Below are 72089 nucleotides of genomic sequence, written 5' to 3'. Positions count from 1 at the left end.
TTAGCTGGCAATCGAAGAAACAAACATGTGTTTCAATTTCCACAACAAAAGCAGAATATGTTGCTTCTACATATTGCACTTCTCAAGTCATATGGATACAAAATCAACATCGTGATTATGAAATCAATATAAAAAAGATACCTTTTGTATTGCAATTCACAAGGTGCAATACGCATCTGCCATAATCCGGTGCAACATACGAATACCAAGCATACAACACTTCGCTATCATTTCATAAAGGATCATGTCGAGGATGGAAATATCGAGGTTCACTTTGTGAAAACGAAGGATCAACTGGCTGACATCTTTACAAAACCTTTGGATAAGAAGTGTTTTCTAAGGATCTTGTCTAGATTAGGAATGCTTGATGTAACTGTTGTTCCAAGCTTGTCTTTATCGTGAAATAACGAGGAGTCGAAACACCACTGAAATATTCAGAAGTTACTGTTCACTATTCAGCGTTCGACATCCTTCGTTTTTGACATTTATCTGAATGATTTAGAACCTACTTCGTTGTCTGAGCAGACTTGTTGTTTCGAAGTACTATGTCTAAATGTCAATACTTTTCACTTCGATTGGCTGGTAACATTTATTGTTTTTACTATCGTTTTTATAAATCAAAAATACCAAAAAGATTTTATGTCTTTTATCTTAAATTTTCAAAAACCAAAAACTCCAAAAATATATTTTTTTCTTTTGTCTTTAAATTTCAAAAACAAAAATTCCAAAAAGATTTTCGTATTTTTGTATTTTTCATTTCAAAAACAAAAATTCAAAAATATTTTTTTGTTTTGTGTGTTTAACGATTTTCTGTGTAGTTCTAAATCGACATATTATGGTGGATATTTCTCCGTGACTATGGGACAGGTATAATTTCGAATCTTTGTACGCGTTAGGTGTCCCTAGAAGCATGTTGTTGTATGTCGACCTAAGCCTCATAGACTCAATTTGTTTGGAAGCCTTAATGGATCACTCACTACGAGGGTTCCTTCCCAATTAGGCTATATTCTCATTAGTCGATGAGCTACCTTTCTCTTCTCATTTTGAGTTAATAGATTTCTGCTATGTCTATATCATTTCCAAAGGTATAATATGTTTCTTAACGATCCCTTTAACCAACTTCGTTCTTCACGATTCACACACTGCACTTGCGTATCCTCAACATCTCTAGTATAAACCAATCAAAATGTAGATACTACACAAGTCTATGTTAATGATATTGATTCATGAGTCCACGATGATTGTAACGCCCGTGTTTCTAGGCTAGGAATTAATATTGACATAATGGTCTAGGGTAACCTTTGTAACTTATTTAGAAGAAATGAAAAGGAATTATGTGAATATTATGTGTTTTATGCTTAATTATTAGGGTTTAATAAATTAAGAATAAAAATGAGCATCAAAAATTAAATTTTAGATAAAGCCGATATCTATTAAGAAACTTGTAGTGGACGTGACAAGGATTACGGATATATAAAGAATGCCGAAATCCGAGTTATAACGAAGAAGTTATGACCTGTCCAAGTTTCGCGATAAACCGGCATGGTGCTGAATGTCGTAAAAAGTGAGTTTTCGATAAACTACTTTTTAGCCTTAGTGATCTAAACGAAACTCGTAGTATTCGTTAAACCGAGAAGTTCGATAAAAAGAACGCCCAAATCTGACTTCGTATGAGGAAGTTATGATTTTTCGAAGTTTCAACTTAGCAGTAGACAACTAAAACTCGAATTTTAGATCGAGTGATTTTTAGCCGACACGACCTAAACGAGAATCGAAGGTCTCGTAAATAGTAGCACAACGATAAAAGTATGACGAAAACGGACGCCGGATGAAGAAGTTATGAATTTTTAACGGATTTCCTGTCCCGGTCCGTTAAAAATAATAATATAAAAATTAAAATCAAAATTAGCCGACGAAGTTTAAACGGAAGTTGTAGAGCGTAATTTTACCTACGCGTGCATATAAAGAACGTCAAAAACGGAGCTCGTATGCGAAAGTTATGGATTTTAGAAGTTTTTGCACAAAAACCGAGAAAATTCGCATAGTCACGATTTGCCACGTCACCCTCGCTTAGAACATGCCACGTGTCCGAGATTGGTGAGTCAGTCGAACCACGTGTCCGAGCTGCTGAGTCATCCGAGCACCTGGCCTTATCCGAAGCGGTCCAATCAGGAGAGGACAGCGAGGCCTTCGCACGTGCAGCCACCTGCGCACCCTCGCCTGCGGACCCCACCACCAGAACCGACTTCGGACCGAGGCTTCGGTCCAATCACAAGAAGCCAGCAGCCACTTCGCACGTGCAGCCTCGTGCGAGCCATCCCCTGCGAGTCCTCGGATTAGCACACCTAGAGGCTTCTCAGCCGTCGGATCAGGAGCTTCGGCCCCTATAAATAGGAGGGTGTGAGACGTCCCGGGTAGACTTTGAAAATTTATCATTTTTAGCCCTTTTTTCAATATTTCTTTCATTTCAACTTCCCTCGAAGCCCCGGTATCAATTATAACCCTCGAATACGCCACGAAGTGCCCGAGAAGCCCGAAAAATTTATCTTTTCGGTTTTGAAGCCCGACCCTTTGTAGAGCCCGATTTCTCAATAAAACTCCCGATTTTATTAGAAACGATCGTTTTAGGAAACGAATTGTTGCCCGATTTTCATTAAATCAGGTGAGTGTATAGTTACTTTCACCTTACACAAAGATATGAAGTATTTTATATAAAATACGTGTTGTGTGAATATTTATTGTTTGTTTATTTGAGTTGGATGTTGAAGGTGTGATTTATACATGTTTTTAAATAATTTAAACTGTATATGTATTTTTATCTACAAAAATGTTGGGTAAAACATGGGTAGATGAAATAATGGGTGTGTGATGAAAGGTGAGTTGGATAAATGAAATGATCAGTGATATAGATCATAAGTTGAGGGTGAGTGGTGAAAGGAGATCATAAGTTGAGGGTGAGTGGTGAAAGGAGATCATAAGTTGAGGGTGAGTGGTGAAATATGAGATAAGCCCTTACCCAAACGGTGACCCCCGTCATTCAGCAGAGTAGGGATGACAACCATGGACTATTCTAGATGGTCTGTGGAACACTAGCAGGCCCGCAACCTGTAGGTGTAATGAACTATATGTTCATTTGGAGTACTCTAAAAACCCATTGACATGTATGACAGGGGTGAATACTGTCAATAATACTGTCAATAAATAATAGCTATGAATTTAGCCCCTGTTGTATAAACCTTGGTGATGGTGTGACCTTGTGCCTATTCCTTAGGATGAATCCTTAGGAAGGAGTGATAGTTGAATCTTAGGGTAAACCCTTAAGAAATTAAAAAGATATTGGGGTTGGGGTAATATGCTCACCAGGCTTCCAAGCCTGACCCACTCAGCTTTTTATCATTACAGGTAGTGGACCCCGAGCATAGTCGGATGATGATGATGAGTGATTTATGGGTTATAGGCAAGTAGTTATAAATAACTGTTGTAAGGCTTATAATGTCTTGTTTATGCTTTTGATCTGTATCAGAACATGACATCCTGAGGTTTTAATATAAAAAGGAAATTATATATTTCTTAAAGAAAGGTTTTGATAAACTTTTATCATATGTTGTTTTGGGGACCAATTCCGCAATATCTTTTGAAAAGATTTCTCTGATTTTATTTTAAAAAGCATAAATTAAATCGGTCTTTTCTGGCCGAGAAATTAGGGGATGTCACAGTTGGTATCAGAGCATTAGTTTAAGCGAACTAGGAAATTTGTAGGATTTCTAGACTTAAACTTAGAATGCTAAGTGATGATTGTGAGATGAGTGTCTATCATAATTTAGACACGAGCACTAGTTTATTTTAGGAAAGATGCCTAAAATGCTTTTATGTCCTAAATGTTATATGTTTGCCATATATGCCATTATTTGTTCGGATCTATGGTCTGTTGCCGACCGGATCTGGAAACCTTATGTGTGTATGATTCTAAACGTATGACTACGATATTAGAACTAACATATAAACGTTTCGGAGTAATAACGAAGATTTAACGCCTATCGAAAATAAAGATCTAAATTCACCTACGAATGGTGTATAGATCGAAATGGCGAGTACTCAAAGTGGATTCAGAAACGATAATCCACAGCCTGAGCCAATCACGATGGCTGGGGTGCAGGCAATGGTGTGTACGATGTTGGATGAACAGATGGAAGAAACAAAACGTTTACTTCAACAAAGTAAGGATGAACTTACTGTGCTAGTACGTCAGGCATCTGTTCTTGAGGCAACTATCTGGGTTGCTAAGTCTATTGAAGAAATGATCAATGACAGGACCGCCAACAAGATTGAAGTTGGCAAGAAGAGGAAATTTGAGGGGTCTTCAAGGCCCAACAAGAGCAACATAACCTCAAAGTGTGGCAAAAGAAGAGGTAGAGGAAAATGGTGCGGAAAGTGCAAAAATAAACACTCTGGGAATTGTGACGGCAAGGTGAGGTGCTTTAGGTGTGGAGAAATAGGGCATTACGCCAATCACTGTACGATTCCCAAGAGGGTGTGTTATGTATGTAAGGAAGAAGGCCATATTTGTTGGATTAGATGTCTAAGCCCATAACTATTATTGGTATGTACTTGACCCGAGAGTAGCATGGTTGGGTTGCATATCATCAGGACAATTTGTTAGGATGGACTTTTAAGAGAAGGTTATTTATGGTTTATTAGTATATTATAAGTTATTATATATTAATATGAAATCATATGTTTTAATTAGTATCGATCAAGAATTAATTTGGAATTAATTTAGTGATCAAAAGAGACTAATTAAATCTATGGGGACTAATTATGATAATTAGTTATATTAATATGTGTTGGGCTTATGATCCATGTTGGACCAAGTTTATGTATGGATACATAAAGAGTTGGGCCACATGAACCATGGATCATAAAACCCATGGGTATGGATTATGGGTTATACCCATGACCCTTGGAATCCTACATATAAATAGGTTACTCCATAGCCAAAATCACCACTTCTTTTCTTAGAGAAATATGGAGGTGTTTTGGTGCATGGAATTCTCTCTCAAGAGCCACCTTTGTCCTAGGTATGTTGTGATTCCATTTGAGGCATTTCATACTATTGGTGCTAAGCTCTTAAGGCCAAATACATCAAGACTTCAAGCCACATAAAAGGTATGTTTCCCTAACTAGTATATTATATGGTATATGTCAAATGCATGCTAGTTATAGGTTTAATGCGTTGGAAACCATTTGCATGTATAATAGAGAAAACATAGATCCAATGTATTTAGGGTTGTATATGCACCATAGGATGTTGTAGTATACTAAAACCCAATAGTGGTATCAGAGCCATGGGTTGTTTTCTATTATATTTGATGCAAATGTATTTTTTTTTCAAGTTGAAGAAAAAAAAAAGAAAAAAAAACATGAAGTTTGTCAAATTTTATGATAATTACTTGATTTTATGAAAAACTAATTATTTATAAAATTTGAGTCACTTTACTACAAGAGTTGAATTAGGTCAATTTATTCAAAGATAGAATGATATGATTATTTTATTTGTTTTAAAAGTTTGATCTAAATGGTTTTAAGGAGTTACAAATTTTGTCATAAAATTTTGGAACTCAAAAGTTTTTATTTAAGTTATGATCTTAAGAGTTTTGAAACTTCCATAAGTTATGGATGTGAAACGTCTCATTTATTAACTCTTTAGGTTATGAATTCCAAGAGTCTTCAAAGGATAATTGTCAAAGTTTCAAGATTTGTATTAGTTTATATGATTATCTAATTTCTTGAAAATTGTTGATGTGAATTATCTTTACTTATGAGTTTAATCTAGATCATAGAAAAATTATTTGATTATTGTGTTAATTGGAATATTTGATCTTAATGGTTTTTATGAACTCCATAACTTGTCCTCAAGTTATGGAAAGTGAAGAGTTTTTCTTTTTAAAGTGTCATTAAGTCTCATAGGTTATGAAAATAGAAGAGTCACTATTTTTAATGTCATCATTAAATGATTTAATGTCTTCCATAACTTGTCCTCAAGTTATGGAACTTGAATTTTTTTTTTCATTAAACCTTAATTAAACTCATAAGTTATGAAAAATCCAAGAGTTTTGAAAAGTTTCAAAACTTGTCCTCAAGTTTTGGAATTTGTAAAGTTACCCCCCATGTATAATTTAATTCCAAACTAGACCTTAGAATTTTAAAAGTTTAAAATTCAACCCTTATACTATTATTATAATTTTAATTATATAGATATGTATAAGATAAAGTCGTCTTACCATTAGTAGGCCTCATTCACGAAGCCGGTCTATAAGGGGGGTATAAGGTTACTGCCTATAAAATGGCAGTTTAATGGGTGTCCACTCTCACTCACCGCTTCCTTGACCGGTGGAGGGTCGTTAGCCGAACAGGTAGGACAAGGACTATAATTCTCCCTTCATTATAAGTATAATGATAAATACTAAGTAACTAAACACTTATAAATTCCCAATCTTAGTTAGTTAGGAAAATGTGAATAAGGTGCTAATCCATGAAATTACACTTTGCACTTTGTTTAAACTGTTAGTGGAGCGTGTGTGGTTAACCGGCACACTAACCTGGACTTAACAAGGTAGGGAAAGGGTAACTTAATGTGTATCATAGTATCGTTGGAGCGCGTGTGGTTAACCGGCACATCGATTGAGGGTAAATATTAAGGGTACCAAGTATATTTGCATGGTTACTTCACACCTTGTTTTGTGATCCTCGGCATCCCAGTCACAAAACCTGAAGGGCACACTCGAGATTGAAACATGCCATTGAAAAGTTCAATGAATCTCAAAAGAATCTAGGAGTTTCAAAACCAATTAAAACCTAATAATACATTTCGTTTATCTTGGTGGAAATTGGTGAATCGTCATTCACCTACCTTCAAATATTTTGTAGCTTGGATTACGGCATCCCTCTTCCAAGTTATAAAATAGTTTGTTGGGTCCTAGCCTTAATATATCATATTGGGTGTTATATTAAGGACTTAAATCAACTTTACGTGAATTTCTCCCATTATTGATGTCTGGTTTAGACAACAATGATCTTCCCAAACCAAGCTTTCCTAATGAATATGACTTCCCGAGTTTGGCTCATGGAAGTCATACTTCTCTTCCTCTACCTCCTCCAATTATTCTCCCTAACCCACAAGTTCAAGGTCACTCAAGCCCTAATGGCAAGCAAGGTCTATGTGTGATCACATCTTAGAGATGAAGTCACATATTGACAAGCCGGGAGAGTTGGGTGTCAAGGTCTTGAGAAAGTTGGATGTTCAATCACTTTCTAAGTCACATAGTGAGTTCCTTTGGGACTACTATGAAACAGAATATGCCATGAACCTTAATGATCATATCTATTTGCTTGGTGCTGCTGAATCAGCAATGACTTGGAACGATAGTAAAGCAAATTTGATTAGAATATCAACTTCCAAAAAAATTTATGGACAGTGACAATGGTGACAATGGAAATCCAGAAAAAGCATTCTCTTCCCAATGGAAAGGGATTGGCCATAGTCAACCCGGTTGACCAAATGGTAAAGAGAAAGGCTAAGTTTGTGATAGTCCCATTACCAAAGGGTCCATATGTTTATTTTGCCAAAGGAAGGGGCGTTGATTGCAAAGCTGCCAAATTTACCTAAGGATGTTAAAGTCAATAAGTTTGACTCTACATCAGGTAGAGCCCATTATCTAACTCTGTTAAATTCTATTCTGAGATCCTCATTACATGATGTGACTAGGTCACATGTTGATGTTTTAAGAATCAAAGAATAGAGAGAAATCTTAAAGGAAGTATATGTTGATTCTGATCGCGAAGGTGGATTTCGATCGCATCAGAATTTTGAGCAGTTGCTTAAGAAGTTATGATATTTTGCTAAGGAATAGATAACAACAATTTTCCATGTGGATTGTAAGGATAAGTTTTTCCGTAAAGTTTTAAAATAAAAGAAAATTGTTTAATTTTATTTATTTGAAGTATCCTTACAATGACATTTGTGGAAAATTGTTGCTTATATGATTCCACTGACAGCAATATTGGAAAATGGATTTGATTCTTTCATTTGTGGTAGTGTCTAAATTACCAAATCAGGAAAGTTCCTCATCACCCAAGTTTCAATTGGACCGAAACTTGGAATCATGCAAGTTGAATAGTATGATGAATGAGAACTTTCAAGCATTGGAAAATCAAGACTAATTACTTGTTCACATGAATGTGTGAGTCAAGTGAAGGACTAAAGGGATCGAGTACACATTCTTGTGCACTGGTCATGTCCACCACAAAGCTCGTTAAGACTATTTGATTTACTAAAGTTTATTAAATATGGTTATACTTACAAGTTTAAGTATAATTCTAAAACATTGGAAAAGTCTCAATGTATGGCAGAACGAATGGGAAGAATCAAATTAGGCAGAAAGATAAAACTTTCTCAAATCTGAAAAGATGGGAGAGTACTTTAGTATCATGTTTGTGATCATCTTAATGATTTACAAATCATATCACAATTAGTCCTCTAAAGGTCATCTGAGTGCATTCTTATGACTTAGAAGAGGAGTCATGAATTGTTGAAATGGTTAGATCAGGAATATGAGTCATACTTCGTTCCAAAACAATTCTTAGAGTCATACTCCAGGATTGTAACTTGAGTGACATATCTTAAAGAAAGGTTTAAAACACTTGTCAAATGTAAGAGTAAAAGTGTCCTACTCTTGTACAATTGAAATTGGTAAGTTGTGATGTTTTGGATAAAACAAAGACCAACTAAGGCCAATTGTGTGAAGTGTTTGTCTTGATAAAGAATCCGCACTATCTCTTGAATATTTGGCAAGATAGTCTTATATGTCAAGATTATAGTGGGAGTCTTAAAGATCCTAAAAAGAATTTCAAGAACTAATCAAGAATAAAACCTGAGGTTCTTCACTAGCACACGACTTGAGGTTTATAACCTATCGTGTTGACATATTCTGTGCCCATTCCTGGTTAAAGTTGGCTTTGCATAGGAGTTCTGAAAGTTCTCAATTGGTTGCATAACAACTTGGAAGCAATGGTAGGCCCTGTACTGCCAGGTGGCAAGAAGTTAAGATTGCATAAGTTCAGTCCATATGAGTTTGGATTTGTCATTATCCTTGTCTTGTGACTATGGTTTTGACGATTCACATGGATAAGAACACATACACCATAAAATCTTGTTGGATTAATGTCTAAGTCCATAACTATATTTGGTATGTACTTGACCCGACCCGGCATGGTCCATTTGGGTTGCACTTCACCGGCACAATTTATATGGATAGTCTTTTGAGAATAGTATATTTATGATTTATATTAATATATTATAAGTTCTAATATATTAATATGGAATCATATTATTTAATTAGTATTGATAAAAAATTAATTTAGAATTAATTAAGTGATCAAAAAGAAGTAATTAAATATGGACTCTTATATATATGGAATGGGCCAAGTTCATTTAGGTCTGACTAAGCTTTCATGAATGGTCCATGGAGCTTTTAACCCACGGATCCTATGTAAATGAAAGGTCATGAGTATTAGGGTTTACATGGATGAAACCCTAATCCTCCATAGTATATAAAGGGGTCCTTGGCTCACAAAATTGGCACAAGTGTGTGAAAATAAGAGTGGGCCGATTTTAGTGTGCATACATATTCTCTCAAGTTCTTCCAAGGTGTTTTGCTGATTTGTGATTCCATTTGAGGCTTCCACACTATTGGGGCTAAGCTCTTAAAGCTTGAAGACATCAAGCTACATCAAAAGGTATGTCATCTAACTAGAACTTTGTAATATAGGTGCTTCATAATATGCTAGTTAGGATGAAACCTTGGAATAGTTAATATTTGCATGTATAATAGAGAAAACATAGATCCAAGGTTTATAGGGTTGCATGTACACCATAGGAGTGTTAGAATGCTCAAAACCCAACAGTGGTATCAAAGCCATGGGTTGTTTTCTGTTATATTGATCCAAATGTTTTATTTTCAAAGTTGGAAAAAAAAAGGAAAAAAAACATGACGTTTGTCAAATTTTAAGATAATTACTTGTTTTTGTGAAAAACTAATTATTTGTAAAATTTAAATCATTTGCTATATGAGTTGAATTAGGTCAAATTTAGTAAAAGATAAAATGATATGATTATTTTATTAGTTTTAAAAGTTTGATCTAAAGAGTTTTTTGAAACCTCCATAAGTTATGGATATGAAAAGGTTTTTAAAAAAATTGATTCAAAGTTTTCTATGGAGTTACAAAACTTAGTCTTAATGTTTTAAAGAATTCCATAACTTGTTCTTAAGTTATGGAACATGAAAAGTTTCATCATAAAACAAGTATTTAACTCCATAAGTTATGGAATCCAAAAGTTTTCAAGAGTTACAAAACTTGCCCTCAAGTTTTGGAATTTGGAAAAAGTTTTTTTATGATAAAAAAAAAAGAATTGAATTCTAAAACCCTTGGGTTCATAACTTAAACAATTAATTAAATGGTTTTAATTTTGAATTTAATAATTAGAATTATGATGTTTTTATTGAATAATTCAGTTAACTCTTATGGACTTTATTAATAGATAATTAAAATGTTTAATTAAAAGAGAATTAATAATTCCATAATGACATGGCTTAAATTTAATTAAATTAAGAGTAGAGTTTAATTAATAGATTAAACCACCAAGTATTTTAAATGTCTAAAATACACCCTTATACTATTATAATATTAAAAGTTTAATATATTATATGTATAAGAGCAAGTCGTCTTACCATTAGTAGGCCTCATTCACGAAGCCGGTCTATAAGGGGGGTATAAGGTTACTGCCTATAAAATGGCAGTTTAATGGGTGTCCACTCTCACCCACCGCTTCCTTGACTGGTGGAGGGTTGTTAGCCGAACAGGTAGGACAAGGACTATAATTCTCCCTTCATTATAAGTATAATGATAAATACTAAGTAACTAAACACTTATAAATTCCCAATCTTAGTTACTTAGGAAAATGTGAATAAGGTGCTAATCCATGAAATTACACTTTGCACTTTGTTTAAGTTGTTAGTGGAGCGTGTGTGGTTAACCGGCACACTAACCTGGACTTAACAAGGTAGGCAAAGGGTAACTTAAATGTTTATCATAGTATCGTTGGAGCGTGTGTGGTTAACCGGCACATCGATTGAGGGGTAAATATTAAAGGTACCAAGTATATTTGCATGGTTACTTCACACCTTGTTTTGTGATCCTCGACATCCCAGTCAGAAAAAGTGAAGGGCACACTCGAGATTGAAACATGCCATTGAAAAGTTCAATGAATCTCAAAAGAATCTAGGAGTTCCAAAACCACTTAAAACCTAATAATACATTTCGTTTATCTTGGTGGAAATTGGTGAATCGTCATTCACCTACCTTCAAATATTTTATAGCTTGGATTACGACATCCCTCTTCCAAGTTATAAAATAGTTTGTTGGGTCCTAGCCTTAATATATCATATTGGGTGTTATATTAAGGACTTAAATCAACTTCACGTGAATTTCTCCCATTGTTGATGTCTGGTTTAGACAACAATGATCTTCCCAAACCAAGCTTTCGTAATGAATATGACTTCCCGAGTTTGGCTCATGGAAGTCATACTTCTCTTCCTCCACCTCCTCTAATTATTCTCCCTAACACACAAGTTCAAGGTCACTCAAGCCCTAATGGCAAGCAAGGTCTATGTGTGATCACATCTTAGAGATGAAGTCACATATTGACACGCCGGGAGAGTTGGGTGTCAAAGTCTTGAGAAAGTTGGATGTTCAATCACTTTCTAATTCACATAGTGAGTTCCTTTGGGACTACTATGAAAGAAACTATGCCATTAACCTTAATGCTCATATCTATTTGCTTGGTGCTGCTGAATCAGCAATGATTTGGAACGATAGTAAAGCAAATTTGATTAGAAGATCAACTTCCCAAAAACTTTATGGACAGTGACAATGGTGACACTGGAAATCCAGAAAAAGCATTCTCTTCCCAATGGAAAGGGATTGGCCATAGTCAACCCGGTTGACCAAATGGTAAAGAGAAAGGCTAAGTCTGCGATAGTCCCATTACCAAAGGGTCCATATGTTTATTTTGCCAAAGGAAGGGGCGTTGATTGCAAAGCTGCCAAATTTACCTAAGGATGTTAAAGTCAATAAGTTTGACTCTACATCAGGTAGAGCCCATTATCTAACTCTGTTAAGTTCTATTCTGAGATCCTCATTACATGATGTGACTAGGTCACATGTTGATGTTTTAAGAATCAAAGAATAGAGAGAAATCTTAAAGGAAGTATATGTTGATTCTGATCGCGAAGGTGGATTTCGATCACATCAGAATTTTGAGCAGTTGCTTAAGAAGTTATGATATATTGCTAAGGAATAGATAACAACAATTTTCCATGTGGATTGTAAGGATAAGTTTTTCCACAAAGTTTTAAAATAAAAGAAAATTGTTTAATTTTATTTATTTGAAGTATCCTTACAATGGCATTTGTGGAAAATTGTAGCTTATATGATTCCACTGACAACAATATTGGAAAATGGATTTGATTCTTTCATTTGTGGTAGTGTCTAAATTTACCAAATCAGGAAAGTTCCTCATCACCCAAGTTTCAATTGGACCGAAACTTGGAATCATGCAAGTTGAATAGTATGATGAATGAGAACTTTCAAGCATTGGAAAATCAAGACTAATTACTTGTTCACATGGATGTGTGAGTCAAGTGAAGGACTAAAGGGATCGAGTACACATTCTTGTGCACTGGTCATGTCCACCACAAAGCTCATTAAGACTATTTGATTTACTAAAGTTTAGTAAATATGGTTATACTTACAAGTTTAAGTATAATTCTAAAACATTGGAAAAGTCTCAATGTATGACAGAACGAATGGGAAGAATCAAATTAGGCAGAAAGATAAAAGTTTCTCAAATCTGAAAAGATGGGAGAGTACTTTAGTATCATGTTTGTGATCATCTTAATGATTTAAAAATCATATCACAATTAGTCCTCTAAAGGTCATCTTAGTGCATTCTTATGACTAAGAAGAGGAGTCATGAATTGTTGAAATGGTTAGATCAGGAAGATGAGTCATACTTCGTTCCAAAACAATTCTTAGAGTCATACTCCAAGATTGTAAATTGAGTGACATATCTTAAAGAAAGGTTTAAAACACTTGTCAAATGTAAGAGTAAAAGTGTCCTACTCTTGTACATTTGAAATTGGTAAGTTCTGATCTTTTGGATAAAACAAAGACCAACTAAGGCCAATTGTGTGAAGTGTTTGTCTTGATAAAGAATCGGCACTATCTCTTGAATATTTGGCAAGATAGTCTTATATGTCAAGAGGATAGTGGGAGTCTTAAAGATCCTAAAAAAAATTTCAAGAACTAATCAAGAATAAAACCTGAGGTTCTTCACTAGCACACGACTTGAGGTTTATAACCTATCGTGTTGACATATTTTGTGCCCATTCCAGTTAAAGTTGGCTTTGCATAGGAGTTCTGAAAGTTCTCAATTGGTTGCATAACAACTTGGAAGCAATGGCAGACCCTGTACTGCCAGGTGGCAAGAAGTTAAGACTGCATAAGTTCAGTCCATATGAGTTTGGATTTGTCATTATCCTTGTCTTGTGACTATGGTTTTGACGATTCACATGGATAAGAACACATACACCATAAAATCTAAGGGTCATAAGGTTTCTCTCTGATTCATGAAAATGATGGTGAGGAAACACTTCCACCAAGTATATTTGAAGCAGCTGGCAAAAAGTCTAAACAACTGAGACTATGATTACGGCATCCCTTTTCATAGTTCTGAAATTGTTTAGACACACATGCATGCTATCTAAGGAAAGGTGTATGATTTTGATAAAGTTTTATCAAAGCATCTCGTATCAGAAATCTGAACTTTGGTAAGAAAGTCAATAAAGTATTGATTTCTAGAACTCCAGCTGATTTCTGAGTACATGTCAAAGCTAGTGGGAGCATAAGTGTTATGCTAATAATCATCATGTTAGTGGGAGCATGATAATTATTGTTAGTGTTGCAAGTTAGCAATGTTAATTATAGAAAACAAAAGTTTCAATTCGTGAGGCTGCAGGGATTGAAAAAGTTGTTTTGCTATAATTAAGGGAGAGGATATACTTCATTTCAGTTCTAATGGCTTAGATTGAGACCTTAATCATCTTTAGTGAAGAATATATATATGAATTTCATGTTGGATTGGTTGAACTTAAGGAAATTCTATATATTGCGTTCTCAAAATTCGATTATGATTACGGCATCCCTCTTCATAGTCAAATTTTGAAAACATGGCAAATAAAAATATTGTAGCAAAAGACTGGTCTAGAATCATGTCTTTATGTGAGACATCATGAATCGTGTACCATTTGCTTTGGGTACAGGATCGATTGCATGTGCTATAATATTTGTCATTTCTAAATTTTTCCAAATGCCCAGAGGCATTAAGAAGGGAAAAGGTCTAGAATTGGATATGACTAAAATGATTAAGCAATTGTCGAGGACAATCTGAGGTTTACCAAAGATTGGTTGCTCAGGGACAGTTGGAAGTAGAGTGCTAATTTTGGAAGGACCATATTGACATATTCTGAAAAGAGGCATCTCTTATTCAGAAGTGATAGTCAAAATGAGAATATGGAGTTGTCTCCATAGGTGGAAGTTATCTGTGTAAGATTAGAAAACATAATGCAAGAAGCATGTCCAAAGCAATGTACTTTGAATGTGAGACTTAGTTTCCATGGAGTTGATCTCCGTTGGAATACCTTATAATGACTGTTGACAAGTCTTTGTGACTTTGTACATATTCATTACAGGAGGGTCAGTGCATATAAGTTTAAAATCTAAACAAATTTCGATAAATGATAGGAATTTGAAATTCTCACATTTTTCGATAAGGATTTGGGAGTGTGAAATTAGAATCATTGAAATTATGTAGAATTGGTTTATTTCACAAAGTAAGGATCATAGACAAACATACAGTGCATACTTGGTGTATGGCAAAGCTATTGTTTAAGAAAAACATAGTGTACATGCTTGGAGCATGGGACAACTAGTGTTTTTAATTCAAGTATAGAGTTGATAAAACCGAAACAATGAATAATGAGTAATCAGTATGGTGATAAATAAAAGTGTTTATTTATATTCATAGGGTTTGATACCATATTTGACTCATTTATTCTTGTGTTTCACTTTGCATGTTTTGACTTCCAGAATAACTAAGTCGCTCTTCCTGAATGATTAAGTTATTCAAACCATCCACAGTCGGTCATATGTTGGAAGTAGATATGAATAAAGATTGTCATGGGTTGGTTTGTAGAGGTGCAAGTTAGTGGACAAAGTGGTGCTACAACACTCATGAGTGCTCATAAGTTCTGAGTATTAGATTCAACCCGCACTCATTTGAATCACTTCATGGATTTTATCACGAGTGATCATGAGACGATAATTTCTTATATTCTTCAAACCTAGAGATATGAGTTGTTACTATGAGTTGGTTATATATTGATTGCACGAAAACGCATTTGGTAACTCGATGTTATAAAAACATGACTTTGTGTATGATTCAACAAGTAGTAGAACAAGCCATATGAGTCGAAGTTTATCCATTCCTTTTACCTTCGGGATAAAAGTGATATCTGTGGGCCCCTCTTTAGCGATGACACATGTGAGTGCTTGGCCAAGCCAGGACTGATTTGATTTGTTCAATCAGTCAGTCATCATAAATCGAAAATCGGGAAACAACAAATGGACAGAGAGAATGATTATAATCCATGTCTCAGTCTATATGATATCTAGAATGGAGGAATATATGATCCCTTATCTAATGGACGCGTCATTGATTTGTTCAGAGTTCGACAGCGGCTTTAAGAGCTACGATTGCTAGTCGGGTTATGAAGTCGTACTTGCAATAATAGTTTTAGACTTATCCAAGTGGGGGACTGTTGGATTAGATGTCTAAGCCCATAACTATTATTGGTATGTACTTGACCCGAGAGTAGCATGGTCCATTTGGGTTGCATATCATCAGGACAATTTGTTAGGATGGACTTTTGAGAGAAGGTTATTTATGGTTTATTAATATATTATAAGTTATAATATATTAATATGAAATCATATATTTTAATTAGTATCGATCAAGAATTAATTTGGAATTAATTTAGTGATCAAAAGAGACTAATTAAATCTATGGGGACTAATTATGATAATTAGTTATATTAATATGTGTTGGGCTTATGATCCATGTTGGACCAAGTTTATGTATGGATACATAAAGAGTTAGGCTACATGAACCATGGATCATAAAACCCATGGGTATGGATTATGGGTTATACCCATGACCCTTGGAATCCTACATATATATAGGTTACTCCATAGCCAAAATCACCACTTCTTTTCTTAGAGAAATATGGAGGTCTTTTGGTGCATGGAATTCTCTCTCAAGAGCCACCTTTGTCCTAGGTGTGTTGTGATTCCATTTGAGGCATTTCATACTATTCATGCTAAGCTCTTAAGGCCAAATACATCAAGACTTCAAGCCACATAAAAGGTATGTTTCGCTAACTAGTATATTATATGGTTTATGTCAAATGCATGCTAGTTATAGGTTTAATGCCTTGGAAACCATTTGCATGTATAATAGAGAAAACATATTATCAAGCCAAAGGTGTGGCAACCCGAAATTTCAATTCTGTACAACAATTCACTTCAATAGGAGCCATAACTGTTTCTGCAAACTTTCAAGCTTTTTGGGAATAAGTTTGAGTGTTTTAAAGATAGTACTTCAAGAGATAACAAGAGAGAGGATGCCCTAGGGTTTATTGTGCATCAATAAAGTTCCAAAAACTCCAAGAGTTTGGAGTTTACGGCCCAAATGGTATTAGGGCCATAAACCCTAATGACTATATAAGTGACACTTAGTTTATTTTTAGCTTTTTTTCACACTTCCAAGTCTAGAACCAATTCTCTCTCAAGTATCATCCAAAGTTCTTAAAAAATCTTCAAGAAAGTAAGTGTTTTCTTCCTTGTTTAGTTGATATCTACCCTAATCTAGTGATCTTACATGATTTCATCCATGAAATCATTCCATTTGTGTAGATCTTCAAGTGTTCTTAGTTACACCAAGAACACCAAGAACACACACTAGTGTTCTTGGACTTTTAGCACCTTTTCAAGCTTCTACATAGTAAGTACTCTTACGTTGGCTTGTTATAAGACTTGTTACACTTCTAAAACATCTAGAAATCACAAGGAAACACTAGATCAAAGGTGTTTACGGTCCAAGATGTTCTTGGACTGTAAACCCTAATGAAGGGGCCAAAGTGTGCCCTAGTCCCTTACCAAGCCTTGTAAACTAGTGTAGATCCCATCCTTGATGTGCTTAGGACTTAAAACATCAAAAAGACCATAAACCATATGGGTTTACGACCGTAAACACATGGAGAAATGGTTCGTGGGCCGTAAACTCCATTTAGGAGTGAAATGATGTCACAAACACTTCCTAAGGCTTATACTTGAAGTAGGATGCTTCCTTATGACTTGAAAAGCTTCAAAACACAAAATGGTAGAAGTGCCATGAGTTTATGGCCGTAAACTCATGGGTTTACGACCGTAAGCTCCAAAGGAGTTGGTCACAAAACCGTAAACTCCAATAGAGGGTCCCCTTGAACCCTAAACTCAATAGCCAAGTCCTACAACCCTTAGATGCAATCCTTAGGACTTATAGCACTTAGATCAGGTGTTTTACATGTCTTAGGATGTCTTAACTTGGTTAATTAGTTGTTTTATAACTAATTGGATACATATATGTGTCATTATATGTTAACTAGGATCCTTGTGTGTGCTCAAGTCTTCACTTAACACTTAGCATCCTATACAATCCGTTCATCCAAACCACTCAGTACAGGTGAGTTCATACCCCTTAATTAACCTTTTAAATGTTTTTAAATGCTTTTATGGGAGGATACAAGTTGAACTATTATAGTTATTATATCAATCACATGTGATTAATAACTACCAAACAAGTGGATTTTTTACTTTTCAAACTGTGTTACCAAACTGTTTTACAAACTCTTTTACATGTCAAATACTTTTACTTAAACTCTTTTACACTTATATTCTGTTAAATGTATATCTTTATAGATATAGTTATATAAGTAGGATTGAAAGGACTTAGGACTGATAACTCACCTTACCTCCTGCTCCTCGTTTGGTTGTGGACTTAGGGTATCGGTTATTTGTCCGAAGTTCGTTTGAATCCTAGTTATATATCATGTATATGTATATAGGTATAAAGGTTCCTTCCTTCATTCAGTTCAATACCTTTGGGTAGCAAGGGTATACACACGTGCTCATACATTCAAACAACATTACTAGTAAGCTACGATAGGCGTAGTTTAGGAAGTTACTAATACTATTACTAGAACAATGAAACATACAATGAGTCAGTTCATACATGAGTCAATACAGCTAGTACATACTATACATTTTACAAAACATTACAAAACAGTTAGTACATACTATACATTACAAAACAGTTAGTACATACTATACATTTTACAAAAGAACATACATGCTCGACAGAGAGAGAACATACAATACAGCTAGTACATACAATACATATACAAGAAAACGATTTCAGTTATGTGAGCCACGTAACGGGGCATGGCATCACCTGTCATGACCGTTTTGTATCCAGAATCTCCTTAAGTGGGGAGCGTATGAGTTTGCGTATAGATATATACTGGATTGACTATCCTACACCTCGCTGCTCGCTACAGTGGGACTTGCAAGTCTACGGGTGCCAAATGTCCTTTTCTCCGACGTCTTACATCGTCGCGTTCTATAGTCGGTAGCAGGATACAGGCCGATCACATGGTACTTTAAATTAAAATTGGTTCAAGGTAGTTAGTACAATAGTAGTTACTTAATACAAAAGTAGAGTACTATTTCATTTTCCCATTGCATTCACTTTGTGATCTTCACACAATATACAGTAATGTAAAACTATATTTTTGGTAAATGATAGTCAGATTTGGGAAAATACATACTCCTACAAGAGATACACACACAGACACTCGATGCCTTGGTAGAAGGCTACTTTTAGTAGGAAACATAGGGTTTTCTAGGAGAGTCAAACCTTTTACAAACATTCACAAACTTTTGCATACTTACACATCACATTCTTACAAGTACTTTCATACAAATACAGACACTAAAATACTTATGATCTCACCAGCTTTAAAGCTGATAAACTCTTTCAAAATAACTCGTATTCTCAGGTTACCAGTAGACAGGTACCGGTGCCACGTTTTTGAGAAGATGGAGCTCGTTCAAGACTCATCTTTTATTTTGATGTATATTTTTGGTGTCTATTTAACTTCACGGAACACACTTGTATTGAAATTATATTATTAATGCAATGAATGATGTTGTTGCTTGTTTACAACTAATCATTGTTGTGATACTGTACATGACGTCCTCCGCCCCCCAACGTTTCCGCCGTTCTTTGTTTTGGGGTGTGTCAAAAGGTGAACACGTGTTTAAGATGCAAAAGAATTCAAGAAAAACCTTGTCAAAGGTCAAAATTGTCAAGAAAATAAAAGATAAGGGTAAAAAGTGAAAATTCTGTTTTTAAAAGGGCCAAACAGGTCCCACATATATAAAAAGGTATTTTTATGCTAAACATATTTTTAAAGGGGTCCAAAATACAAATTTAAGCTAATTGGGCCAAACTTTTGGGCCTTACGGCCTTTGGGCCCAATTTGCGAAACAAATGGAGATTTGAGGTTTAAAAATGTTATTTGGCCAAAGTTTGAGTCGTAAATGTAAATAAACCAAAATTAGAGGTGAAAATATCATTTATTTTCAAGTTGGACCAAAAATGTAAAGTTTTCCAAAATTGGGCGGAAAGTGTAAACTTTTACCAATAAGGGGCTGTGAATGTAATTTTCTGCGAAAAAGGGTTTTAAATGTGAAAATATAACATTTTGGGTCAAAACTATAAATTTACAGACATTTGGGACGAAATTGCAAACTTTTATAAATTATGGACTAAAGCGTCATTTTTACAAAACTTTGGGCCTTAATTAAAGATTTAAGGATTACTGGCCAAAAATGTCTTTTTTACAAATTGAAAGGATTTTATCATCAATCTATTAAGCCTCGAACTAAAACAAACAACCGAATCAAACGAACGAACGAAATACGTCAAAAACTATTTATTGGGCCCAATATTCACATTTCTTGGCCATTGGGCCCTAAGGGCCCAATTAAGTGTGTATTGAGCCCGATGTTTTCCATGACATGTTTATTGGGTCTTGTGGCCCCCTTAGATGTTAATTTGGGCCTAAGTTATGGATTACATGATTATTGGGCTTTTGTGGCCCATTTACATGCCTATTGGGCCTAAATTACCCATGTACTACCGACTCTATGTTTAAGTGAATCACATTACTCATAGAGCCGTTATGCTGCCAGATTTTTTTTATGCACTGTATGCCTTCTGGCAAATTTTCATGTATCAAAATTTTTAGTATTAATGAAAATGCTCTATGTTTTATCATGACATTGTTATCTTCTATGTGTTTTACTTTCTCGCTTTATGTTAATGCATGAAATTACCCGTATACATACACTATACCCCTAGTCTATAGGATCACAAACTCGCAAAACGATAGGCACTCAACATCTTTCCATTCCATGAAAGAAAGATGCCTCAAAGACCCAACCGTGGAAACAACGCAACACCGACCCCACCTGAGATAAACTCGGTTGCATTCCAGGCAGTAGTGCCCACTGCAGTCACTGCAGTACTTGCACAGATTCGCAATGGAAACAATGGGGAAGGCAACGGTCAGGGAGTCGGAAGCACCAATCAAGGGACAAACCACGGAGCCGCAGGAGCATGCACCTACAAAGATTTCGCCAACGCCAAACCTCAGACCTTTAATGGGACAGTAGGCGTAATAGCCCTGAAGAGATGGATCGAGAAGGTAGAATCTGTCTTCGAAATCTGCGGATGTCCGGATGAGTGTAAGGTCAAGTTCGCAGCATGCACGTTCATTAACCAAGCCCTTTCCTGGTGGAATGGCCATGTGGAGGCCATGACACTCCCGGTGGTAAACGCGATGCCTTGGGAAGAGCTGAAGGAGATGTTGTTAGCGGAATACTGTCCTAGAGGTGAGATTCAGAAGATGGAACAAGAGTTGTGGAACCTCACAGTTCAAAACTCCAACATCGACGGATACATATCCCGATTTAGTGAGCTATCTCTTCTGTGTCCCGGGATGATCACCTCAGAAGGGAAAAAGATGGAGAGGTTTATCTGGGGATTGACAGCACCTATCCAAGGGAATGTCATTGCGGCAAACCCTGAGACATTTGATAGCGCCAAGAGACTGGCCAAGAAACTGTATGATCATGGCAATAAGAAAGGTGCCAAAACAGTGGAAGCGGAGGTTAAGAAGGAGGAAGATAACAAGAAGGGGAGAAACAACAAGAGAAAGGGAAAGAAAAATTCGGAATCGTCTAAGAAGCAACAAACGATGTTCGTTCATGCTGCAACACAAGATACCACCACACCACATGCTCCAGCCTCATCCACGCCAAATGCTTCAAAGCAGTATTCAAGAATTCTTCCTAAGTGTAAGAAATGCAACTTCCACCATCATGGAGAGTGCAGAGAGATGAGTTGCACAAGGTGCAACCGGAAGGGCCCTACATCAAAGTATTGTAGGACTCTGCTCCCACAGAACTAGATGACAAACAACAACAGCAACAACAAGAACAAGAACAAGAAGAATAACAACAACACCAATGTTGGAGCCAACTATACCTATTACGGATGTGGGAAGACCGGGCATTTCAGGCAAAACTGCCCCAACGTAAACAATCAAGGGGCAGGAGCAGCAGTGAGAGTGCTGACAATGGGACAGGGTGAAGCAGTGCAGGACCCAACCGTTGTCACCGGTACGTTCCTACTTAACAAATCGTATGCATGCATCCTATTTGATAGTGGGGCGGAACGAAGTTTTGTTAGTAATAAATTCAAACACTTGCTAAATCAACAACCCCAGAGGCTCAACGACGCCTTTATGGTGGAAATGGCTAATGGGAAATCAGAAACAACAGAAGATATCTCTATAGGATGTACATTAGCACTAAAAAATTACACCTTCCAAATAAACTTAATGCCTGTAAATATTAGGAGTTTCGATGTGATCATCGGCATAGATTGGTTAAGCCCCCATCATACCAATATTATGTGTCACGAGAAGGTCGTTCGCCTTCATCTTCCTAATCACGAAACCCTAATAAACTACGGAGCTAAACCCGGCGCAAACCTTCGCCTTATCTCATGCATCAAGGCACAAAAGTGTCTACAAAAGAAGAAATACGCATTCCTTGCTCACGTGGTGGACAAAACGAAAGAGGAAGCGAGCATTCGCAACATCCCAGTGGCATGTGATTTCCCGGACGTGTTTCCAAAAGATCTTCCGGGAATACCCCCAGAGCGACAAATTGAATTCGGAATCGACCTAGTGCCTGGAGCCACTCCAATAGACAAATCACCCTATCGGTTGGCTCCTACAGAAATTCGAGAATTATCAAGCCAACTGGGCGAACTCCTAGAGAAAGGATTCATCAGACCCAGTTTCTCGTCGTGGGGAGCTCCGGTTCTTTTCGTTAAAAAGAAAGACAGATCCTTCAGGATGTGCATCGATTATAGGGAATTAAAAAAACTCACCATCAAAAACCGGTATCCACTTCCATGAATTGATGATCTATTTGACCAGCTTCAAGGAGCTAGTTACTTTTCAAAAATAGATCTGAGATCCGGTTAACATCAACTCAAAGTCCGAGATGAGGACATTCCTAAGACTGCTTTTCAAACTCGATACGGTCACTACGAATTCGTCGTAATGCCCTTCAGTCTAAAAAATTCCCCTACTGCATTTATGGACCTCATGAATCGATTCTATCGCCCATTCCTTGATAAATTTGTCATCGTTTTCATCGATGATATTCTCGTGTACTCTCGAAGCAAAGAAGATCATAGCCAACACCTTCGACAAATTTTAGAAACCCTACGGGCTGAAAAGTTGTATGCGAAACTCTCCAAGTGCGAGTTCTGGCTCCACAGTGTGAACTTCCTGGGCCATGTAGTCAGTCAGGAAGGAATACATGTGGACCCCTCCAAGATCAAAGCGATCGAAAACTGGGCAATTCCGTCAACGCCAACAGAAATTCGCCAATTCTTGGGTCTCGCAGTCTACTACCGAAGATTCATTCAAAACTTTTCCAAGATAGCCAAACCCCTCACCACGTTAACCCAAAAAGGAGTACCCTTCAAATGGACCGAAAAGCAAGAGCTTGCCTTCCAAACCTTGAAGCATGCCCTCTGTAGTGCTCCAGTGCTATCCTTACCGGAAGGAACCAAAGACTTCATAGTTTACTGTGATGCTTCGAATCAGCATTTAGGTTGTGTCCTCATGCAACGAGAGAAAGTAATTGCTTATGCATCTAGACAACTGAAAACGCATGAAGTTAATTACACCACGCATGATCTAGAACCGGGGGCAGTGGTCTTCGCTTTAAAAATTTGGAGGCACTACCTCTATGGTACCAAGTGCACCATCTTTACAGACCACAAGAGCCTCCAACACATTCTAAATCAAAAATAGCTAAACATGAGGCAGCAAAGATGGGTTGAGCTGTTAAACGATTATGAATGTGAGATCAAATATCATCCCGGCAAGGCTAACGTGATAGCCGATGCCCTGAGCAGAAAGGAATATTCAAATCGTCGTGTGAAGACTCTGTCGATCACCATCCAATCTCATCTGGCTTCACAGATCAAGGAAGCTCAAGTGGACGCATTGAAGCCAGAGAATGTCGCTAGTGAATCGCTACGTTGAATGGAGAAGGAGCTCGAAGTTAAAGACAACTGAACCCACTACTTCATGAATAGAATTTGGGTTCGCAAAACTGGGGGATTCAGAGAGATAGTCATGCATGAAGCCCACAATACGCGATATTGTATTCATCCGGGGTCAGATAAAATGTATTTGGATACCAAGCAGTAATATTGGTGGCCTAATATGAAGGCAAAGATACCTACTTTCGTGGGTAAGTGTCTTACTTGCGCCAAGGTGAAAGTGGAATACCAAAAGCCCTCGGGACTATTGCAACAACCAGTGATACCCGAGTGGAAATGGGAAAGGATTACTATGGACTTCGTGACTAAATTGCCAAAGACAGCAGACGGATTAGATGCTATCTGGGTAATTGTCGATAGATTGACAAAATCCGCTCATTTCCTGCCAATAAAAGAATCCTACAAGATGGAAAAGCTGACCCGAATCTACATCAAGGAGGTCGTGAAACTCCATGGAGTGCCGGTATCTATTATCTCGGATCGAGATAGCTGATTTACTTCAAGATTCTGGCAATCTCTTCAGAAGGCAATGGGAACACAGCTAGATATGAGCACCGCCTACCACCCGCAGACGGATGGTCAGAGTGAGCGTACCATCCAGACACTCGAGGATATGCTCCGAGCTTGCGTGATTGACTTCGAGAAATCATGGGATGCCCACTTGCCTCTGATCGAATTCTCTTATAACAACAGTTACCATACGAGCATCAAGGTTGCTCCCTTTGAGGCTCTCTATGGTCGTAAATGTAGATCACCCCTATGCTGGGCCGAGGTGGGTGACACTCAACTAACAAAAGGGCAATCACCAGCCAGTGCACTTACAGGACCCGAAATCATCCGTAAAACAACCGAGAAGATAGTCCAAATCAAAGCTCGACTTCAAGCATCGGAAGCCGCTAGAATTTCAAGTCGCGGATCGCGTGTTGTTAAAAGTCTCTCCTTGGAAAGAAATGATTCGATTTGGGAAAAGAGGAAAATTGAACCCGCGGTACATTGGACCTTTTGAGATTCTTGCTTGGATTGGTCCAGTGGCTTACGAGCTGCAGCTACCCGTCGAGCTCAACAACATACACCCAGTGTTCCACGTCTCAATCTGAAAAAGTGACTATCAGATGAAACCCTTGTCATCCCTTTGGAAGAGTTCGAGCTAAACGAGAACCTCCTGTTCGTCGAAGAACCAGTCGAGATTATGGATAGGGAGGTGAAGCGTACAAAGCAAAGTCGCATCCCGATCGTGAAGGTTCGTTGGAGCGAAAACGCAAACCGGAATTCACGTGGGAACGTGAAGACCATATGAAGCAAAAGTACCCTCACTTATTTCTTCCTTCACGATCCTAGTTTTTAAAAGAACTTCGGGACGAAATTCCCTCTAACGGGGGGATGATGTCACAACTGGCATTTTAGCTAGGAAATTCTATTCCTGTGTAACCATTCAACTATTTTAAAACTTATATTCTAAGTAAATCTCACTCAATGCACATTTAGATTCACCATTCATGTTCATCAAAGAGTCTGAAGCCCTAATATCCATGGTTTAAGTCCATATTGGACTAGGAGTTCCTTATTGGGCCTAATGAACCAATAAGTACCCAATTCAACTTTATTGGACTTAGAAGCCCTAATTGGACCCTAATTGGACCCAATTCATAAATCGAAAACAATTTGGACCATTTGGGCCAAGAATGATTCATTCTAACCCTAATGAGCCTTATTGGGCCATAACTAATCCAATTAACCATTGGTGAGCCATAAGGCCATTCTTTTATTCTAATTGGGTCGTGAATGCTCCCAAGAGCCCAGTGGGCCGAAAATTTTTATGTTAGGATCCAAATATCCTACCTAAACTTAATGGGCCCGATCTACTCCACTCTTTCTTCTTGGCCCAAAATCTCGACCCATGTGTCACACCCCCAAACCAGAATGGCGGAAACACTCGGGGGCGGATGACTTCACGTAGTATCATAACAGTTGAATATTTGTAAAGAAAGTAAACCCAACCATCATAAATATAATAAAAAGTTACATTGTTGCATGTAATACATGTTTCAAAAGAATATTACAAATATGATGATTTAAAATGTTTTGATAACAGACGCCTTAGCATTCCTTCTCCAAAAGCTGATGGTTACATGTGTTACTGATTCCCTGAGAAATGCAAGTAATTTTGAAAAAGTGTCAACAATTAAGTTGGTGAGTTCATAAGCGTTTTTGTACTAAAATTTGTATGTCTTTCGGTAAAAAAAATACCTGAACGTGTTTCCCAGAAAATCCAATATTTTCTATATATTTGTGACAGTTTGAAAAAGTACCAAAGGCTGGAATGCAATAGTAACTTTCATGCTAAAATGGTGAAAGTGGATTTATACATATATAATGTAATACTAAATGCATTAAAGAGTTTCGTAAATCAAAATATTTCGATACTCTATGTGAGTTTTATAACCATGCTATTGACCCAAACTGCTTGTAACAATGTTCTTCAGGCGTTGCAGTGTTATGACGTTTGTCACCCCAGACCTGCCGGTCTAGCTGTAGCTAACAGTTTAGGTTCGGGATTGTCAATCCCGTATAGATCTATACACAAGTATCACGCTCTCCCTACAAGAGATTATGGTTTATAATACAGGACTTGAAATGCGTACTTGAGAGTACGGTGAAGTCGGATGTCTCACAAAACTTAGTATCAATAGATTTACGGAATGAAAAGTCCACATTTCTTGTAAACGAAAGTGTTTCCCTTTTTACAGTGTTTATGTAAAGATGTTATGAATAACGCGTAAACTATACCCATTATAGTTTTTCAAAGTGTGTTCCATTTGGTGATAAAAAACTCGATGTAATACCAACTTTGCATGTAAAGTGTGATGTTGGTATTAATGTTGTTTAACATTTATAAACAAAATGTAGGTAAAGTATTTGAAATCACATACAACGATGCGTATTTTAACATAAGTTTTTCACGTGTTTCACTTGTATTCCCCCCCCCCCCCCCCCCCGGTAAAACATGAAAAAGACGTGAAAATGTAGGGTTATGAACTCACCTGGAAAGTGTGGTGATTTGAAGAAAACGAGATTTTCTCGGACAGCACTTCAACCGGGAAGTGGTAAGTTTCTCAGGATTCTCGGAGCTTCGGACCTTCGTCGGGACTTGGATACGGAACCGGGGCGTCGGGGTAGCCTCGGGATAGTAAAAGTATGAAATTAGGGAGAAAAATTAAGGAATGAGCAAGTAAAAGTCAGAAGTCTCGCATGCTATTTATAGGAGGGCTGTCAGGCTTCGTACGTTGGGCGTAGTCCGAAGTACGTGCGGTATACCTCGTACGCTGGGCGTACCCACGTACGCGGGGCGTACGTCAACGATGACGTCTCCGGTCTTCGGATGGGACGGTAGTAGAGGGTGTAGGGGCGACGTGGCCGATCCGAGGCCGTGCATTGGGTACGCTGGGCGTACTCCGAAGTACGCTGGGTGTAACCCTTCGGATAAGCCTCGAAGTGTGTGCCCAAAACTTCAAAAATGCGTAACTTTCGCATACGAGCTCCGTTTTTTACGTTCTTTATATCCACGCGTAGGTGAGAATATATTCTACAACTGTCATTTAGACTCCGTCGGCAAATGTTGAGTTTTTTTTAAATTATATTTTGTTTAATAGGCCGGGACAGGATAAATCCGTTAAAAATTCATAACTTCTTCATCCGATGTCCGTTTTCGTCTGTCTTTTTACAGTTGTACTACTATTTTCGAGACCTTCAATTCTCGTTTAGGTTGTGTCGGCTAAAAATTGTTCGATATTTATCTCGTGTTTTTAGTTGTCTACTGCTACATCCGAAACTTCGAAAAATCATAACTTCCTCTTACAAAGTCAGATTTGGGCGTTCTTTTTATACACACTCACGGTTTAGTATAATCTACGAATTTCGTTTAGATACCTAAGGCTAAAAAGTATTTTATTGAAATTTCACTTTTTACGTTTAACAGTGTTTAACTGGTTGTGTCGCGGATTTTCGATTGGTCATAACTTCTTCGTTATAACTCGGATTTGAGTGTTCTTTATATTTCTGAAAACCTTGACACAATATCTAACACTTTATGTATCCCAATTGAGACTTTCGAACACTTCATTTTTGACACTATTTTTATTGATTCAAAATAGTTTATAATATTTGACTTTTTGAACATTACATTGACTCGAAATATCGGGTTGTCACATCACCCCCCCGTTAGAGGGAATTTCGTCCCAGAATTTAGTCTAAGACAGAGTTTATGGACTAGGAAAAAGATGTGGGTACTTTTGTTTCATCTGATCCTCGCGTTCCTAGGTGTATTCAGGTCCTCGCTTGGCATTCCAACGGACCTTCACAATGGGTATGCGACTTTGTTTAGTTCTTTTAATTTCCCGATCCATGATTTCTACTGGCTCTTCAACGAAGTGGATACTCTCGTTGATTTCAATTTCGTCCAGAGGGATGACGAGGGTCTCATCGGACAAGCACTTCTTTAGGTTCGACACGTGAAAGGTAGGGTGTACGTTATTGAGTTCCTGTGGTAAATCGAAGTTTGTATACCACCGGGCCGATCCTGGCAAGGATCTCGAATGGTCTGATATACCTTGGGTTTAGTTTCCCACGTTTTCCAAAACGTATTAATCACTTGCAGGGTGAGACTTTCAATAGTACCCGGTCCCCAACCTGGAATTCCAAGGGTTTCCGTCTTTTATCCGCATAACTCTTTTGTCTGTCTCTTGAAGCCTTTAGTCGTTCTCGGATTTGGACAATCTTCTCGGTAGTTTCCCTTATGATTTTCGGGCCAGTGAGTGCGTTGTCGATTACTTGACCTCTAGCTAGTTGCGTGTCACCCACTTCAGCCCAGCACAGAGGTAGTCTGCACTTGCGGCCGTAGAGGGCTTCGAATGGGGCAACCTTGATGCTCGTGTGGTAGCTATTGTTGTACGAGAACTCGGCCAATGGTAAATGGGTATCCCAAGCTTTACTAAAATCAATCACACAAACTCTTAGCATATCTTCCAAGGTTTGAATGGTTCTCTCACTCTGACCGTCGGTCTGTGGGTGGTAGGCGGTACTCATGTCCACCCTCGTTCCTAGAGATTTCTGTAGTGACTGCCAGAACCTCGAGGTGAATCTACTATCTCGGTCCGAGATAATGGATATTGGTACACCATGCAGTCGTACAATCTCCCTAATGTATGTTTTAGTTAGTTTCTCCAGCTTATCTGTTTCCTTTATTGGTAGGAAGTGCGCGGATTTGGTTAGCCTGTCGACGATCACCCAGATGGTGTCAAGTCCGCTTGCCGTCTTGGGTAACTTGGTTATGAAATACATGGTTATCCGCTCCCACTTCCACTCGAGTATTTCCGGTTGTTGCAACAATCCCGAGGGTTTTTGGTACTCTACCTTGACTTTGGCGCAAGTCAGACATTTGCCTACATAGGTGCCGATTTCGGCTTTCATGTTTGGCCACCAATACAGTTTCTTGAGATCCAGGTACATCGTGTCTGAGCCAGGTTGTACAGAGTATCGAGTCTTATGGGCTTCATTCATGACAATATTTCTGAATCCGCCAAACTTCGACATCCAGATCCGATTCATGAAGTAACGAACTCCGTTATCCTTGACTTCAAGATTTTTATGCATTCCTCTTAAGGCTTCATTCGCCACATTTTTGGATTTCAAGGCTTCTATTTGAGCTTCCTTGATTTGTGTAGACATGTGTGAATGGATCGTCATGGTCAAGGATTTCACTCGGCGGCCCGAGTATTCCTTTCGGCTGAGGGCATCTGCTACTACATTAGCTTTTCTGGGATGATAACGAATTTCGCATTTGTAATCGTTTAGTAGTTCTACCCATCGTCATTGCCTCATGTTGAGTTCCTTTTGATTGAGGATGTGCTGGAGGCTCTTATGGTCAGTGAAGATTGTACATTTCGTGTCGTAGAGATAGTGTCTCCATATATTTAGAGCGAAAACGACTGCTCCTAGTTCGAGATCGTGCGTGGTATAGTTGACCTCGTGCGTCTTGAGTTGTCTCGAGGCGTATGTGATGACCTTCCCTCGTTGCATTAGGACACATCCAAGTCCCTGGTTTGACGCATCATACTAGACTACGAAGTCTTCTGTTCCTTCTGGCAAGGATAATATAGGTTCGCTGCATAGGGCTCGCTTTAGTGTTTGGAATGCTACGTCTTGTTTTTCTCCCCAGCTGAAGGTTACACCCTTCTGAGTCAGTGTGGTAAGTGGCTTAGCAATCTTCGAGAAGTTTTGTATGAACCTCCGGTAATACCCAGCAAGGCCCAAGAATTGTCGGATTTCCGTTGGAGTCCTTGGAGTTGACCAGTTCTCGATTGCCTTGATTTGGGAAGGGTCCATGTGTATCTCCTCCTTGCTGACCACGTGACCTAGGAAGTCTACTTTCCGAATCCAAAATTCGCACTTCGAGAATTTCGCGTATAGCTTCTCTGTCCTTAATGTTTCCAAGACCTGTCGGAGGTGTTGGCTATGCTCCTCTTTGCTCCTTGAATAGATGAGTATATCATCTATGAACACGATCACAAATTTGTGCAGGAAAGGACGACATACTCGGTTCATCAAGTCCATGAACACCGCCGGTGCGTTTGTCAATCCAAAGGGCATCACTACAAACTCGTAGTGACCATAGCGAGTTCGGAAAGCCGTTTTGGGAATGTTTCCTTTCAGGACTTGCAGCCGGTGATACCCAGATCTTAAATCGATCTTTGAGAAGTAGCTTGCTCCTTGTAGTTGGTCGAACAGATTGTCTATGCGCGGTAAGGGATATCGGTTCTTGATCGTAAGTTTGTTCAGTTCCCGGTAATCGATGCACATGCGAAAAGATCTGTCCTTCTTCTTTACGAACATAACCGGTGCTCCCCAAGGTGAGAAGCTCGGTCTAATGAATCATTTTCTTAGAAGCATGGACCGCCACTATTTGTTTCTTTGAAGGTTCTTCCGAAGTTTGACCTTTCCTCATGTTCCAATACTTCTTCTTGTTGTTGTTGTTGTTGTTGGCATTGTTGTTATTGTTGTTGCTTCCTCTGGTTGGTTCCGGGGCGACGGTCGTGACATCTTGGCAGACCCCATGATCAACGAGGGACTGTGCCAGTTGTTTGGTACTGTCGAACGTGGTGGGTTTGGAAGCTAGCACATTTCCTCGAAGCTGGGGCGACATCCCCCAGATATACCTTTCCACTTTCTTGCTTTCTAGGGCCATCATCCCTGGGCAAAGTATTGTCAAGTCACTGAACCTATTTGTATAGGTTGTGATGTCCGAGCCCACCATAGTCAGGCCCCAAAGCTCCTGTTCAAACTTCTGAATCTCGCCCCTTGGGCAGTACTCTCGCATTAACATTTGTTTCAGGTTCTCCCAACCCATGGAGTTTGCCACAACCATAGTTAGTGACTTGACGTGGCCATTCCACCACGTTAGGGCTCGTTCGGAGAAAGTACAGGCGGCAAATTTTACTTTGCTCTCTTCGGGGCATGAGTAGATTTCGAATACGGCTTCCATTTTCTCTATTCATTGGGATAGAGCCATTACTCCCCCGATTCCATTAAAGGGGATGGGTTTGCTGTTGGATAAGTCCTTGTAAGTACGTTCCCCAGAACGACCCTGCTTTTGGCCATTAGTAGAGCTATTTATTCCTCCTCCTGATCCGTTGTTACTCATATGTGCCATTGCTGCGGTTACGACAGCTATTACAACAGCCTGAAAGGTAGCAGCATCCATTGATGGAGGTGGTGGTGGAAGTGGTGTTGGTGCTACTGTAGTATTGAAGCGTCGAGGATTCCTTCTTGGCGGCATGATTCTGGCATAAGTTAAGATACGAATTCTTGATAAGTCTTCAGAAATGATTATGGAAAGTCTTAGTATTATATGTTTTGCGTTCTGAACATTACCTAATTTTGTAAGTTAATGGAAACTCTCAATAATAAATGTATGATTTCCTTAGTATTTTTAAGAACTTAATGGAATACTCAAAGAAATAATAATTGCGTGTCAATCTCATTGAAATTAATAATTGATACAACGATCAGGAAAATTTGACCTTACATGGGTCTAGGGTACATCAATGAGAGTGGGAAAATTTGACAGAATTCGGGCCCCCGAATTGTGCACTCACAATCCGTCGCGTTTACATTTAAAAAGAAAGAGTGGCACCAACACTTAGCCAATAAGTATATATACATAGTGCCAGAAGTACGCGCTCTACGCCGGGCGGGTGGCACGCTGCGGACCATGGTATGTGGTTGTGGAAGTCTGAGCTCGGGCTACATGACGTTCAGCCTCGATGATGCACCTCTCCATTGCGGCTTGGCTTTTACGGAGCTCCCTAACTTCAGCTCTAGCAGCAGTAATGTCCTTCTGAAGGGAATAGGTGTGCTCTATTGTTCGCTCATGTTCTTCGTCCAGACGACGAAGTCGTACCGCAGTGACAGCAGCGGTGGCCCCAATGTCGAAGAGTTGGCTGGCATTCACTCTTGTTTGCTCGCCTTGATTGGCAATGCGACGAACCATGACAGGGAGTGTCGTGTCAGCCGAACCCCCGTTGCTGAGGTTATAAAAGCCTCGTGCCATGCCGTAGGGTGGGCGTTGCCCTTGTTCCCTGCTCCATCGCTTCAGATCCACAGCCCAGCGGGGCGCCGGGCCCTGAAAGTTCCGTTGGGGATTTGCTGCTCCTCGGGGAGGATTGTAGATCTCTGGTTCCGTGTCAGTGCTCCCACCATCTCCTTCTCTTCTGAATCTTCATCTGGGTCTTCCTCGGGATCCTCTTCGGAATCCTCTTCTGGCTCTTCATCGGGAATCTCTTCGGGATCTTCCTTTGGGTCCTCCTCAATCCAACCTCCATTACCCTGGTAAGGGTAGTAGGGATCCCCGGGAATGTGAAATCCTGCCATTTCCTCTGATCGAGAATAGAGGTACGAGAATTATATATAAAACTTAGGAGTAAAAAAAAAGTAATTTTTGATAAGTAAAATTTTTTATTTATTTGACGATTCCTAATTTTAACTAAATATCGAGGTTCGCACGATTATTATAGTTCTTATGGTTTTATAAAATACTCCTATAGTATTTTAAAATTGTAAGTTTGATTCTAGTATTTTCTTTGGTAAGTTTTTGACTTGTTGCTCACTACGACCATTCCTCGACATACGTTGGTCACATCCAGGATAAATATAGTTGATCAGGCTATATTTATTCTCGATCTGATTACATACCCCGAAGCCTAATCGTAGCGTCGCAACTTGCCTTAATACTTTTGTAAAATTTTAGCTATGATACGAGACCGATGCATGCGTATACTTATATTTTTATGAAAATAGAAATATATATCATTTTAATTTATTAAAAGTATAGTTTGTGAAAACGTTTTGTCCGAGGGTTTTAGTCCCTTTGCATCTATAGTTTGTATATCTTATGTGGTTCGATATACTTAGTTCACTATAAACAATGCTCTGATACCAATCTGTCACACCCCCAAACCAGAATGGCAGAAACATTCGGGGGCGGATGACTTCACGTAGTATCATAACAGTTGAATATTTGTAAAGAAAGTAAACCCAACCATCAGAAATATAATAAAAAGTTACATTGTTGCATGTAATACATGTTTCAAAAGATTATTACAAATATGATGATTTAAAATGTTTTGATAACAGACGCCTTAGCGTTCCTTCTCCAAAAGCTGATGGTTACCAGTATTACTGATTCCCTAAGAAATACAAGTAATTTTGAAAAAGTGTCAACAATTAAGTTGGTGAGTTCATAAGCGTTTTTGTACTAAACATTGTATGTCTTTCGGTAAAAAAAATAATTGAACATGTTTCCCAGAAAATCCAGTATTTTCTATATATTTGTGACAGTTTGAAAAAGTACCCAAGGCTGGAATGCAATAGTAACTTTCATGCTAAAATGGTGAAAGTGGATTTATACCTATATAATGTAATACTTAATGCATTTAAGAGTTTCGTAAATCAAAATATTTTGATACTCCATGTGAGTTTTATAACCATGCTATTGACCCAGACTGCCTGTAACAACGTTCTTCAGGCGTTGCAGTGTTATGACGTTTGTCACCCCAGACCTGCCGGTCAAACTGTAGCAAACAGTTTAGGTGCGGGATTGTCAATCTCGTATAGATCTATACATAAATATCACGCTATCCCTACAAGAGATTATGGTTTATAATACAGCACTTGAAATGCGTACTTGAGAGTACGGTGAAGCCGGATGTCTCATAAAACTTAGTATCAATAGATTTACGGAATGAAAAGTCCACATTTCTTGTAAACGAAAGTGTTTCCCTTTTCATAGTGTTTTATGTAAAGATGTTATGAATAACTCGTAAACTATACCCATTATAGTTTTTCAAAGCGTGTTCCATTTGGTGATAAAAAACTCAATGTAATACCAACTTTGCATGTAAAGTGTAACGTTGGTATTAATGATGTTTAACATTTATAAACAAAATGTAGGTAAATTATTTGAAACCACATACAACGATGCATATTTTAACATAAGTTTTTCTCGTGTTTCACTTGTATTCCCCCCCCCCCCCCGCCCCTAAAACATGAAAAAAGACGTGAAAATGTAGGGCTATGAACTCACCTGGAAAGTGTGGTCATTTGAAGAAAACGAGATTTTCTCGGACAGCACTTCGACCGGGAAGTGGTAAGTTTCTCAGGATTCTCGGAGCTTCGGACCTTCGTCGGGACTTGGATACGGAACCGGGGCGTCGGGGTAGCCTCGGGATAGTAGAAGTATGAAATTAGGGAGAGAAATTGAGGAATGAGCAAGTAAAAGTCGGAAGTCTCGCATGCTATTTATAGGAGGGATGCCAGGCTTCGTACGCTGGGCGTAATCCGAAGTACGCGGGGCGTACCTCGTATGCTGGGCGTACCCTCGTACGCGGGGCGTACGTCAGCGATGATGTCTCCGATCTCCGGTCTTCGGATGGGACGGTAGTAGAGGGTGTAGGGGCGACGTGGCGGATCTGAGGCCGTGCATTGAGTACGTTGGGCGTAATCCGAAGTACGATGGGCGTAACCCTTCGGATAAGCCTCGAAGTGTGTGCCCAAAACTTCAAAAAAGCATAACTTTCGCATACGAGCTCCGTTTTTGACGTTATTTATATCCACACGTAGGTGAGAATATATTTTACAACTTTCATTTAGACTCCGTAGGCAAATTTTGAATTTATTTTTAAATTATATTTTGTTTAATAGGCCGGGACATTATAAATCCGTTAAAAATTCATAACTTCTTCATCCGATGTCCGTTTTCGTCTGTCTTTTTACCGTTGTACTACCATTGTTCGATTTTTATCTCAAGTTTTTAGTTGTCTACTGTTACATCCGAAACTTCAAAAAATCATAACTTCCTTATACGAAGTCAGATTTGGGCGTTCTTTTTATACACGCTCACGGTTTAACATAATCTACGACTTTCGTTTAGATACCTAAGGCTAAAAAGTATTTTATTGAAATTTCACTTTTTACGTTTAACAGTGTTTAACCGGTTGTGTCGCGGATTTTCGATTGGTCATAACTTCTTCGTTATAACTCGGATTTGAGTGTTCTTTATATTTTTCTGAAAACCTTGACACGATATCTAACACTTTCTGTATCCCAATTGAGACTTTAGAACACTTCATTTTTGACGCTATTTTTATTGATTCAAAATAGTTTATAATATTTGACTTTTTGAACATTAGATTGACTCGAAATATCGGGTTGTCACACCATGTATAAAAAAAAAAGAGGAAAAGAAGTGAAATGGGGAGGGTTGACTTTGGGAGGTGCCACCTCCATTTTATACATCATATATCCATGCAAGGACCAACATGTATCCATACTAGTCACCTCACCTCTCTATCCCCTCTTCTCTTCTACTCTTGGCCGAATGCAACACACACACACACACTACACCAAATTCTCTCCATTCTCTCAAGGATCATCCATCTTCTTCCTCCAAAGTTCTCAAGATTTTGCTTAGGTTTCAAGAGGATGTTCACAAGATAATCATCATTCTTGCTAAGCCTTTATACATACAAGTTTTATAACTCCATCTTCATGATAGATCACACTTTTAAACAAAGTTTTTGGTGATCATACTCCTAGAAATCTTCTTAAGTTCGAGATCTACTCAAGGGAGTTGCTAGGGCCGAAAATCACTTCATCTTTCCACTTCTTCTTCCAAAAACTGAAACATCAAGCAAAGGTGAGTTTATACCCCCTTGTATTCGGTTTTCATATGATTTTTGGTAGAGAATGCAAGTAAAATGTGTAGATCTATGTGTTATACGCATGTTTTGTGTGAATTCTTAGTTTATTTGGTAAAAATGTGTTAGATCTTAGTGAATCTCGAAATTTGAAGTATTATGTAGCAAAGATCTAAGAACTACAACACTATATATATCATATTATCAAGCCAAAGGTGAACACATGTTTAAGATGCAAAAGAATTCAACAAAAACCTTGTTAAAGGTCAAAATTGTCAAGAAAACAAAAGATAAGGGTAAAAAGTGAAAATTCTATTTTTAAAAGGGTCAAACAGGTCCTACGTGTATAAAAAGGTATTTGTATGCTAAACATATTTTTAAAGGGGTCAAAAATGCAAATTTAAGCTTATTGGGCCAAACTTTTAGGCCTCACGGCCTTTGGGACCAATTTGCGAAACAAATGGAGATTTGAGGTTTAAAAATGTTATTTGGCCAAAGTTTGAGTCGTAAATGAAAATAAACCAAATTTAGAGGTGAAAATGTCATTTATTTTCAAATTGGACCAAAAATGTAAAGTTTTCCAAAATTGGGCCGAAAGTGTAAACTTTTACCAATAAGGGGCTGAAAATGTAATTTTCTGCGAAACAGGGTTTTAAATGTGAAAATATAACATTTTGGGTCAAAACCGTAAATTTACAGACATTTGGGACAAAATTGCAAACTTTTATAAATTATGGACTAAAGCGTCATTTTTACAAAACTTTGGGCCTTAATTAAAGATTTAAGTATTATTGGACAAAAATGTCATTTTAACAAAATGAAAGCTTTTTATCATCAATCTAATAAGCCTCGAACTAAAACAAACAACCGAATCAAACGAACGAACGAAATACGTCAAAAACTATTTATTGGGCCCAATATTCACATTTCTTGGCCATTGGGCCCTAAGGGCCCAATTAAGTGTGTATTGAGCCCAATGTTTTCCATGACATCTTTATTGGGTCTTGTGGCCCACTTAGATGTTAATTTGGGCCTAAGTTATGGATTACATGTTTATTGGGCTTTTGTGGCCCATTTACATGCCTATTGGGCCTAAATTACCCTTTTACATATGATTGGGCCTTTGTGGCCAAATTTCATACTAATAGGGATTGGAATGGAAATTTCATGTGCTAGTAAGCCGTAACGAGACCCTTATGTAATCAATAAACTTCGTACACTTATTCAAGTACCTTTCGAATACAAGAACATCTCTCAAATACGTAAACATTAAACATAATACAAAAAGAGGTTAAGAATCTAGTGAGACTTGTCGGTTGGCACCACTGAGTGTACAATCATAGCCTGTAGTTATAATAAGAGTTTCCTGTAGGAAAGTGGGAGTTTGTGTATAGATCTATACGGGGTGACCCCCCACGCCTTAGTTGTTCGCTACAGCTAGACTAGGCCAGTCTAGGGCGACAACATCGTTAGCAAGACCGGCATTTGGAAAAATACCAAGACGGGCGACCTAGTCATTATCATGCATGGTTATAACGGCTCATATAGGGATTAAATACCAAAAGATAACCTTTTGAAGATAAACTCTTTAATTGTGTTAATGCAAAACGACTTATTTAACGATACAAGAATTTAGATGTTGTTATAAAAAAGAAAATATCGGATTTTCTGGGGAAATTATTCATATACAATTATCATTTATTCAAAATACAATGAATCTAAACTACACTCTTACAAGTTTTATCTATTAAATTCACACATGCATTTATACTCGATTTTCACATCATTTTTAAAACATTTACAAAAAATATCAGATTTCTTGGGTTTTTATGAAAGATACAAAGACTTTTACTCAAATATACTTATGAACTCACCAACATTATATATGTTGACCGTTTTTAAAATAACTTGTATTCTCAGGTAATCGTTAAGCTGGAAGTTATGCAAGTGTGTATGGTTTCGTTTTATGTAATAACACTTATCGCACTTTTAACAATTTGAACTTATGTATTTTAACAATGTACTTGATGTGAACAATGCTAGTTGTGTCATGTAATGTTGGTGATGATCGTGTTATGATTCATGTATATTCATTGTGATGATTATTCAATTGTTAGTCACACTAGCCCCCGAACATTTCCGCCGTCTGGTTCGGGGTGTGACAGAACTACATCGAGCGGCCAGTAACTATCCTCGACAGGAACAAGAGGGTGGAGCTGGTGAAGGTGCATTGGTTGCACGACAAGGGCTCGGAATGGACTTGTGAGCCGGAGGACAAGATGAGGGAGCACTACCCCGAGCTTTTTCCGGATTCAGCAGCAGACTTCGAGGACGAATTCTAAAATAAGTGGGGGAGATTTGTAACACCCTGTTCCTGGTACGTATTTAAATTCAAGTAATTTCATGTTTTTCTCTGGGACTCGGCGAGTTGGAGTCCCAACTCGTCGAGTAGACTGGTTTTGACCGGGATGTTTAGTGACCTATTCGACGAGCCGGGAGACCGACTCGACGAGTAGGGCTGTCTGGATGAAACCCTAATATTTAGGGTTTGCACCCTATTTAAACAACATATCCTGCCTCAACCCATCCTCCATCGTCCCTCCCAAATCAGAGAAACCCTAACCTTGTTTGAATGTTCTTGAGCCATTGTTGTGTGCTTGTGGTGATTGTGAAGCTTGGGAAGGAAAAAAGAGCTTGGAAGTTCGAGTGGAAGCTAGTAGATCCAGAGGTTGTGCCCCATTTCCAGCTCACTTGAGGTATAAAGTTGAAACCTTGACCATCTATCTCTTAGATCTCTTGTTAGGGTTCATTTCTACCTTTTTAAAGCCTTAAAGGTGCCATACTCGGAATTTTGTGGTTCATTGAGGGTATAGCTTCAGATCTGGAACCATTGGGGGTTCTTATGGCATAAAGGTGCCAACTTTATTGCCATAAGCACCCCATACATCTTGTCGACTTCATTCTAGAACCATTTGGGCCAAATACATCATGCATGGACGTCAAAATTGGAACTTTACGTATAATATGCACCCTAGGAGGTCAGATCTATGATTTGGATGCATTAAAGCCGATTGAAAACGACTATATATTTTTGGACAAAAAGGGACTCGGCGAGTTTCCCCCAAACGTCTTCTGGAAATGGTCTTGGGTTGATTTGATTGAAAACTCAGCCTGTTGGGATTTGTGATGGACTTGAAGGTCGAAGGACTCGACGAGTTCAAGGAGGAACTCGGCGAGTTCAAGGCAATGTCCCAACCACATGAAGACGGACTCGACGAGTTCAAAGAGAACTCGGCGAGTCATAGACTAAAAACCTTCATTCGGATAAAGATGAACTCGACGAGTCAAGGATGAACTCGGCGAGTCAGTTGAAGAAGGTCCCGATGTTTTGTTGAAGGCGAACTCGTCGAGCTCTTGCTAGACTCGACGAGTAGGGACGGGGTTGTAGCATTTTGTGGATGTGGGGACTCGACGAGTTGGTGGACCAACTCGGCGAGTCTAGTCAACCAGATGTTGACTTTGACCAAAGTTGACTGTGACGAAGGTTTTGACCTTGACTTTACCTTGGACTTGAGTTGACCTGTCACAACTAGGAATTTTGACACCTTGTAACAACAACAATGTTAACATTTGTAAACCAAAAATGTGAAAGCATGTATGATGCTTATTCAATAACAACAAAACTTCCATCAAACAATTTATACAAGCACTATAACTAATCAACAAAGATTTGGAAACCCAAGAAATCCCGGGTTAAGTCCATTTTGGACTAGGAATTTTCTTATTGGGCCTAATGGACCAAAAAGTTTCCAATTTGATTATTTTGGGCTTAGAACTCTTAAATGGGCTCTAATGGGACCCATATACATGAAACTTAATATTTTGGACCTTATAAGCCCAAAATGAACTAGGTTATCTTTAATGGGCCCTATTGGGCCATAACAAATCTAATTAGCCATAATGGACCATAAAAATCATTCCTTGATTTATTTTGGGCCGTGAACCCTCTCACAAGACCAATTGGGCCAAAAATCATCTAATTGGATCATAATATGGGCTTAAGCATAAAAAGGCCCAATCTCTCTTCTTTCTTCTCCCTCTCTCGGCCCAAACCACAAAACATGGGAGGAAGAGTTGACTTTAGGATTGCCACCTCATTAATACACCACATACTTCCATGCATGGACCAACATGCAACCATGATGGTCACCTCAACTCTCTCTCTTCTTCTTCTTGATTCTCGGCCGAGAGGAGACACACACACACTCACAAAATTCATTTGAACTCTTTGCAAATCCTCTCAAGAACACTTGCACTCATTCTTCAAAAATTTCGAGATTTAGAGCTTTTCAAGGAGTTTCTTCCACAAAAATCATCATTCAAGGTAAGTTGGTGCTTAAATCCATGATCTGACTACTTCATTTCATCAAAAATCTCCTCCTAATTTATTCAAACTCGTGATCTTGCATCTTAGTGCACATCTAAGCCAAAGATCCTCCAAGAAGCTTGCTAGGCCGAGAATAACATCAAACTTCTCCCATTCTTCTTCAAAACCGAACTCACAAACTCAAGGTGAGTTCATACCCCTCTCTTTTCGGTTTTTATATGTTTTATGGGGGAGAATACAAGAAAATGTGTAGATCTATGTCTATGTGTATGCTATGTATGAGTTTACGCATGTATGTGTGATTTTATGTGTTTTTGTGATGAATATGTAATCAAAAGGGAAGAAATCTCGAGATCTATGCCATAAGAAGGAAAACAAACATGATCTAAGTTATATTACACTAAACAAGTCTAGAATATTAACTTATAAGATTGTGATAAACATATTTCAACATAAAAGCCATTTTTGGGCTTAAATTTGTCAAATAAACAAAAGTTGGGTCAAAAATTGTCATTTACGGATTTCTTAAGGGTCAAAGGAGTCAAAACAGTTACAACAAATGTTTTTATGAATATTATGCTCTTCAAAGGACTTGAAATGTAATTATTAGCTTAATGGGCTAATTTTTGCGCTTTTCGGCTCAACAAGCGCAAAGTTGCGAAAATCATGAATTTAATAGGGATGAAATGGTAATTTCTTCAAAACAGGGGATAAAAAGTTAAACAAAACTATTTCAAGGATTAAAAATGTCTTTCTTTTCCAAAAGGGATAAAAAATGTAAGGTTTTTGGATTTTGGGCCAAAATTGTAAAAGTTGCAAAAGTTTGGGTTTTAAACCGAAAAACACTTTTCTGGAAGGGCTGAAACTGCCAAAGAATAAATTTTGAGCTAAAAACATCATTTGAACAAGTCTATGACTCAAAAGTGTCAAGAAAAGAGTTTAAGGGCAAAAATGTCTTTTTTTATAAGGGACTAAAATTGTCGTTTTTATTAAAGAAGGGCTGAAAAGGTCAAACCAATATTCTTAAGTCTATTAATTTATTTCTAGAATGTCGAGTCAAAAATACTAAACTACGACTTACAAAAATTGAAAGATGAATACACGTATAACTTCGAATATCGTTAGGAACAAATCGATCGGTCTCGAGTCGATACAAAAATAACAAATCGTTCAATCAATCCTTCCAACAATTATACGATACCTAAGACAAGTAAAAATTCCAAAACTTTGGGCTTGAAGGTTTCAATCATGCTTGTTGGACCTTTGAAATCCATTAACATGATCTTTGGGCCCAAGGGATAACGATAATATATGTTATTGGGCCTACTATGACCCAGTTCCATATTAAAGGGACCCTCAATGGCTTTTATGTGCTATTGGACCTTAGTGGCCCATTAGCATTGCTAGTAAGGTCAAAGTAATCAAATGTGAAATGGGCCAACGTGTCCTTCGTATACCCAACAGCCTAAAAATAACTCACGGAAGTAGTAGGACTTGTACTCCTCTTCTCCTCGTTTGCTAGGCTTATGAGTAATCAAAGTAAACAGATTCAGGTTGATAATCAATATTAATCAAGGTTGTTTGGATTAAGTGAGTAATAACGGGCGACACCTCTAAGGATCGTTCGTAGTCTGTAGTTATAACTAGTCATTATCAATGCATGATTATAACGACTCACAACCATTATTTAATCCAACACCACCCGAGTAATCAAGGAACAGTAATCAAAAATCATTCGTTGTGGCGGTATAGCAATTCGTAAACAAGTATATCTCGCGTTATCGGAAAATATCGGGTTTTTCGAGGAAATCAACACCACTCGCTTGTAATTTCTATAACTATAATACAAAACTCCCTTTTATATACACGTTTTGAAATCATTCATGCATCAACTTATGGATCTTCACACTTTGACAAACTATTGCCTTTTCAGAAAATATCGGATTTTCTGGGTTTTACAAACTACACAAATCATTTTTATCACAACATTGCTTATGAACTCACCAACATTTCATATGTTGACGTTTTCCAAAATAACTTGTATTCTCAGGTAACAGGTAGGCGGAAGGGTAATATCAAGTAATGCTAGGATGTTATGTTTTTGAAAACTCTCGAACAATTTATGTTATAAATGTGTAATGTTTAAGACAATGTACTGGATGTGAACAATATCAGTTGTAATGTATTGATGCATGGTGATGTTTATGTTATGATTCATGTATATTCATTGTGATGATATTCAATTTAAGTCACGCGAGCCCTCGGACGTTTCCGCCGTCTGGTTTCGGGGGTGTGACATGACTCTTGTAGGGGTTATGAGTATGAAATGGTAATGTAGATAGGATGTTGTGTAGGGATTGAGGAGTCGAGAAGAGTTGATTTCCATACCGAGGACAGTGCAGACACTACACGACATTAAGGTGGGTTACCTTCCAGTAGAGGTGGGTCTACGGCCACAATGCCGGCCCACTAGCAGGGAATGTCTTTAGATGATTGTCTTTGTGATAATTGTCTAGGTTTGCTACTATCTGATGTGTTCTATGTGCCAGTATGATATGTTATATGCGATAGTGGTAGTAGGAGGGGAATAGTCCCCCGATTCGGTCGTTAGGGCCGAAGGGTAGGTCGGACGCCTAGATATGTCTGACAGCATGATTATGATATGATATTATATGATAGTGGTAGGGGGTGAAATAGTGCCCGTGGCCGGTTGGGATAGACCGGAGGGTAGGCAGGCACCCCAGAATGGCCTGACACGGGTAGGTCAGCCCCCCAGAATGGCTTGACACAGGTAGGTCAGCATCCCAGAATGGCTTGACATGGGTAGGTCGGGCACCCCAGAATTGCTCGGCAGTATGTATGATTGTATGGTATATGGTATGATGGGGGAACTCACTAAGCATTGTGCTTATGGTTTTCAGTTTTGGTTTCAGGTACCTCTTCATCTAAGGGGAAGGAGCCGGCAGGGTAGCAGCGCATTGCACACACATGATTATGGATTTGATATTTCTGGGATTGTACTCTGACATTATAACTATTTGACGATATGGTTTTTGAGACATGTAACTATGGTTTATGAATTAATATGATATCAGTAATGTTTTCCTCCAACAAATTTAATATGCAATATAATTAAAACAAAAAGATTTTGTCTCGATTTTTGGGATGTTGCACTTTCAATCTAACTTTTAACGATTACCATGTCAAGTATGTCAAAAAGACTTTTGAACAAAAGACAATCCTCACAGGAAAAAATGATGAGTCAACAATCACTAATTCTTTTGATTTTGATTATGACTTAATTTTTGGTGTCCTTACAGTGCAATAGATGTCAAACTTCATGTTGATGATAATCAGATTCTTGAAGCATCGAAGCATTCTGATGATTCGACTATAACTCGGGAAGATGATGTCTCACATTCTACAACAAACTCTTCGATACATGTTAAAAGTCATCCGATGTTGCAAGATGATAAAGTGGAGGGGGAGCACTTGCTTTCTACTGTTGAGGGGGAGTGTAGACATTTGAATGCTGATGTCGAGGGGGAGCATCGAAACTCGAATGTTGATGTCGGGGGGGGGGGGGGGGGGGGATGGATGTTCGCCTGCTGATGTCGAGGGGAAGCATCAAAATATCAATCCAATTATCGAGGGGGATCAAAATGGATTTATACCTACTAATTGAAATGAACAAACTGATGTTTTTCATTATGTGACTGATAGTGTTTCTAATGCAGGTGAAGGTTCTGAACCAGATGAAAGTGTTTCTAATGCAGGTGAAGGTTCTGCACCTTTGGATTTTGATCCTGCATATCCACATATGGACAAATGGACACGAAATCATCCTAAAGAACATGTTATTGGTGATCCTAAAGCTGGAGTTTTGACAAGAGCTTAGCTTCGTGCCAAAATGAGGTACTAAATGTGAATCAAGAATTTTGCATGTTTAATGTTTTTATTTCGAAAATAGAACTAAAATCAGTCAACGCTGCTTTGGAAGATCCTGATTGGATTGTTTCCACGCAATCTGAATTTGCTGAATTCGAAAGAAACAAGGTTTGGAGACTAGTTCCAAAACCTGATGATGTATTAGTAATAGGCTTAAAATGGATTTTTAAAATAAAACTGACAAAGAAGGAAATGTGGTTTGAAACAAAGCAAGGTTGGTTGTTAAGGTATATTCGCAACAAGAAGGTATTGACTATTATGAATCCTTTGCCCCTGTCATGAGACTCGAGGCTGTTCGAATATTTCTTGCTTATGCAACACACAAAGACTTCGATGTTTATCAGATGGATGTCAAGTGTGCTTTTCTTAATGGAGTATTAAAAGAGACTGTTTATTTTGAACAACCACCAGGCTTCGTAAATGATAAATACCCTGGTCATTGCTATATTCTCGATAAATTTGTTTATGGATTAAAACAAGCACCTTGATCCTGGTGTGCAACGCTTAACAATTTCTTGAAACTCTCGAAATTTAAACAAGGGTCTGTTGATCCCACTTTATTTTGAAAGAAAGTGGGGGATCACTTGATGCTCGTTGAAATTTACGTAGATCATATTATTTTTTATTCGACTAATCCTTCACTGTCTAGAGAATTTGAGCATATGATGAAAAGTCTGTTCGAGATGAGTATGATGGGTAATATCAATACTTTTCTGGGATAAAATATTCATCAAAGCAGAGAAGGAATTTTCATAAATCAAGAGAAGTATTCTCGTAATCTGCTTGAGAAGTTTTGAATGACGAATTGTTTGAAATTACGAGTACCAATGGTTGTCGGCACACGCTTAGGACCTTCGTTGGATAAGCATGTTGTCAATATTACGTTGTATAGGAGCATGATCGGTTCATTACTATACTTAACTGCTAGTCGACCTGATATTATGTTTGATGTTTGAAATTGTTCCAAGTATCAGTCGAATCCCAGGGAACACCGTCTAACAGATGTAAAGAATATATTTCGATATCTCAAAAGGATAGTGTCGTTGGGTTTATGGTACCCTTCGAAGACAGGTTTCTTCATTAAGGAATTTTCCGATGCAGATCTTGGTGGATGTCAACTCAACTATTGGACGGCAAGCTTGTTAGCTGGCAATCGAAGAAACAAACATGTGTTTCAATTTCCACAACAGAAGCAGAATATGTTGCTTCTACATATTGCACTTCTCAAGTCATATGGATACAAAATCAACATCGTGATTATGAAATCAATATAAAAAAGATACCTTTGTATTGCAATTCACAAGGTGCAATACGCATCTGCCATAATCCGGTGCAACATACGAATACCAAGCATACAACACTTCACTATCATTTTATAAAGGATCATGTCAAGGATGGAAATATCGAGGTTCACTTTGTGAAAACGAAGGATCAACTGGCTGACATCTTTACAAAACCTTTGGATAAGAAGTCTTTTCTAAGGATGTTGTCTAGATTAGGAATGCTTGATGTAACTGTTGTTCCAAGCTTGTCTTTATCGTGAAATAACGAGGAGTCGAAACACCACTGAAATATTCAGAAGTTACTGTTCACTATTCAGCGTTCGACATCCTTCGTTTTTGACATTTCTCTGAATGATTTAGAACCTACTTCGTTGTCTGAGCAGACTTGTTGTTTCGAAGTACTATGTCTAAATGTCAATACTTTTCACTTCGATTGGCTGGTAACATTTATTGTTTTTACTATCGTTTTTATAAATCAAAAATACCAAAAAGATTTTATGTCTTTTATCTTAAATTTTCAAAAACCAAAAACTCCAAAAATATATTTTTTTCTTTTGTCTTTAAATTTCAAAAACAAAAATTCCAAAAAGATTTTCGTATTTTTGTATTTTTCATTTCAAAAACAAAAATTCAAAAATATTTTTTTGTTTTGTGTGTTTAACGATTTTCTGTGTAGTTCTAAATCGACATATTATGGTGGATATTTCTCCGTGACTATGGGACAGGTATAATTTCGAATCTTTGTACGCGTTAGGTGTCCCTAGAAGCATGTTGTTGTATGTCGACCAAAGCCTCATAGACTCAATTTGTTTGGAAGCCTTAATGGATCACTAACTACGAGGGTTCCTTCCCAATTAGGCTATATTCGCATTAGTCGATGAGCTACCTTTCTCTTCTCATTTTGAGTTAATAGATTTCTGCTATGTCTATATCATTTCCAAAGGTATAATATGTTTCTTAACGAATCCTTTTAACCAACTTCGTTCTTCACGATTCACACACTGCACTTGCGTATCCTCAACATCTCTAGTATAAACCAATCAAAATGTAGATACTACACAAGTCTATGTTAATGATATTGATTCATGAGTCCACGATGATTGTAACGCCCGTGTTTCTAGGCTAGGAATTAATATTGACATAATGGTCTAGGGTAACCTTTGTAACTTATTTTGAAGAAATGAAAAGGAATTATGTGAATATTATGTGTTTTATGCTTAATTATTAGGGTTTAATAAATTAAGAATAAAAATGAGCGTCAAAAATTAAATTTTAGATAAAGCCGATATCTATTAAGAAACTTGTAGTGGACGTGACAAGGATTACGGATATATAAAGAATGCCGAAATCCGAGTTATAACGAAGAAGTTATGACCTGTCGAAGTTTCGCGATAAACCGGCACGGTGCTGAATGTCGTAAAAAGTGAGTTTTCGATAAACTACTTTTTAGCCTTAGTGATCTAAACGAAACTCGTAGTATTCGTTAAACCGAGAAGTTCGATAAAAAGAACGCCCAAATCTGACTTCGTATGAGGAAGTTATGATTTTTCGAAGTTTCAGCTTAGCAGTAGACAACTAAAACTCGAATTTTAGATCGAGTGATTTTTAGCAGACACGACCTAAACGAGAATCGAAGGTCTCGTAAATAGTAGCACAACGATAAAAAGTATGACGAAAACGGACGCCGGATGAAGAAGTTATGAATTTTTAACGGATTTCCTGTCCCGGTCCGTTAAAAATAATAATATAAAAATTAAAATCAAAATTAGCCGACGAAGTTTAAACGGAAGTTGTAGAGCGTAATTTTACCTACGCGTGCATATAAAGAACGTAAAAAACGGAGCTCGTATGCGAAAGTTATGGATTTTAGAAAATTTTGCACAAAAACCGAGAAAATTCGCATAGTCACGATTTGCCACGTCACCCTCGCTTAGAACATGCCACGTGTCCGAGATTGGTGAGTCAGGCGAACCACGTGTCCGAGCTGCTGAGTCATCCGAGCACCTGGCCTTATCCGAAGCGGTCCAATCAGGAGAGGACAGCGAGGCCTTCGCACGTGCAGCCACCTGCGCACCCTCGCCTGCGGACCCCACCACCAGAACCGACTTCGGACCGAGGCTTCGGTCCAATCACAAGAAGCCAGCAGCCACTTCGCACGTGCAGCCTCGTGCGAGCCATCCCCTGCGAGTCCTCGGATTAGCACACCTAGAGGCTTCTCAGCCGTCGGATCAGGAGCTTCGGCCCCTATAAATAGGAGGGTGTGAGACCTCCCGGGTAGACTTTGAAAATTTATCATTTTTAGCCCTTTTTTCAATATTTCTTTCATTTCAACTTCCCTCAAAGCCCCGGTATCAATTATAACCCTCGAATACGCCACGAAGTGCCCGAGAAGCCCGGAAAATTTATCTTTTCGGTTTTGAAGCCCGACCCTTCGTAGAGCCCGGTTTCTCAATAAAACTCCCGGTTTTATTAGAAACGATCGTTTTAGGAAACGAATTGTTGCCCGATTTTCATTAAATCAGGTGAGTGTATAGTTACTTTCACCTTACACATAGATATGAAGTATTTTATATAAAATACGTGTTGTGTGAATATTTATTGTTTGTTTATTTGAGTTGGATGTTGAAGGTGTGATTTATACATGTTTTTAAATAATTTAAACTGTATATGTATTTTTATCTACAAAAATGTTGGGTAAAACATCGGTAGATGAAATAATGGGTGTGTGATGAAAGGTGAGTTGGATAAATGAAATGATCAGTGATATAGATCATAAGTTGAGGGTGAGTGGTGAAAGGAGATCATAAGTTGAGGGTGAGTGGTGAAAGGAGATCATAAGTTGAGGGTGAGTGGTGAAATATGATATAAGCCCTTACCCAAACGGTGACCCCCGTCATTCAGCAGAGTAGGGATGACAACCATGGACTATTGTAGATGGTCTGTGGAACACTAGCAGGCCCGCAACCTGTAGGTGTAATGAACTATATGTTCATTTGGAGTATTCTAAAAACCCATTGACATGTATGACAGGGGTGAATACTATCAATAATACTGTCAATAAATAATAGCTATGAATTTAGCCCCTGTTGTATAAACCTTGGTGATGGTGTGACCTTGTGCCTATTCCTTAGGATGAATCCTTAGGAAGGAGTGATAGTTGAATCTTAGGGTAAACCCTTAAGAAATTAAAAAGATATTGGGGTTGGGGTAATATGCTCACCAGGCTTCCAAGCCTGACCCACTCAGCTTTTTATCATTATAGGTAGTGGACCCCGAGCATAGTCGGATGATGATGATGAGTGATTTATGGGTTATAGGCAAGTAGTTATAAATAACTGTTGTAAGGCTTATAATGTCTTGTTTATACTTTTGATCTGTATCAGAACATGACATCCTGAGGTTTTAATATAAAAAGGAAATTATATATTTCTTAAAGAAAGGTTTTGATAAACTTCTATCATATGTTGTTTTGGGGACCAATTCCGCAATATCTTTTGAAAAGATTTCTCTGATTTTATTTTAAAAAGCATAAATTAAATCGGTCTTTTCTGGCCGAGAAATTAGGGGATGTCACAGTTGGTATCAGAGCATTAGTTTAAGCGAACTAGGAAATTTGTAGGATTTCTAGACTTAAACTTAGAATGCTAAGTGATGATTGTGAGATGAGTGTCTACCATAATTTAGACACGAGCACTAGTTTGTTTTAGGAAAGATGCCTAAAATGCTTTTATGTGCTAAATGTTATATGTTTGCCATATATGCCATTATGTGTTCGGATCTATGGTCTGTTGCCGACCGGATCTGGAAACCTTATGTGTGTAGGATTCTAAACGTATGACTACGATATTAGAACTAACATATAAACGTTTCGGAGTAATAACGAAGATTTAACTCCTATCGAAAATAAAGATCTAAAATCACCTACGAATGGTGTATAGATCGAAATGGCGAGTACTCAAAGTGGATTCAGAAACGATAATCCACAGCCTGAGCCAATCACGATGGCTGGGGTGCAGGCAATGGTGTGTACGATGTTGGATGAACAGATGGAAGAAACAAAACGTTTACTTCAACAAAGTAAGGATGAACTTACTGTGCCAATACGTCAGGCATCTGTTCTTGAGGCAACTATCTGGGTTGCTAAGTCTATTGAAGAAATGATCAATGACAGGACCGCCAACAAGATTGAAGTTGGCAAGAAGAGGAAATTTGAGGGGTCTTCAAGGCCCAACAAGAGCAACATAACCTCAAAGTGTCGCAAAAGAAGAGGTAGAGGAAAATGGTGCGGAAATAAACACTCTGGGAATTGTGACGGGAAGGTGAGGTGCTTTAGGTGTGGAGAAATAGGACATTACGCCAATCACTGTACGATTCCCAAGAGGGTGTGTTATGTATGTAAGGAAGAAGGCCATATTTGTTGGATTAGATGTCTAAGCCCATAACTATTATTGGTATGTACTTGACCCGAGAGTAGCATGGTTGGGTTGCATATCATCAGGACAATTTGTTAGGATGGACTTTTAAGAGAAGGTTATTTATGGTTTATTAATATATTATAAGTTATAATATATTAATATGAAATCATATGTTTTAATTAGTATCGATCAAGAATTAATTTGGAATTAATTTAGTGATCAAAAGAGACTAATTAAATCTATGGGGACTAATTATGATAATTAGTTATATTAATATGTGTTGGGCTTATGATCCATGTTGGACCAAGTTTATGTATGGATACATAAAGAGTTGGGCCACATGAACCATGGATCATAAAACCCATGGGTATGGATTATGGGTTATACCCATGACCCTTGGAATCCTACATATAAATAGGTTACTCCATAGTTAAAATCACCACTTCTTTTCTTAGAGAAATATGGAGGTGTTTTGGTGCATGGAATTCTCTCTCAAGAGCCACCTTTGTCCTAGGTATGTTGTGATTCCATTTGAGGCATTTCATACTATTGGTGCTAAGCTCTTAAGGCCAAATACATCAAGACTCCAAGCCACATAAAAGGTATGTTTCCCTAACTAGTATATTATATGGTCTATGTCAAATGCATGCTAGTTATAGGTTTAATGCGTTGGAAACCATTTGCATGTATAATAGAGAAAACATAGATCCAATGTATTTAGGGTTGTATATGCACCATAGGATGTTGTAGTATACTAAAACCCAATAGTGGTATCAGAGCCATGGGTTGTTTTCTATTATATTTGATGCAAATGTATTTTTTTTCAAGTTGAAGGAAAAAAAAAGAAAAAAAAACATGAAGTTTATCAAATTTTATGATAATTACTTGATTTTATGAAAAACTAATTATTTATAAAAGATAGAATGATATGATTATTTTATTTGTTTTAAAAGTTTGATCTAAATGGTTTTAAGGAGTTACAAATTTTGTCATAAAATTTTGGAACTCAAAAGTTTTTTTTTAAGTTATGATCTTAAGAGTTTTGAAACTTCCATAAGTTATGGATGTGAAACGTCTCATTTATTAACTCTTTAGGTTATGAATTCCAAGAGTCTTCAAAGGATAATTGTCAAAGTTTCAAGATTTGTATTAGTTTATATGATTATCTAATTTCTTGAAAATTGTTGATGTGAATTATCTTTACTTATGAGTTTAATCTAGATCATAGAAAAATTATTTGATTATTGTGTTAATTGGAATATTTGATCTTAATGGTTTTTATGAACTCCATAACTTGTCCTCAAGTTATGGAAAGTGAAGAGTTTTTCTTTTTAAAGTGTCATTAAGTCTCATAGGTTATGAAAATAGAAGAGTCACTATTTTTAATGTCATCATTAAATGATTTAATGTCTTCCATAACTTGTCCTCAAGTTATGGAACTTGATTTTTTTTTTCATTAAACCTTAATTAAACTCATAAGTTATGAAAAATCCAAGAGTTTTGAAAGGTTTCAAAACTTGTCCTCAAGTTTTGGAATTTGTAAAGTTACCCCCCATGTATAATTTAATTCCAAACTAGACCTTAGAATTTTAAAAGTTTAAAATTCAACCCTTATACTATTATTATAATTTTAATTATATAGATATGTATAAGATAAAGTCGTCTTACCATTAGTAGGCCTCATTCACGAAGCCGGTCTATAAGGGGGGTATAAGGTTACTGCCTATAAAATGGCAGTTTAATGGGTGTCCACTCTCACTCACCGCTTCCTTGACCGGTGGAGGGTCGTTAGCCGAACAGGTAGGACAAGGACTATAATTCTCCCTTCATTATAAGTATAATGATAAATACTAAGTAACTAAACACTTATAAATTCCCAATCTTAGTTAGTTAGGAAAATGTGAATAAGGTGCTAATCCATGAAATTACACTTTGCACTTTGTTTAAACTGTTAGTGGAGCGTGTGTGGTTAACCGGCACACTAACCTGGACTTAACAAGGTAGGGAAAGGGTAACTTAATGTTTATCATAGTATCGTTGGAGCGCGTGTGGTTAACCGGCACATCGATTGAGGGTAAATATTAAAGGTACCAAGTATATTTGCATGGTTACTTCACACCTTGTTTTGTGATCCTCGGCATCCCAGTCACAAAACCTGAAGGGCACACTCGAGATTGAAACATGCCATTGAAAAGTTCAATGAATCTCAAAAGAATCTAGGAGTTTCAAAACAAATTAAAACCTAATAATACATTTCGTTTATCTTGGTGGAAATTGGTGAATCGTCATTCACCTACCTTCAAATATTTTGTAGCTTGGATTACGGCATCCCTCTTCCAAGTTATAAAATAGTTTGTTGGGTCCTAGCCTTAATATATCATATTGGGTGTTATATTAAGGACTTAAATCAACTTTACGTGAATTTCTCCCATTATTGATGTCTGGTTTAGACAACAATGATCTTCCCAAACCAAGCTTTCCTAATGAATATGACTTCCCGAGTTTGGCTCATGGAAGTCATACTTCTCTTCCTCTACCTCCTCCAATTATTCTCCCTAACCCACAAGTTCAAGGTCACTCAAGCCCTAATGGCAAGCAAGGTCTATGTGTGATCACATCTTAGAGATGAAGTCACATATTGACAAGCCGAGAGAGTTGGGTGTCAAGGTCTTGAGAAAGTTGGATGTTCAATCACTTTCTAAGTCACATAGTGAGTTCCTTTGGGACTACTATGAAACAGAATATGCCATGAACCTCAATGATCATATCTATTTGCTTGGTGCTGCTGAATCAGCAATGACTTGGAACGATAGTAAAGCAAATTTGATTAGAAGATCAACTTCCAAAAAAATTTATGGACAGTGAAAATGGTGACACTGGAAATCCAGAAAAAGCATTCTCTTCCCAATGGAAAGGGATTGGCCATAGTCAACCCGGTTGACCAAATGGTAAAGAGAAAGGCTAAGTTTGCGATAGTCCCATTACCAAAGGGTCCATATGTTTATTTTGCCAAAGGAAGGGGCGTTCATTGCAAAGCTGCCAAATTTACCTAAGGATGTTAAAGTCAATAAGTTTGACTCTACATCAGGTAGAGTCCATTATCTAACTCTGTTAAATTCTATTCTGAGATCCTCATTACATGATGTGACTGGGTCACATGTTGATGTTTTAAGAATCAAAGAATAGAGAGAAATCTTAAAGGAAGTATATGCTGATTCTGATCGCGAAGGTGGATTTCGATCGCATCAGAATTTTGAGCAGTTGCTTAAGAAGTTATGATATTTTGCTAAGGAATAGATAACAACAATTTTCCATGTGGATTGTAAGGATAAGTTTTTCCGTAAAGTTTTAAAATAAAAGAAAATTGTTTAATTTTATTTATTTGAAGTATCCTTACAATGACATTTGTGGAAAATTGTTGCTTATATGATTCCACTGACAGCAATATTGGAAAATGGATTTGATTCTTTCATTTGTGGTAGTGTCTAAATTTACTAAATCAGGAAAGTTCCTCATCACCCAAGTTTCAATTGGACCGAAACTTGGAATCATGCAAGTTGAATAGTATGATGAATGAGAACTTTCAAGCATTGGAAAATCAAGACTAATTACTTGTTCACATGGATGTGTGAGTCAAGTGATGGACTAAAGGGATCGAGTACACATTCTTGTGCACTGGTCATGTCCACCACAAAGCTCGTTAAGACTATTTGATTTACTAAAGTTTATTAAATATGGTTATACTTACAAGTTTAAGTATAATTCTAAAACATTGGAAAAGTCTCAATGTATGGCAGAACGAATGGGAAGAATCAAATTAGGCAGAAAGATAAAAGTTTCTCAAATCTGAAAAGATGGGAGAGTACTTTAGTATCATGTTTGTGATCATCTTAATGATTTAGAAATCATATCACAATTAGTCCTCTAAAGGTCATCTGAGTGCATTCTTATGACTTAGAAAAGGAGTCATGAATTGTTGAAATGGTTAGATCAGGAATATGAGTCATACTTCGTTCCAAAACAATTCTTAGAGTCATACTCCAAGATTGTAACTTGAGTGACATATCTTAAAGAAAGGTTTAAAACACTTGTCAAATGTAAGAGTAAAAGTGTCCTACTCTTGTACATTTGAAATTGGTAAGTTGTGATGTTTTGGATAAAACAAAGACCAACTAAGGCCAATTGTGTGAAGTGTTTGTCTTGATAAAGAATCCGCACTATCTCTTGAATATTTGGCAAGATAGTCTTATATGTCAAGATTATAGTGGGAGTCTTAAAGATCCTAAAAAGAATTTCAAGAACTAATCAAGAATAAAACCTGAGGTTCTTCACTAGCACACGACTTGAGGTTTATAACCTATCGTGTTGACATATTCTGTGCCCATTCCTGGTTAAAGTTGGCTTTGCATAGGAGTTCTGAAAGTTCTCAATTGGTTGCATAACAACTTGGAAGCAATGGTAGGCCCTGTACTGCCAGGTGGCAAGAAGTTAAGATTGCATAAGTTCAGTCCATATGAGTTTGTATTTGTCATTATCCTTGTCTTGTGACTATGGTTTTGACGATTCACATGGATAAGAACACATACACCATAAAATCTTGTTGGATTAATGTCTAAGTCCATAACTATATTTGGTATGTACTTGACCCGACCCGGCATGGTCCATTTGGGTTGCACTTCACCGGCACAATTTATATGGATAGTCTTTTGAGAATAGTATATTTATGATTTATATTAATATATTATAAGTTCTAATATATTAATATGGAATCATATTATTTAATTAGTATTGATAAAGAATTAATTTAGAATTAATTAAGTGATCAAAAAGAACTAATTAAATATGGACTCTTATATATATGGAATGGGCCAAGTTCATTTAGGTTGGACTAAGCTTTCATGAATGGTCCATGGAGCTTTTAACCCACGGATCCTATGTAAATGAAAGGTCATGGGTATTAGGGTTTACATGGATGAAACCCTAATCCTCCATAGTATATAAAGGGGTCCTTGGCTCACAAAATTGGCACAAGTGTGTGAAAATAAGAGTGGGCCGATTTTAGTGTGCATACATATTCTCTCAAGTTCTTCCAAGGTGTTTTGGTGATTTGTGATTCCATTTGAGGCTTCCACACTATTGGGGCTAAGCTCTTAAAGCTTGAAGACATCAAGCTACATCAAAAGGTATGTCATCTAACTAGAACTTTGTATTATAGGTGCTTCATAATATGCTAGTTAGGATGAAACCTTGGAATAGTTAATATTTGCATGTATAATAGAGAAAACATAGATCCAAGGTTTATAGGGTTGCATGTACACCATAGGAGTGTTAGAATGCTCAAAACCCAACAGTGGTATCAAAGCCATGGGTTGTTTTCTGTTATATTGATCCAAATGTTTTATTTTCAAAGTTGGAAAAAAAGGAAAAAAACATGACGTTTGTCAAATTTTAAGATAATTACTTGTTTATGTGAAAAACTAATTATTTGTAAAATTTAAATAATTTGCTATATGAGTTGATTTAGGTCAAATTTAGTAAAAGATAAAATGATATGATTATTTTATTAGTTTTAAAACTTTTTTCTAAAGAGTTTTTTGAAACCTCCATAAGTTATGGATATTAAAAGGTTTTTAAAAAAATTGATTCAAAGTTTTTTATGGAGTTACAAAACTTAGTCTTAATGTTTTAAAGAATTCCATAACTTGTTCTTAAGTTATGGAACATGAAAAGTTTCATCATAAAACAAGTATTTAACTCCATAAGTTATGGAATCCAAAAGTTTTCAAGAGTTACAAAACTTGCCCTCAAGTTTTGGAATTTGGAAAAAGTTTTTTTATGATAAAAAAAAGAATTGAATTCTAAAACCCTTGGGTTCATAACTTAAACAATTAATTAAATGGTTTTAATTTTGAATTTAATAATTGGAATTATGATGTTTTTATTGAATAATTCAGTTAACTCTTATGGACTTTATTAATACATAATTAAAATGTTTAATTAAAAGAGAATTAATAATTCCATAATGACATGGCTTAAATTTAATTAAATTAAGAGTAGAGTTTAATTAATAGATTAAACCACCAAGTATTTTAAATGTCTAAAATACACCCTTATACTATTATAATATTAAAAGTTTAATATATTATATGTATAAGAGCAAGTCGTCTTACCATTAGTAGGCCTCACTCACGAAGCCGGTCTATAAGGGGGGTATAAGGTTACTGCCTATAAAATGGCAGTTTAATGGGTGTCCACTCTCACCCACCGCTTCCTTGACTGGTGGAGGGTTGTTAGCCGAACAGGTAGGACAAGGACTATAATTCTCCCTTCATTATAAGTATAATGATAAATACTAAGTAACTAAACACTTATAAATTCCCAATCTTAGTTACTTAGGAAAATGTGAATAAGGTGCTAATCCATGAAATTACACTTTGCACTTTGTTTAAGTTGTTAGTGGAGCGTGTGTGGTTAACCGGCACACTAACCTGGACTTAACAAGGTAGGCAAAGGGTAACTTAAATGTTTATCATAGTATCGTTGGAGCTTGTGTGGTTAACCGGCACATCGATTGAGGGGTAAATATTAAAGGTACCAAGTATATTTGCATGGTTACTTCACACCTTGTTTTGTGATCCTCGACATCCCAGTCAGAAAAAGTGAAGGGCACACTCGAGATTGAAACATGCCATTGAAAAGTTCAATGAATCTCAAAAGAATCTAGGAGTTCCAAAACCAATTAAAACCTAATAATACATTTCGTTTATCTTGGTGGAAATTGGTGAATCGTCATTCACCTACCTTCAAATATTTTATAGCTTGGATTACGACATCCCTCTTCCAAGTTATAAAATAGTTTGTTGGGTCCTAGCCTTAATATATCATATTGGGTGTTATATTAAGGACTTAAATCAACTTCACGTGAATTTCTCCCATTGTTGATGTCTGGTTTAGACAACAATGATCTTCCCAAACCAAGCTTTCCTAATAAATATGACTTCCCGAGTTTGGCTCATGGAAGTCATACTTCTCTTCCTCCACCTCCTCCAATTATTCTCCCTAACACACAAGTTCAAGGTCACTCAAGCCCTAATGGCAAGCAAGGTCTATGTATGATCACATCTTAGAGATGAAGTCACGTATTGACAAGCCGGGAGAGTTGGGTGTCAAAGTCTTGAGAAAGTTGGATGTTCAATCACTTTCTAATTCACATAGTGAGTTCCTTTGGGACTACTATGAAACAGACTATGCCATTAACCTTAATGCTCATATCTATTTGCTTGGTGCTGCTGAATCAGCAATGATTTGGAACGATAGTAAAGCAAATTTGATTAGAAGATCAACTTCCCAAAAACTTTATGGACAGTGACAATGGTGACACTGGAAATCCAGAAAAAGCATTCTCTTCCCAATGGAAAGGGATTGGCCATAGTCAACCCGGTTGACCAAATGGTAAAGAGAAAGGCTAAGTCTGCGATAGTCCCATTACCAAAGGGTCCATATCTTTATTTTGCCAAAGGAAGGGGCGTTGATTGCAAAGCTGCCAAATTTACCTAAGGATGTTAAAGTCAATAAGTTTGACTCTACATCAGGTAGAGCCCATTATCTAACTCTGTTAAGTTCTATTCTGAGATCCTCATTACATGATGTGACTGGGTCACATGTTGATGTTTTAAGAATCAAAGAATAGAGAGAAATCTTAAAGGAAGTATATGTTGATTCTGATCGCGAAGGTGGATTTCGATCGCATCAGAATTTTGAGCAGTTGCTTAAGAAGTTATGATATATTGCTAAGGAATAGATAACAACAATTTTCCATGTGGATTGTAAGGATAAGTTTTTCCACAAAGTTTTAAAATAAAAGAAAATTGTTTAATTTTATTTATTTGAAGTATCCTTACAATGGCATTTGTGGAAAATTGTAGCTTATATGATTCCACTGACAGCAATATTGGAAAATGGATTTGATTCTTTCATTTGTGGTAGTGTCTAAATTTACCAAATCAGGAAAGTTCCTCATCACCCAAGTTTCAATTGGACCGAAACTTGGAATCATGCAAGTTGAATAGTATGATGAATGAGAACTTTCAAGCATTGGAAAATCAAGACTAATTACTTGTTCACATGGATGTGTGAGTCAAGTGAAGGACTAAAGGGATCGAGTACACATTCTTGTGCACTGGTCATGTCCACCACAAAGCTCGTTAAGACTATTTGATTTACTAAAGTTTAGTAAATATGGTTATACTTACAACTTTAAGTATAATTCTGAAACATTGGAAAAGTCTCAATGTATGACAGAACGAATGGGAAGAATCAAATTAGGCAGAAAGATAAAAGTTTCTCAAATCTGAAAAGATGGGAGAGTACTTTAGTATCATGTTTGTGATCATCTTAATGATTTAAAAATCATATCACAATTAGTCCTCTAAAGGTCATCTTAGTGCATTCTTATGACTAAGAAGAGGAGTCATGAATTGTTGAAATGGTTAGATCAGGAAGATGAGTCATACTTCGTTCCAAAACAATTCTTAGAGTCATACTCCAAGATTGTAACTTGAGTGACATATCTTAAAGAAAGGTTTAAAACACTTGTCAAATATAAGAGTAAAAGTGTCCTACTCTTGTACATTTGAAATTGGTAAGTTCTGATGTTTTGGATAAAACAAAGACCAACTAAGGCCAATTATGTGAAGTGTTTGTCTTGATAAAGAATCTGCACTATCTCTTGGATATTTGGGAAGATAGTCTTATATGTCAAGAGGATAGTGGGAGTCTTAAAGATCCTAAAAAAAATTTCAAGAACTAATCAAGAATAAAACCTGAGGTTCTTCACTAGCACACGACTTGAGGTTTATAACCTATCGTGTTGACATATTCTGTGCCCATTCCAGTTAAAGTTGGCTTTGCATAGGAGTTCTGAAAGTTCTCAATTGGTTGCATAACAACTTGGAAGCAATGGCAGGCCCTGTACTGCCAGGTGGCAAGAAGTTAAGACAGCATAAGTTCAGTCCATATGAGTTTGGATTTGTCATTATCCTTGTCTTGTGACTATGGTTTTGACGATTCACATGGATAAGAACACATACACCATAAAATCTTGTTGGATTAATGTCTAAGTCCATAACTATATTTGGTATGTACTTGACCCGACCCGGCATGGTCCATTTGGGTTGCACTTCACCGGCACAATTTACATGGATAGTCTTTTGAGAATAGTATATTTATGATTTATATTAATATATTATAAGTTCTAATATACTAATATGGAATCATATTATTTAATTAGTATTGATAAAGAATTAATTTAGAATTAATTAAGTGATCAAAAAGAACTAATTAAATATGGACTCTTATATATATGGAATGGGCCAAGTTCATTTAGGTTGGGGTAAGCATTCATGAATGGTCCATGGAGCTTTTAACCCACGGATCCTATGTAAATGAAAGGTCATGGGTATTAGGGTTTACATGGATGAAACCCTAATCCTCCATAGTATATAAAGGGGTCCTTGGCTCACAAAATTGGCACAAGTGTGTGAAAATAAGAGTGGGCGGATTTTAGTGTGCATACATATTCTCTCAAGTTCTTCCAAGGTGTTTTGGTGATTTGTGATTCCATTTGAGGCTTCCACACTATTGGGGCTAAGCTCTTAAAGCTTGAAGACATCAAGCTACATCAAAAGGTATGTCATCTAACTAGAACTTTGTATTATAGGTGCTTCATAATATGCTAGTTAGGATGAAACCTTGGAATAGTTAATATTTGCATGTATAATAGAGAAAACATAGATCCAAGGTTTATAGGGTTGCATGTACACCATAGGAGTGTTAGAATGCTCAAAACCCAACAGTGGTATCAGAGCCATGGGTTGTTTTCTGTTATATTGATCCAAATGTTTTATTTTCAAAGTTGGAAAAAAAAGGAAAAAAAAACATGACGTTTGTCAAATTTTAAGATAATTACTTGTTTTTGTGAAAAACTAATTATTTGTAAAATTTAAATCATTTGCTATATGAGTTGAATTAGGTCAAATTTAGTAAAAGATAAAATGATATGATTATTTTATTAGTTTTAAAAGTTTGATCTAAAGAGTTTTTTGAAACCTCCATAAGTTATGGATATGAAAAGGTTTTTAAAAAAATTGATTCAAAGTTTTTTATGGAGTTACAAAACTTAGTCTTAATGTTTTAAAGAATTCCATAACTTGTTCTTAAGTTATGGAACATGAAAAGTTTCATCATAAAACAAGTATTTAACTCCATAAGTTATGGAATCCAAAAGTTTTCAAGAGTTACAAAACTTGCCCTCAAGTTTTGGAATTTGGAAAAAGTTTTTTTATGATAAAAAAAAAGAATTGAATTCTAAAACCCTTGGGTTCATAACTTAAACAATTAATTAAATGGTTTTAATTTTGAATTTAATAATTGGAATTATGATGTTTTTATTGAATAATTCAGTTAACTCTTATGGACTTTATTAATAGATAATTAAAATGTTTAATTAAAAGAGAATTAATAATTCCATAATGACATGGCTTAAATTTAATTAAATTAAGAGTAGAGTTTAATTAATAGATTAAACCACCAAGTATTTTAAATGTCTAAAATACACCCTTATACTATTATAATATTAAAAGTTTAATATATTATATGTATAAGAGCAAGTCGTCTTACCATTAGTAGGCCTCATTCACGAAGCCGGTCTATAAGGGGGGTATAAGGTTACTGCCTATAAAATGGCAGTTTAATGGGTGTCCACTCTCACCCACCGCTTCCTTGACTGGTGGAGGGTTGTTAGCCGAACAGGTAGGACAAGGACTATAATTCTCCCTTCATTATAAGTATAATGATAAATACTAAGTAACTAAACACTTATAAATTCCTAATCTTAGTTACTTAGGAAAATGTGAATAAGGTGCTAATCCATGAAATTACACTTTGCACTTTGTTTAAGTTGTTAGTGGAGCGTGTGTGGTTAACCAACACACTAACCTGGACTTAACAAGGTAGGCAAAGGGTAACTTAAATGTTTATCATAGTATCGTTGGAGCGTGTGTGGTTAACCGGCACATCGATTGAGGGGTAAATATTAAAGGTACCAAGTATATTTGCATGGTTACTTCACACCTTGTTTTGTGATCCTCGACATCCCAGTCAGAAAAAGTGAAGGGCACACTCGAGATTGAAACATGCCATTGAAAAGTTCAATGAATCTCAAAAGAATCTAGGAGTTCCAAAACCAATTAAAACCTAATAATACATTTCGTTTATCTTGGTGGAAATTGGTGAATCGTCATTCACCTACCTTCAAATATTTTATAGCTTGGATTACGATATCCCTCTTCCAAATTATAAAATAGTTTGTTGGGTCCTAGCCTTAATATATCATATTGGGTGTTATATTAAGGAATTAAATCAACTTCACGTGAATTTCTCCCATTGTTGATGTCTGGTTTAGACAACAATGATCTTCCCAAACCAAGCTTTCCTAATGAATATGACTTCCCGAGTTTGGCTCATGGAAGTCATACTTCTCTTCCTCCACCTCCTCCAATTATTCTCCCTAACACACAAGTTCAAGGTCACTCAAGCCCTAATGGCAAGCAAGGTCTATGTGTGATCACATCTTAGAGATGAAGTCACATATTGACAAGCCGGGAGAGTTGGGTGTCAAAGTCTTGAGAAAGTTGGATGTTCAATCACTTTCTAATTCACATAGTGAGTTCCTTTGGGACTACTATGAAACAGACTATGCCATTAACCTTAATGCTCATATCTATTTGCTTGGTGCTGCTGAATCAGCAATGATTTGGAACGATAGTAAAGCAAATTTGATTAGAAGATCAACTTCCCAAAAACTTTATGGACAGTGACAATGGTGACACTGGAAATCCAAAAAAAGCATTCTCTTCCCAATGGAAAGGGATTGGCCATAGTCAACCCGGTTGACCAAATGGTAAAGAGAAAGGCTAAGTCTGCGATAGTCCCATTACCAAAGGGTCCATATGTTTATTTTGCCAAAGGAAGGGGCGTTGATTGCAAAGCTGCCAAATTTACCTAAGGATGTTAAAGTCAATAAGTTTGACTCTACATCAGGTAGAGCCCATTATCTAACTCTGTTAAGTTCTATTCTGAGATCCTCATTACATGATGTGACTGGGTCACATGTTGATGTTTTAAGAATCAAAGAATAGAGAGAAATCTTAAAGGAAGTATATGTTGATTCTGATCGCGAAGGTGGATTTCGATCGCATCAGAATTTTGAGCAGTTGCTTAAGAAGTTATGATATATTGCTAAGGAATAGATAACAACAATTTTCCATGTGGATTGTAAGGATAAGTTTTTCCACAAAGTTTTAAAATAAAAGAAAATTGTTTAATTTTATTTATTTGAAGTATCCTTACAATGGCATTTGTGGAAAATTGTAGCTTATATGATTCCACTGACAGCAATATTGGAAAATGGATTTGATTCTTTCATTTGTGGTAGTGTCTAAATTTACCAAATCAGGAAAGTTCCTCATCACCCAAGTTTCAATTGGACCGAAACTTGGAATCATGCAAGTTGAATAGTATGATGAATGAGAACTTTCAAGCATTGGAAAATCAAGACTAATTACTTGTTGACATGGATGTGTGAGTCAAGTGAAGGACTAAAGGGATCGAGTACACATTCTTGTGCACTGGTCATGTCCACCACAAAGCTCGTTAAGACAATTTGATTTACTAAAGTTTAGTAAATATGGTTATACTTACAAGTTTAAGTATAATTCTGAAACATTGGAAAAGTCTCAATGTATGACAGAACGAATGGGAAGAATCAAATTAGGCAGAAAGATAAAAGTTTCTCAAATCTGAAAAGATGGGAGAGTACTTTAGTATCATGTTTGTGATCATCTTAATGATTTAAAAATCATATCACAATTAGTCCTCTAAAGGTCATCTTAGTGCATTCTTATGACTAAGAAGAGGAGTCATGAATTGTTGAAATGGTTAGATCAGGAAGATGAGTCATACTTCGTTCCAAAACAATTCTTAGAGTCATACTCCAAGATTGTAACTTGAGTGACATATCTTAAAGAAAGGTTTAAAACACTTGTCAAATATAAGAGTAAAATTGTCCTACTCTTGTACATTTGAAATTGGTAAGTTCTGATGTTTTGGATAAAACAAAGACCAACTAAGGCCAATTGTGTGAAGTGTTTGTCTTGATAAAGAATCCGCACTATCTCTTGAATATTTGGCAAGATAGTCTTATATGTCAAGAGGATAGTGGGAGTCTTAAAGATCCTAAAAAAAATTTCAAGAACTAATCAAGAATAAAACCTGAGGTTCTTCACTAGCACACGACTTGAGGTTTATAACCTATCGTGTTGACATATTCTGTGCCCATTCCAGTTAAAGTTGGCTTTGCATAGGAGTTCTGAAAGTTCTCAATTGGTTGCATAACAACTTGGAAGCAATGGCAGGCCCTGTACTGCCAGGTGGCAAGAAGTTAAGACTGCATAAGTTCAGTCCATATGAGTTTGGATTTGTCATTATCCTTGTCTTGTGACTATGGTTTTGACGATTCACATGGATAAGAACACATACACCATAAAATCTAAGGGTCATAAGGTTTCTCTCCGATTCATGAAAATAATGGTGAGGAAACACTTCCACCAAGTAGATTTGAAGCAGATGGCAAAAAGTCTAAACAGGTGAGACTATGATTACGGCATCCCTTTTCATAGTTCTGAAATTGTTTAGACACACATGCATGCTATCTAAGGAAAGGTGTATGATTTTGATAAAGTTTTATCAAAGCATCTCGTATCAGAAATCTGAACTTTGGTAAGAAAGTCAATAAAGTATTGATTTCTAGAACTCCAGCTGATTTCTGAGTACATGTCAAAGCTAGTGGGAGCATAAGTGTTATGCTAATAATCATCATGTTAGTGGGAGCATGATAATTATTGTTAGTGTTGCAAGTTAGCAATGTTAATTATAGAAAACAAAAGTTTCAATTCGTGAGGCTGCAGGGATTGAAAAAGTTGTTTTGCTATAATTAAGGGAGAGGATATACTTCATTTCAGTTCTAATGGCTTAGATTGAGACCTTAATCATCTTTAGTCAAGAATATATATATGAATTTCATGTTGGATTGGTTGAAATTAAGGATATTCTATATATTGCGTTCTCAAAATTCGATTATGATTACGGCATCCCTCTTCATAGTCAAATTTTGAAAACATGACAAATAAAATATTGTAGCAAAAGACTGGTCTAGAATCATGTCTTTATGTGAGACATCATGAATAGTGTACCATTTGCTTTGGGTACATGATCGATTGCATGTGCTATAATATTTGTCATTTCTAAATTTTTCCAAATGCCCAGAGGCATTAAGAAGGGAAAAGGTCTAGAATTGGATATGACTAAAATGATTAAGCAATTGTCGAGGACAATCTGAGGTTTACCAAAGATTGGTTGCTCAGGGACAGTTGGAAGTAGAGTGCTAATTTTGGAAGGACCATATTGACATATTCTGAAAAGAGGCATCTCTTATTCAGAAGTGATAGTCAAAATGAGAATATGGAGTTGTCTCCATAGGTGGAAGTTATCTGTGTAAGATTAGAAAACATAATGCAAGAAGCATGTCCAAAGCAATGTACTTTGAATATGAGACTTAGTTTCCATGGAGTTGATCTCCATTGGAATACCTTATAATGACTGTTGACAAGTCTTTGTGACTTTGTACATATTCATTACAGGAGGGTCAGTGCATATAAGTTTAAAATCTAAACAGATTTCGATAAATGATAGGAATTTGAAATTCTCACATTTTTCGATAAGGATTTGGGAGTGTGAAATTAGAATCATTGAAATTATGTAGAATTGGTTTATTTCACAAAGTAAGGATCATAGACAAACATACAGTGCATACTTGGTGTATGGCAAATCTATTGTTTAAGAAAAACATAGTGTACATGCTTGGAGCATGGGACAACTAGTGTTTTTAATTCAAGTATAGAGTTGATAAAACCGAAACAATGAATAATGAGTAATCAGTATGGTGATAAATAAAAGTGTTTATTTATATTCACAGGGTTTGATACCATATTTGATTCATTTATTCTTGTGTTTCACTTTGCATGTTTTGACTTCCAGAATAACTAAGTCGCTCTTCCTGAATGATTAAGTTATTCAAACCATCCACAGTCGGTCATATGTTGGAAGTAGATATGAATAAAGACTGTCATGGGTTGGTTTGTAGAGGTGCAAGTTAGTGGACAAAGTGGTGCTACAACACTCATGAGTGCTCATAAGTTCTGAGTATTGGATTCAACCCGCACTCATTTGAATCACTTCATGGATTTTATCACGAGTGATCATGAGACGATAATTTCTTATATTCTTCAAACCTAGAGATATGAGTTGTTACTATGAGTTGGTTATATATTGATTGCACGAAAACGCATTTGGTAACTCGATGTTATAAAAACATGACTTTGTGTATGATTCAACAAGTAGTAGAACAAGCCATATGAGTCGAAGTTTATCCATTCCTTTTACCTTCGGGATAAAAGTGATATCTATGGGCCCCTCTTTAGCGATGACACATGTGAGTGCTTGGCCAAGCCAAGACTGATTTGATTTGTTCAATCAGTCAGTCATCATAAATCGAAAATCGGGAAGCAACAAATGGACAGAGAGAATGATTATAATCCATGTCTCAGTCCATATGATATCTAGAATGGAGGAATATATGATCCCTTATCTAATGGACGCGTCATTGATTTGTTCAGAGTTCGACAGTGGCTTTAAGAGCTACGATTGCTAGTCGGGTTATGAAGTCGTACTTGCAATAATAGTTTTAGACTTATCCAAGTGGGGGACTGTTGGATTAGATGTCTAAGCCCATAACTATTATTGGTATGTACTTGACCCGAGAGTAGCATGGTCCATTTGGGTTGCATATCATCAGGACAATTTGTTAGGATGGACTTTTGAGAGAAGGTTATTTATGGTTTATTAATATATTATAAGTTATAATATATTAATATGAAATCATATATTTTAATTAGTATCGATCAAGAATTAATTTGGAATTAATTTAGTGATCAAAAGAGATTAATTAAATCTATGGGGACTAATTATGATAATTAGTTATATTAATATGTGTTGGGCTTATGATCCATGTTGGACCAAGTTTATGTATGGATACATAAAGAGTTGGGCCACATGAACCATGGATCATAAAACCCATGGGTATGGATTATGGGTTATACCCATGACCCTTGGAATCCTACATATATATAGGTTACTCCATAGCCAAAATCACCACTTCTTTTCTTAGAGAAATATGGAGGTGTTTTGGTGCATGGAATTCTCTCTCAAGAGCCACCTTTGTCCTAGGTGTGTTGTGATTCCATTTGAGGCATTTCATACTATTGGTGCTAAGCTCTTAAGGCCAAATACATCAAGACTTCAAGCCACATAAAAGGTATGTTTCCCTAACTAGTATAGTATATGGTTTATGTCAAATGCATGCTAGTTATAGGTTTAATGCCTTGGAAACCATTTGCATGTATAATAGAGAAAACATAGATCCAAGGTATTTAGGGTTGTATGTGCACCATAGGATGTTGTAGTATACTAAAACCCAACAATATTTCTAAGGACTGTCCGAAGAAAAATGAAGTAACAAGGCCAAGTGCACCATCAACGCCAAAGGAATTTTAGGATATCCTTGACGAAGCGATTAATAACGCTAGGAAGTAGAAGTAAAGACTTGATACCCGAAGATCAAGTTACGAAGTAATAATGTGAATAGTAACAAGTGGTTTAGCCTATTAGAGGCATAGTATAGGGTAAACTTGAACCTTTGTGTAATCGTTTCAAGGAAGTAATATATACCCTGGTTTTGTTATCTGATGAATGGAATGGTTGGTGTAATTCTTGAAGTTGTCCCAATCATCTGGAATTTCCATCACCAACCAAGTTGAAGTAGAATTGATGATTGAAGATACGCATGGAAGAAGTCCTAGTAGAGTCTAGGAAAATTTTATGATTAATTGGACATATTCTTATGTGTTAAATAGTTTTTTGATTTTAGGACTTGGGGACTGCGAGACCATACTTGGGACGAGTATGAGTAGGTGTGAATACTAGTAGAGATCTATACTACTAGAAGCACATGACTCACACTTGGATCAGGGAAAGTCACAAGGTTACCAAGGAGCTATTATTTGATTTCGTCTTATTCTAGTCCGTCGTTACCATCGTTTCGGTAATGATTAAGAAGATGATTGTTATTCCGACCTTAGAGGTCATATCGAATCGAGTCTGACTAAGATGAGTTTGTTATGTGGTTCAGAGAACCAAGTTCGATGTAGTATTTGACTTAAGCCAGAAGATTGAAGTGAGAAATGATCAAAGCGATCAATAGAAGTATCACACTCATTGTTAAAGAAGTTGGTAGTTAGAAATGATACATGTTGAAATGTGATTGTATCACATTAGAACATGAAGGAAGGTATAATTTATTCCGAAATTTGTCCCTAGGAGATCTGAGTCTAAGTAGTGCAGTATACAATGAGAGATCATTAGAACATGACCCATCGGTCTGTTACAATAAACGAAGGAAAATAGTTATTTTAATAAGAAGAAGGAGTCCTCAATAAGGATTTATTTTGTAACTCGAAGGTTACGATTGAAAGTCCTATGGAGATCTAAAGCTTTTTAGGATTAGCTGGATATTATCGCTGATTTATCCAAGGCTTTTCTTCGATCGCGACTCCATTGACAGCCTTGACCCATAAAGGAGTTGTCTATACTTAGAATGAGAAGCATAGGAAGCTTTGAGAAGTTAAAGAAGACGTTGTGTGAAGCACCGATTCTTTCGTTACCTGAAGGAGTTGATGACTTCACAGTTTATAGTGATGCCTCTAGAGTTGGGTTAGGTTGTGTTCTGACCCAAAGGGATAAAGTGATAGCGAATGCATCGAGGCAATTGAAGGAGCATGAAAAGAACTACCCCACTCATGGTCTGGAGTTGGCAGCGGTAGTATTCGCCTTAAAGGTATGGAGAAGGAATTGAACATGAGGCAACGGCGCTGGCTAGAGTTACTCAAGGACTACGACTGTGAGATACTTTACCACCCTGGTAAAGCAAATATTGTTGCTAATGCTCTCAGTCGTAAGGTAAATCTTGAAAAGAAAAGGCCAAGAGCGTTGAGAATTGAAGTTGTCTCGACAATTGTGAAAGCTCAAGAGGAAGCTTTAGAAAGAAATGACCGAAATGAGGAACGTTTGGGCAAAACGTTGGTGTTTGATACAAACGGTCAAGGACTGAAGGTATTCAAAGATAGGATTTGGGTACCTAAGGCGGGAGGAGTAAGAGGTCTTCTGATGGAAGAAGCTCACAAAACCATGTACTTGATTCATCCCGGTAGTACGAAAATGTATAGGGATCTAAAACCCTATTACTGGTGGCCGACGATGAAGCTCGATGTTGCAAAGTATGTGGACGAGTGTGTAACTTATGCTAGGATTAAGGCACGACATCAGAAACCGTATGGGAGTTTAGAACCTTTGCCTATACCCATGGGCAAATGGGAAGCCATCACTATGGATTTTGTGACTAAACTGCCCAGAACAAGGAACGGTCACGACATGATTTAGGTGGTCGTTGATCGCTTCACTAAGAGTGCGCATTTCATAGCAGCCAACGAGAAATTATCTATGGATAAACTTGTGAATTCTTACGTGAAGGAAATTGTGAGGCTACACAGTGTTCCGTTAACGATTGTATCCGATCGTGATAGCCGTTTTACCTCAAGGTGTTGGAGGAGTCTGTAAGAGGAATTGGGTACCAAGTTGTGTTTGAATACAGCTTACCAACCACAAACTGATGGTCAAAGCAAACGAACGACTCAAACGTTGAAGGATATGCTGAGAACCTGTACCCTGGAATTCCAAGGTAACTGGGATGAACATTTGCCTTTAGCAGAATTTTTCTAGGGTAATAATTTCCACTCAAGCCTCAAGATGGCACCTTATCACGCTTTGTATGGGGAAAAGTGTTGAATGCCGTCATGGTGACTGGAAGCTGGGGAAAAGCAGCTTATGGGACTTGAAATAGTCCATCAGACTGTTGGAAAGTTGAAAGTGATTAGGGAAAGGATGTTAGCTGCTCAAAAGAGCTATGCTGACAAGAAAAGACAACCGATATCATTCGAAGTTGGAGATTCGGTTTTACTTAAAGTCTCGTCGTGGAAGGGACTTATAAGGTTTGGTAGAAGGGGAAAGTTGAGTCCAAGGTTTATTGGACCATTTAAAGTTCTTCGGAGGATCGGGAATCAAGCTTACAAGCTAGAATTACCGGAAGAACTGGATGGTATTCATAACACATTTCATGTGTGTTATTTGAGGAAGTTCACGGGAGGTGTGCCCGACATAATTCCCATTTTTGAATTAAGGTTGGATGAGAGCAAGAGGTTAATTGGAGAACCTGAGGCAATCGTTGACCATAAGACTAAGAAGTTGTCCAAATCCCACCTGGGAAACGGAGAGTGACATGGTGAGTCGCTACCCGTAGTTGTTTGTCGTTGTGTGATTCCGGGGACGGAATCATCCTAAGGGGGAGAGAGTTGTAACGCCCGTGTTTCTAGGCTAGGCATTAATATTGACATAATGGTCTAGGTTAACCTTTGTAACTTATTTAGAACAAATGAAAAGGAATTATGTGAATATTATGTGTTTTATGCTTAATTATTAGGGTTTAATAAATTAAGAATAAAAATGAGCGTCAAAAATTAAATTTTAAATAAAGCCGATATCTATTAAGAAAAGTGTAGTGGACGTGACAAGGATTACAGATATATAAAGAATGCCGAAATCCGAGTTATATCGAAGAAGTTATGACCTGTCGAAGTTTCGCGATAAACCGGCACGGTGCTGAATGTCGTAAAAAGTGAGTTTTCGATAAACTACTTTTTAGCCTTAGTGATCTAAACGAAACTCGTAGTATTCGTTAAACCGAGAAGTTCGATAAAAAGAACGCCCAAATCTGACTTCGTATGAGGAAGTTATGATTTTTCGAAGTTTCAGCTTAGCAGTAGACAGCTAAAAACTCGAATTTTAGATCGAGTGATTTTTAGCAGACATGACCTAAACGAGAATCGAAGGTCTCGTAAATAGTAGCACAACGGTAAAAAGTCTGACGAAAACGGACGTCGGATGAAGAAGTTATGAATTTTTAACGGATTTCCTGTCCCGGTCTGTTAAAAATAATAATATAAAAATTAAAATCAAAATTGGCCGACAAAGTCTAAACGGAAGTTGTAGAGCGTAATTTTACCTACGCGTGCATATAAAGAACGTCAAAAACGGAGCTCGTATGCGAAAGTTATGGATTTTAGAAGTTTTTGCACAAACACCGAGAAAATTCGCATAGTCACGACTTGCCACGTCACCATCGCTTAGAACGTGCCACGTGTCCGAGATTGGTGAGTCAGGCGAGCCACGTGTCCGAGGTGCTGAGTCATCCGAGCACCTGGCCTTATCCGAAGCGGTCCAATCAGGAGAGGACAGCGAGGCCTTCGCACGTGCAGCCACCTAAGCACCCTCGCCTGCGGACCCCACCACCAGAACCGGCTTCGGACCGAGGCTTCGGTCCAATCACAAGAAGCCAGCAGCCACTTCGCACGTGCAGCCTCGTGCGAGCCATCCCCTGCGAGTCCTCGGATCAGCACACCCGGAAAATTGATCTTTTCGGTTTTGAAGCCCGACCCTTCGTAGAGCCCGGTTTCTCAATAAAACTCCTAGTTTTATTAGAAACGATCGTTTTAGGAAACGAATTGCTGCCCGATTTTCATTAAATCAGGTGAGTGTATAGTTACTTTCACCTTACACATAGATATGAAGTATTTTATATAAAATACGTGCTGTGTGAATATTTATTGTTTGTTTATTTGAGTTGGATGTTGAAGGTGTGATTTATACATGTTTTAAAATAATTTAAACCGTATATGTATTTTTATCTACAAAAATGTTGGGTAAAACATGGGTAGATGAAATAATGGGTGTGTGATGAAAGGTGAGTTGGATAAATGAAATGATCAGTGATATAGATCATAAGTTGAGGGTGAGTGGTGAAAGGAGATCATAAGTTGAGGGTGAGTGGTGAAATATGAGATAAGCCCTTACCCAAACGGTGACCCCCGTCATTCAGCAGAGTAGGGATGACAACCATGGATTATTCTAGATGGTCTGTGGAACACTAGCAGGCCCGCAACCTGTAGGTGTAATGAACTATATGTTCATTTGGAGTACTCTAAAAACCCATTGACATGTATGACAGGGGTGAATTCTGTCAATAAATAAGAGCTATGAATTTAGCCCCTGTTGTATAAACCTTGGTGATGGTGTGACCTTGTTCCTATTCCTTATGATGAATCCTTAGGAAGGAGTGATAGTTGAATCTTAGGGTAAACCCTTAAGAAATTAATAAGATAATGGGGTTGGGGTAATTTGGTTGATTGATTGATGTTTAAGTACAATAAATTTATTTATTGTGGGTTGAAAACCCTATATGCTTACTAGGCTTCCAAGCCTGACCCACTCAGCTTTTTATGATTACAGGTAGTGGACCCCGAGCATAGTCGGATGATGATGATGAGTGATTTATGGATTATAGGCCAGTAGTTATAAATAACTGTTGTAAGGCTTATAATGTCTTGTTTATGCTTTTGATCTGTACCAGAACATGACATCCTGAGGTTTTAATATAAAAAGGAAATTATATATTTCTTAAAGAAAGGTTTTGATAAA

This window comes from Lactuca virosa, chromosome 3 (genome assembly GCF_052849685.1).
Source record: "Lactuca virosa cultivar CGN04683 chromosome 3, Lactuca_virosa_CGN04683_v6, whole genome shotgun sequence".
In the NCBI taxonomy this organism is placed as follows: Eukaryota; Viridiplantae; Streptophyta; class Magnoliopsida; order Asterales; family Asteraceae; genus Lactuca; species Lactuca virosa.
Note: the sequence above shows the minus strand (reverse complement) of the source record.